The sequence below is a fragment of the Staurois parvus genome, unplaced genomic scaffold (assembly GCF_062004578.1).
Source record: "Staurois parvus isolate SC_StPar_1 unplaced genomic scaffold, SC_StPar_1.0 ptg001320l, whole genome shotgun sequence".
In the NCBI taxonomy this organism is placed as follows: domain Eukaryota; kingdom Metazoa; phylum Chordata; class Amphibia; order Anura; family Ranidae; genus Staurois; species Staurois parvus.
The window spans coordinates 264,920-337,008 of NW_028319116.1; the positions used below are offsets into that span (position 1 = coordinate 264,920).

Below are 72,089 nucleotides of genomic sequence, written 5' to 3' on the forward strand. Positions count from 1 at the left end.
AACTACAATAAAAGCTTTGGCTGTACATATAGAGAGAAAACAGGTGGCGCACACACCTAGTGCATTACCCACTCAGGCATCAACAGCAAGGCTCTTACTTTCCATTCATCATACAACAGCATCAGAGGTTGGTCATCAGCTCTGAGGAAAGGGATTTGTCCCTGAAACGCGTCAACCATTTTACCGCACTGACAGTGAGAACACCTTGCCTGCCGTTGTAGCCATTGTCATTTTTCTATGCTTTTTAGATACATGCTTCGTTTGTGAGTATGTTTTTATTATTCTTTCACTCCTACAATAAACCTTGGATAATGCACTAGGTGTGTGCGCCACCTGTTTTCTCTCTATCCAGTGGCTGATTTCCCCGTCTGAGGAGGGCTGCACCCCTGAAGCATTTCCTTTGGTTGTCGCTGTCCTGGTACCCTTGGCTTCCATTTTTGGCTGTGCATATCCTGAGGCGCTGGAGAGTAAATACGATATACGGTTTGGCTATACATATACTTTAATGACCTTTTCCCCATAGGTCACTCATGTCCACTTCCACCTCATAAATTCTGGTCCTGACCGTGGTTTAGAAACAGTGAAATGACCATCAAATCCCCTTCTTGCTCCAGAGCCCCTAAAATTGTTAACTGAAATGTATCTGACCAGTTTTGGGGGGCAACGAGGTCTACAGATATGATCTTCAGAGTCCATCCTAGGTCACCCCAACATCCCTCTTTCCAAGCTCTGTCCCTTCTTTGGTACTGATTGTTTAAATGTTGGTTATCAGATGCATTGGTCCCCATGCCATAACATCGGATCATGAGGAACCCCAATCTAAGGACTTCAACACTGGGGGTGGTAAACCTCTGACATATACTAATTACACAATCTACTAAAAGCACTTATTATAGATAATCCCTCTGTGCCGGGACAGGGATTTTTATAAAACATTCAGTAGTGATCTCACCTGGAATGTGACATCTAATAATCATCTAATCTAGGAAAGCCGAATCCTGGAAAGTCATCTCATCTGCATGGCCAGGACTTTACACAACAACAAAATACAATCTACGGGCTGGACTACAGAACAGGCATTCCCAATAATCTACAGAGATCCAAGGTCACATAAATGATATACTGGAACACATTACCCCAAAAGTCTGTATACCCTATCCATTGCCTGACCTGGATCCTGGTATCCATCAAAATGCCCAGAATTCAAAATACTAACCACAGCTTACAAAGCCATCCACAGCACTGCCCCTTGCTACATCGCCAACCTCAACCTCCCAAGACATCTTCCTCTCTAGCTCCCTCATCACCTTCTCCCACACTGGCCTCCAGGACTTCTCCAGAGCCTCTCCCATCCTCTGGAACTCCCTACCACAGTATGTCCCGTCATCCCCCACCCTGTCTGATCTTTGAAAACTCACTTATTCAAGCAAGCCTACGCCAACTCCACCTAAAAACTGTATTTGAATCACCTCCACCTGATCATCCCCCACAGCTATCACCTTTTGTATCACCTCCCCCTTCCTTTAGATTGTAAGCTCCACGAGCCGGACCCCCCTATACCTTCTGTACTGAAATGTATTGTAATTGTACTGTCTCCCTTATATTGTAAAGCGCCGAGCAAACTGTTGGCGTTATATAAATCCTGTATACTAATTATAATACCCAGAAAGCTTTGCTGTGTCATCATATTGCTTTCCATTGGGAGGATAAACTATGGAGCTAAACTCACCGCGACCTATGCATTGTTTCCCTAATCCCCTCATATTGGCTGATATGGTGGCATAAGTCTCTGAGTAGTGACCCCCAGAGACCCCCACAGAAAACCCTCCTATGGATCATATAGGGGTCATGGAGACTGCATTGAAGTCTCTTTTTTCCCAGCCACTGGCCTGCTACCTTGAGACACCCAACCCATTGATCCACCAACTCAAGACTCCCATTGCACTGACCTATCACCTTAAATTCCTGGTCCACTAATCTGTCACTTTAAGATTGACAACTCACTGACCTGACACGTTAGGACTTCCTACATGATGACCCACTACTTCGAGACACCGAGCTCACTGATCTGTTACCTCAAGACTCCCAACCCACTGGCCTGTTACTTCAAGATTCCTAACTTACTGAATTGCCACCTAGAAAATTCCTGGAGACCCCATCACAGATAACCCTCTTATGGATCATATAAGGGTCAAGGAGACTGCATAGACGTAATAAGGACATGTTGATCATGAGACTTCCAACTCACTGACCCACCAACTCAAGACTCCCAACCCACTGACCCACCAATTCAATAATCCCAACCCACTGACCTTAAGACTTCCAAAGCACTGACCTGACACATTGAGATTTCTACCTGATGATCCACCACTTCAACAGACACCAAGCTCTCTAATCTGCCACCCCGAGACTCCCAACCCACTGACCCACCACCTCAAGATTCCCAGCTTACTGGTTTGCCACCTCCAGAATCTCAACCAGCTGAATTGCCATTTTTAGAACCCCCAACCTGATGACTAACTACTTCAAGACATCAAACCCACTGGCCCACCACCTCAAGACTCTCAGATAACCTGCCACCTCAAGATTCCTAACCCACTGAGCTGACACCTCAAGACTTCCAGCCCACAAACTGGCCACCTTGAGCCTCCAAACTCACTGACCTGCCACCTAAAAACTTTCAACCTTCTGACCCACCACTTATATATTCCCCTCACTGGCATGCTACCTTGAGATTTCAAACCTGATGATCCAACACTTTGAGACTCCAAACCCACTGACCTGCCACTTTGATATTCCCAGCCACTGACCTGCTACCTCAAGACACCCAAACCACTGACCTGCCATCTCAAAACTCCCAACCCATTGACCCGCATGTGGCTGGCATAACTTCTGGAGTTGTCTGTGACCCCCTGTGTTTGTTTTAATACATTTTGTGTAACTTTACATAGTGTTGTAGAACTAGATGAAGGATCTCCCAGTATAGTTTCACTCAGTGACCACCACTGACCAATCTACAAATCATGTCCTAGGTGACCAGTCAGGGACCACATTCATACGTATCACCCTGCTGCAATACAAACTGAAAGGATGTAATTTTCCGGTATGCAGTTGCAGTCACTCTGTACATTAGTCACTGGCCAGACCTAAAGGGAGACTGTAGCCTTCAATGTATTAAGTCGAATGCCCATGATCCTGTCAGTCAATGTTAATGTATTAAGATCTGTGCTTCTGTGTTTATTTTTTTAAACTTCTGTGTCTACATTGCCATTCCTATTGGCTCATTATACAATTTATGCAGCTTTTGTTTCCTGCCTATTGCAGAGTGATTGCGCTTCACTGTTCCTCCCTCTGATCTAATTATACAAATACAATTTCTCAGCACTTATTGATCAGGGAAGATGAATTCAGAGAAATACCAGATGGATCATCTACATATCTGAGTCTGTAATACAGTAATGGAAACGTGGCACAGCAAAAGTAAAGATTTTGTTTAGACATTATAGTATGTTCTCACTGAAAATATAGTTTCCCTTTAAATAATATGCTGTTCATTAGGCAGTGCAGTCTGCATTATGCTAGACCGAAGGGGACGAGAATGAGTGATAGAGTACAACATGGCAAGATCTTAATATATTTCTGCAGGCAGTGAGAGGGATGCATATAAAATGTCTACACCTTCCATAGTAAATAAATGGAGATGATATCTAAATGGGATAGCAGAGTCCTCTAGCATGAGGGGCTCCATGGTTTGATTAGATCTACAATGCCTTATTCCAAGGGCCTTTTCCATCTACTACCCCCATATTCCCATCACATCTACTATATATACACAGGAAAAAAATATTAATTCCCCAACAAAAACATTCATTTGAGTCTTTACTGACAATTCATTATCTGTCTACACGGGAGTGAAGAGCGTCACCTGCAGGAGAAGCCAATAGGACCTGGGCGGAGAACACTGCAGAGCTGATGGGACCTGGGCAGAGGCCACTGGAGAGGCTAATGGGACCTGGGAAGAGGCTGCTGAGGATGCCTGTAAGACCTGTGAGAAAGCTGATGAATAGGGCTGGTGGGACCAAATCAGAGGCCACCGGAGGGGTTGATGGGACCTGCATGAATGTTGCTAGAGGGATTGACCAGACCTGGGCAGAGGCCACTGGAGGGGCTGGTGAGACCTTGGGAGAGTTGATGAAAGGGCTGTAGGACCAGGGAAGAAACTGCTGGATGGAGCTGATAAGACTTGGACACAAGACACTGGAGAGGCTGATTTGACCTGGGCATAAGCCACTGGAGGGGCTAATAGAACCTGGGAAGAGGCTGCTGAGAGGGGCTGCAACTCCTGTGAGGAAACTACTGGATGGAACCAAGTCACAGGCCACTGGAGGGACTGATGGGACCTGGGTGTAGGTTGTTAAAGGGGTAGAACAGACCTTGGTGGAGGCCACTGGAGGGACTGATGGGACCTGGGTCGAGGTTGCTGAGAGGGGCTGCAACTCCTGTGAGGAAACTACTGGATGGAACCAAGTCACAGGCCACTGGAGGGACTGATGGGACCTGGGTGGAGGTTGCTGGAGGGGCTGAACAAACCTGGGTGGAGGCAACTGGAGGGGCTGGTGGGACCTAGGGAGAGTTGATGAATGGTTTGTAGGACCAGTGAAGAAGCTGATGGATAGAGCTGATTAGACCTGGACAGAGGCCACTGAAGAGGCTAATAGGATCTAGTTGGAGACTAAAAAATATATGTGTGTGTGGGAGGGGGGGGGGTCCAACTCAGAAAGTCATTCTTAAAACAAAGCCTCTGTAAAGTGTATCAGTTATGACAGAATTATGAGCCACTCCCACTGGTGACTTCTTTTGAGAGATGCAAGATTTGGAGCTGTCATCCTCATGCTTCTTTCACTACTTGATAGTTACAGACACAGCACATTCAACATATCAAGCATCCTGACAATTCACTGGCTGCATGCTTGTTCCAGGCCATTCCCTCACTAACTAATTAGGCGAGGATGACAGACATGGACCTCACGTCCCTGACTAGTGAAACAAGGACGACGATGACAGAGCTGGACCTCACGTCATTGACTAGTGAAGAAAGGATGAGGATGACAGACCTGCAGTTTCAGCAATGACAACCCCCATTTTCTAGCCTGATAGGACCCCCTTATAAAGTATGTGGACCCGAGGTCACTGTAGAAGGCCCTTGCTGCGGCATCTCGCATTGACATTATTTTGGGGAACATTTGATAGCTCTGTAAGGATGTATGAAATGTCCAATCAGCATTTTCTAGGTCTGAGATTTCGCCAGGGGCGGACTGACAACTCATGGGGTCCCTGGGCAATAGGAGATCATGGGGCCCCTGTGTCCTCGCCCACACCCAAAAAAGCCTATGAAAAAGCCAATGAAAGGTATCAGTGAAATCTCATGGGGCCCCCTACTAAGCCCGGGCCCTCGGGTAGTGCCCGAGTGCTTGAATGGTCAGTCCGCCCCTGGATGTCGGCAATTGTAGATCTCGGTGTAGGTAGGCGAGTGCTCAGCACTGACAAGGTAAGGGATCCCCTCACAGGTTAGGAGGCATAATTGGGGTACAAGGGGTTAAATTTTAGGGTTAAAGCTGAACTCCAGGCAAAGATTTAAAAAAAAAACACAATTTATTCCAGTTATGTATTCATTGAATACACACTTACTGGAATTTGTAGCTGAGTCCTTCCTGACATCAGCCTGCTGTAATCCTCTGCACAGCTTAGAGAGGGAGGGGCAGAACTCTCAGCCAATCAGGGCCCTGTTGCTTTGCATAGTAATGTCAGCCTAACACTCTTATATAGGAGGGGTGAGCACATGGATGACCCCATTGGGTGTACTGCTGATTCTTCCTCGTCCAATCATAGGCTGTGGCCGGAGAACTGACCGTGGAAGTAGGAATGAAGCAACCATTTTTTTCCTGTAGTCACCCATGGGTGAGGACCATGTCTGTGTTTTTGGTGGTGGGGGTGGGGTATTGAAGTGTGCGCACAGAGGATAGTCGCAGCTATAAAAGTGAGGTAGGGCATATAACTAAGAACCTGAGATTATGTTTTTGCCTGGAGTTTAAAGGGGAATATTGGAGTTAGACCAGGGTGAAGCCTTTCTTGTCAATGGTTGATGGTTTTAAGGTTGGGTTATTTTTTTTTACACGTGATCATTGCCGAACGCTCCGAGCTGCTGAAAATCAGCCCAAAATTTAATTCAATTTTTTCTCAAAGGTCTTCATTAAACATGCAATCGTCCCATTGATCATATGGCTGATGACTGGTTGGTGTGGTCACATGGTGGCAGGGAATCTTGACTGTCTGGTGTGGTCACATGGTGGCAGGGAAACTTGACTGTCGGGTGTGGTCACATGGTGGCAGGGAATCTTGACTGTCTGGTGTGGTCACATGGTGGCAGGGAATCTTGACTGTCTGGTGCGGTCACATGGTGGCTGGGAATCTTGACTGTCTGGTGTGGTCACAGGGTGGCAGGGAATCTTGACTGTCGGGTGTGGTCACATGGTGGCAGGGAAACTTGACTGTCGGGTGTGGTCACATGGTGGCAGGGAATCTTGACTGTCTGGTGTGGTCACATGGTGGCAGGGAATCTTGACTGTCTGGTGCGGTCACATGGTGGCTGGGAATCTTGACTGTCGGGTGTGGTCACATGGTGGCAGGGAAACTTGACTGTCGGGTGTGGTCACATGGTGGCAGGGAATCTTGACTGTCTGGTGTGGTCACATGGTGGCAGGGAATCTTGACTGTCTGGTGTGGTCACAGGGTGGCAGGGAATCTTGACTGGCTGGTGTGGTCACATGGTGGCAGGGAATCTTGACTGTCTGGTGTGGTCACATGGTGGCAGGGAATCTTGACTGTCTGGTGTGGTCACATGGTGGCAGGGAATCTTGACTGTCTGGTGTGGTCACAGGGTGGCAGGGAATCTTGACTGTCTGGTGTGGTCACATGGTGGCAGGGAATCTTGACTGTCTGGTGTGGTCACATGGTGGCAGGGAATCTTGACTGTCTGGTGTGGTCACAGTGTGGCAGGGAATCTTGACTGTCTGGTGTGGTCACATGGTGGCAGGGAATCTTGACTGTCTGGTGTGGTCACATGGTGGCAGGGAATCTTGACCGTCTGGTGTGGTCACATGGTGGCAGGGAATCTTGACCGTCTGGTGTGGTCACATGGTGGCAGGGAATCTTGACCGTCTGGTGTGGTCACATGGTGGCAGGGAATCTGGACTGTCTGGTGTGGTCACATGGTGGCAGGGAATCTTGACTGTCTGGTGTGGTCACATGGTGGCAGGGAATCTGGACTGTCTGGTGTGGTCACATGGTGGCAGGGAATCTTGACTGGCTGGTGTGGTCACAGGGTGGCAGGGAATCTTGACTGTCTGGTGTGGTCACATGGTGGCAGGGAATCTGGACTGTCTGGTGTGGTCACATGGTGGCAGGGAATCTGGACTGTCTGGTGTGGTCACATGGTGGCAGGGAATCTTGACTGTCTGGTGTGGTCACATGGTGGCAGGGAATCTTGACCGTCTGGTGTGGTCACATGGTGGCAGGGAATCCTGACCATCTGGTGTGGTCACATGGTGGCAGGGAATCTTGACTGTCTGGTGTGGTCACATGGTGGCAGGGAATCCTGACTGGTGCGGTCACATGGTGGCAGGGAATCCTGACAGTCTGGTGTGGTCACATGGTGGCAGGGAATCTTGTGTTAGGGACTTGGAGTGTGCACAGGGCTCCTTCTATTCACTCCTTCTCTTAAAGCTGAACTCCGGGAACAAAAACGTTTACTAAAATACATTCCTCAATTGTCACACAGGATATAAATCCACTTCGTGTGAACTAAATGCCTTTGTGAACCCAGTTATTACCTTGTAAACGTAGACGTAACATCATCCCTGTACATAGCCTATGCAGAGAGCAGAGCTGTGGGAGGGACCCATTACAGGCTGCCTATATGAAACTACAGGAGGGGGCGGAGACAAGACCAGTCCCCCTGCACACTGAGAGAAAGCAGCAGTGAGCGGTCTGTATTACAGGAAGTCTCACTCTGGATTATTGCACAGATCTGGAAGAAATACACAAAGCTCACCGAGAGTGAAGAATACACATGACTTTTGCATTTAGCCAATAACCGCTTATCCCGGAGTTCAGCTTTAAGGTGGGTTCAACCAGCTGCAAATGCTGCCATCAAAAGTGAACCTGCTGCTTCGCTCATCACTTTAAGGCCACGACCACAATATTTTTTGGTTTATCTAAAAATCTAGTGTGCGTGTTTGCAATGGAGCTGATGTTCCTAAGTCATACTGACAGGACTGCGGGAATGAAATGCTGTCACATGACCCCAGCCGGTCCCTTTAATACCTACACAGGTCAGTTGCAGGTAATTACACAACAACACTGAGTCATATGTCAGGTCCAACTTTGACCACCTAGAACTACAAAATCCAGCATGTCCAATGCAGAAACACTACAAGAACCAGCATGGTCAATGCAGGGACTTTACAAGAGCAAGCGTGGCTAATGCAGGGAGACTACAACAGCCAGCATTGTCAATGCAGGGACATTATAGGAATCAGCATGATCAATGGGACAATACAAGAGCCAGATGGTCCACTGCAGAGAAGCTACAAGAGCCAGCATGGCCAATGCACAGACACTACAAGAGCCAGCATGGCCAATGCAGAGACACTACGAGAGCGAGCTGGTCCACTGCAGAGACACTACGAGAGCCAGCATGGCCAATGCAGGGACACTACAAGAGCAAGCTGATCCACTGCAGAGACACTACTAGAGCCAGCATGGCCAATGCAGGGACACTACAAGAGCAAGCTGGTCCACTGCAGAGAAACTACAAGAGCCAGCATGGCCAATGCAGGGACACTACGAGAGCGAGCTGGTCCACTGCAGAGAAACTACAAGAGCCAGCATGGCCAATGCAGGGACACTACGAGAGCGAGCTGGTCCACTGCAGAGACACTACGAGAGCCAGCATGGCCAATGCAGGGATGCTACAAGAGCCAGCTTGCTCACTGTAGGGACATACAAGAACCAGCATACCCAGTGCAGAAACACTGCAACAGCCAGCATGCTCAATGCAGGGTCACTACAGGAACCAGCATGCCCACTGCAGCAACACTGCAACAGCCAGCATGCTCCATGCTGGGTCACTACAGGAACCAGCATGGTCACTCAAGGGACACTACAAGAACCAGCATGCCCACTACAGGGACACTATATGAATCAGCATGTCCACTGCAAAAACACTACAACAGCCAGCATGGTGAGTGCAGGGACACTACAGAAAACAGGCAATTCCACTGCAGGGACTCCACAAGCACATCCCCTCAGCAGGAACCTCTTACACCTTAAAGGGAATCTTTTTTTTAGTCATTTTGTTTTTTTTGAGATACATGTGGATGAATCAGCTTAATAAAAATATTCTTACTGCTTTGTTTTTGTGGTAAAACGTGTTTCTTTCTGCATGGAGTATGGATGTAGACATCCATGGGGGCGGCCATGTCTTCTCATTAGATATGAAGCGTTCCTTTGGGTAGAGTTGGACGTGGAGTGGACATAATCTGCCGTTCCCCTCTCCTAATTCAGGTTAGGTCTGCCTGATGGAAAATAATCAACTCTCTATAAGGCCATCTGAGCTGTCCTTAAAGGGGACCTGTCAGCACAGGAATAGGGGGGCTGCCATGTCTGACTTGTGATGAAGGTGCAAGCTCCTGAGTTGTCACCATTATCCTGGCCTCTTCACTAAATGCGTCTTTGACATGGAACAAGCATTCAACCAGTGAAGCGTCTGGACGGCTGATATACTGACGCGTTTTGCTGGCCAGTGACTCACTAAGTAGTAGATGAAGGGTGGGGATGACAGCTCCAAAGCTTTGAACCTTCTAAAAACAAGTCAGAAGCAGGGGCGGACTGACAACTCATGGGGCCCCCGAGCAATAAGGGATCATGGGGCCCCTGTGTCCTCACCAACACCCAAAAAAGCCTATGAAAAAGCCAATGAAAGGTACCAGGGGCATCTCATGAGGCCCCCTACTGACCCTGGGCCCTCGGGCAGTGCCCAAGTGTTCGAATGGTCAGTCCGCCCCTGGTCAGAAGCACCAGCCTCCCATCTTGATCCATTCCTTGTAACCAAGGAAGCCAATCACATTCCCTGAAATATAAAATGCCCCATCCAAAGGGAGCATGTACACACCTGGTTTGAAATACAACAATTAAAATATGAAACAGCAAAAAAAAAAAAGTGAAAGTCACATCAAACCTTACAGTGATAACTCAGAACGTGACTCACTGAAATACATTAGAGTTTCCCTTTAAGTCGCCAATGGTAAGGCATGCAGGGGCATGTAGTTCATCAGCCGCTGTAGAGCAATCTACATTTCTGTGTAATCAATGGAAATCTATCCCTGTTTCTCCATCATTGATCTCTGCCTTTCCAGAAGTACGGCATTACGACATTGGCCATACCTGTGGTGGAACTCTAACCACACAAATGCACGCCTCCATTTTGCTGACTCCCGCGGCCTGCAGTGTATGGTGACTCTGCATTTTGTTGCAGCCCCTTTGGAGAGTGAAAGGGTTAAGGCAGCAGAGAGATATTTGGTAGTGACGGTAAGTCCACGCACTGCAGCCTGGGGAGGAGGGGAAACACATGACACCCAGGTCATGGAGTGGCGGCGTCGCATGTTACATAACTGAGGGGGAAATGGGTGACATGCAATAAGAAGCTCATTAACAATGTTGTAAGAGGTGAGATAATTCTTCGTAATCTGTGTATGTACAACCTGAACATTCTCATGCTGAATATACCGTGAGTGGATGAGGGAATAATTACTACATGTGAAAAGAAGAGAGACAGAAAGGTAAGCAGTGTTCCATTAATCCCACCAACTTTCATCCCGCTTATTGGCCTCCAGTGGCCGGTGACGCCTCCATTAACCTCCGGTAATGGAGATATTGCACATTCGTCAATGGGAAATGTTGAGTTTAGTGTCTCTTCTTCTCGGAATCCAGTTTCTGGCCCACAATTCCCTGCATTTTCCCATGTACATCTCACTGGTTGACCATTGAGGGCAGACCCATCCTGAGAACATGACTAAACACCTTGAATGATGATCCATGGATGGACAGGAAATGCTAACTAATGGATGAACTATTGCCTAATTTTTCTGCTACTGAATATCAAATATTCAGTCCTGTAATGTCCACCTGGTGCCACATTCAACCCTCGTCCATAGTAGACAAGAGCCAGTGGAAGAACTTTCCTTGGTCACCTTTGTCCTCCAATGGTCCGTGGTTTGGTTCTTGGCTTTGTACATCACTGTGGACATTGTACAGGACCGTTATGGCTCAATCCATCAAAGTCTTAGTGTATAACTGTCCTCATGTGTCTCATCCACATTCCACCCTTGGCTGCCAGTTTGGCAACTTCTTTCCTTTTAGCACCTGTACTTCATTGATGCCACGATCCGTTGGCATTTGCCGTGTGCCATTGGTATTTTTGCATGTTACTGGGCTCCTCATGACCATAACAATGAAGTCATCTCCTTTGTGTTTTGTGATGATAACACATTTTATTTTCAACTTTTTTTTTGTTTTTGTTTTTTACTCTATCACAGTGAGGTTTCTACACAAGAACCGTTGCGGTGGAGGCGTCGGTGGTCGTGGTTTGTGCAGCCCTCATTGCGGTGGACAATGAGGATAGGGAAATAGAGGGCATCCTGGTATGGAGGAGGTTCCTCTTCTTCCACCGTTACCTGGCTGGACAGCCTGGTCTGCTCGGTAGGACAGCCCTGCTCGTTGAGGCTTTCGCTTCGGCTCTGCCACAGGCAGCTGCGGCGGGATCCATACAGGCGCCCCAGGGAGAAGCGACTGCTGCTGAACGGAATCCTGGGGCTGCCGTTACATATGCTGAGAGCGCTACGGGAGAAAATGGAGGAGCTGCTTATTGTACGATGGCACCTATCACAGTTCTGGCGATAGCCCTGGGTATATCGGCAGGCAGAGTAATTAGAAGACATTCCCACCAGATCCATGAGAACAGCTTCAGAGTAGCTGGGCACCAGCTGCTGGTTGGACCGTATGTGCCACTCCAGCTCGGTGCTATCGATGGTGTTGACTCGAGGCATTCTCCGACACACGGTCCGGTCATCAGCTGGTGTGACCGGTGTAAAGTCAAAGCCAAACAGCTTTTCCACGTGATAATGGACACATGATGTTCGGTACTCGTTCAAGACTCTTAGTGGCCAGGAGAGCGTTAGAAGAGCCGCCACCCAAAATACATAGTGGGAGACGTACCACGGAAGGTTGTCTGGGTCAGAAAATGCCACCATATATTCCTTGAAGTCCACATTTTTTAAGTGCATTCCCTCCCTAGCTTCCATGTAATCATCCAGACCCTCGTTCTCCGTAAAGAATCTTGCCCTCTGAGTCAGATAAGAGTTCTCAGATTCCACGTTTGCAAAGCTAAAGCACTTTGTAAAACGCAGCCGTGTGACCGGATAACTGTCGAGGCCTGACAACTCTTTGGAGACATCCTTTACTCCACAATTGTTGTAGTCAAATTCTGATTCCGCCACGTGGGTGTTGACCCGCTCGTGGTAGACCTGGGTGGTAGTGTAGGCATCTCCATTTCTGTAACGGGTCACCTGCCGAGTCCGACGTACGTAGTGGTAGCTGATGGCCTTCCACCAAATACATGGTGTGGCTTGCTGCATCCTCTGCACGCGCTCCTGCACGCTCTCTAGGTCTACCTTATACTGCATTTCATTTCGTGTGTAGCAGTGCCAGCATTCCACCAGGTAGACCACATACAGCATAACCAGGAAGGCCAGGGGGATGTAGACGTAGCCATTGGAGCAGGGACTGTCATGATACATCATGGAGTTGCCTTTGTAGGCGCTGTCGAAGGTCAAGCGGGTGACTTTGGTAACGTGACACCAGGTCATGGCACCCATGCAGCTGTAGATGAGGAGCGACAGAAGTAGGCATTTCCAGTGTGACTCCCGGCACAGAGACTTGCTGAATGACTGCTTCACCGGCCTTTGCTGCAGAGACAAGAAACAAAAGAAGACTTTAAAAATCTCATCATTTAGAATGATTGCTTTACTAGACATGTGTGGTTCGTGTATGCCGGCTATAGACGGGTCAAAAATCGGCCTATTTTTCGGCCGAAAAAAAAATCTGCTGATTTTCGCACCGTTAGTGGGTTAATTGGTCGGCCGTTTTTCAGGGTTTTGGCACATTTTTTTGTTGTGTTTGTCATGTTGGAAAATTTGCAGCCGATTTTGACGATTGGCTGATTTCCCCGGCAATGAGGAGCAAATCAGCCGATCGTTTTACCGATAAAAAATCTGCGCATGAGCCATGACCTGCAAGGTTGCCATATTGTATATTGTTTCTGAAAGGAAGAGGGAGAAGAAGCAGAAGAAGTAAGAGAAGTAGAAGGAGAAGAAGCAAGAGAAGGAAAGGGAGAAGAAAGAAATAGAAGCAGAAGAAGAAGCAGGAGAAGGAGGAGAAGAAGAAAGAGAAAAAGAAAGAAAAGAAGTAGGAGAAGAAGAAGGAGAAGAAAAAGAAGATGAAGAAAAGGAAGAAGCAGAAGAGGAAAAAAAGAAGAAGAAGAAGCAAAAGAAAAAGGAGAAGCAGAAGAAGAAGGAGAAGAGGAAGATAGAGAAGAGGAAGGAGAAAAAGAGGAAGGAGAAGAGGAAAGATAAGAAGAAGGAGAGGAAAAAGAAGAAGAAGTAGAAAAAGAAGGAAAAGAAGAAGAAGGAGAAGAAGGGAGTAGAAGAAGGAGAAGAAAAAGAAGAAGGAGAAGAAGAAGAAGAAGAAGAAAAAAAGAAGGAGAAGAAGAAAGAGAAGGAGAAGAAGAAAGAGAAGAAGAAGAAAAGAAGAAGAAGAAGAAGAAGAAGAAGAAGAAGAAGAAGAAGAAAGAGAAGAAGAAAAAAAATTGATCTGAAACAAAACAAATTTTTTCATTCTGCACATGTCTAGTCTTTTCTGCTGCTCTCTAGTCTGCCGTTTTTCCAATCTTAAGTGATAGGATGTAGTAAGAGCACAGTGGGGGAAGGGGGCAGGTCCAGCTCATTGCCGGGAGCCAGTGCCAAAAAAACCATAATACATAACCAAATTTTTTTGTAAAATATAAAAGATGATGTTACGCCGAGTATATAGATACCAAACATGTCACGCTTTAAAATTCAAGTCTTTACAGATTACCACTTTAGATTTACAGAGGAGGTGCTGGAATGATTGCCCATGATCTGACATTCGCGACGATAGCCGTGGGCCGATCGCTGTTTGCGCGTGGGACCGATATGTACATTCGACTTTGCACGCAAGCACGGCGGGATGGGGGCACTTTTATTTTTTTTTTAAATTATTCTTTTTTTTAATCACATTTATTGCTGTCAGAAGGAATGTAAACATCCCCTGTGACAGTAATAGACACGTGGCAGGTACTCTTTATGGAGGGATCTGGGGGTCTATAAGACCCCAAATCCCTCCTCTGCACCTGAACGCACCTGAAGTCACACCAAGATCAGTGTTTTTGAATGCTTTCAGATTTTTTAAAATTGCGCAAATAGTTTCCCAGTAAACTGGAAGTTTTGTCAGGTCTTCGGTATACTATAAGGGAGAGCCAATAAAAGGCGATTTGGCCAGTGGGATCCCAAGAGAGCTGCGGAAGGTGGCAGGAGGGGGAGGGGCATCCCCTCCCGCTGCTTGTACAAGCGATCAAGTGGCTAGTTATAGGCATCCTTGTCTAATGGAGGCTGCCTTCCGCCATTGCTATTGGAGGGTGATGGAAGGCATCTTTATCTAATGGAGGCTGCCTTCTGCCATTGCTATTGGAGGGTGATGGTAGGCATCCTTATCTAATGGAGGCTGCCTTCCGCCATTGCTATTGGACGGTGATGGAAGACATCTTTGTATAATGGAGGCTGCCTTCCGCCATTGCTATTGGAGGGTGATGGAAGGCGGCATTATCTAATGGAGGCTGCCTTCTGCCATTGCTATTGGAGGGTGATGGAAGGCATCTTTGTCTAATGGTGGCTGCCTTCCGCCATTGCTATTGGAGGGTGATGGAAGGCATCTTTGTCTAATGGAGGCTGCCTTTCGCCATTGCTATTGGAGGGCGATGGAAGGCATCCTTATCTAATGGAGGCTGCCTTCCGCCATTGCTATTGGAGGGTGATGGAAGGCATCTTTGTCCAATGGAGGCTGCCTTCCGCCATTGCTATTGAAGGGTGATGGAAGGCATCTTTGTCTAATGGTGGCTGCCTTCCGCCATTGCTATTGGAGTGTAACGGAAAGCATCTTTGTCTAATTGAGGCTGCCTTCCACCACTTTTATTGGAGGGTGATGGAAGGCAGTCTTGTCTAATGAAGGCTTCCTTCCGCCATTGCTATTGGAGGGTGATGAAAGGCTTCCTTATCTAATGTAGACTGCCTTATACCATTGCTATATAAGAGTGATGGAAGGCATCCTTATCTAATAGAGGCTGCCTTCTGCCATTGCTATTGGAGGGTTATGGAAGGCAGGTATATCTAATCGAGGTTGCCTGTCGTCACTGCTATTGGAGGGTGATGGAAAGCGGCATTATCTATTGGAGGCTGCCTTCGGCCAATGTTATTGGAGGGTGATTGAATGCAGCCTTATCTAAAGAAGGCTGCCTTCCACCATTGCTATTGGAGGGCCATGGAAGGCAACCTTATCTAATGGAGGCCCTGGGTCACATTGTGAAGATCGAGATGAGGTTTCAGTAAAGCTGGGAATTTCCCAGGGATCTTTGCTTTCACTTCCACTAATGATCAGTAGCCAGCAGGACTGACTCCCAATCCTGGGACCAGTGTGACAGCCGATCACAAGATCATCCTTCCTGCCCCCCGGGGGGTTCAGAACTTTTTTTAGGGAACAGTGGGAAGGGTGGGTCGGAAAAGATGAAACTGTCACTTTTTATGGGTTGTTAGGCAGGTGAATTTATATGAAGTTACTGCTTGAACTGCACAACCAGAAACCTATGGCTCTCGTTATCCGCAGCCTGCCTGGCCTGAGCTGCCTGCCCACCAGCATGCAGGAAAATCACAAATCCTTATCTGTCAGTTGTGAAGAGGTTCAATGTAGGCTGGAAACATATACAGGAGAGCTAAGACTTTGCCCAGTGCACATATAATACTCTGGATTCATCTCCACATACAACCACCCGGATCCTGATATGATACCACTGAAAATATGATGGGAGCAGGGAGAATCATTCTGCGTTCAATTCCTTAATTACTCTGCTTAGTCCCGGCCTGTAATCCAGCCTGTAATCCATTAAAATGGTTTAGGATTAACGAGAGGATTGAGTGGATGTGTAAAACAGGCAGATGTGAGGCCAATCGCTCACACATATCAGGACATGCGGTGTATGAATCCAGCAGGTGACCAGATAGAAGAAGACCACATCTGATTGGATGTAGCAACACCAGCTGGTGACCAGATAGGAGAAGACCACATCGGATTGGATATAGCAATGCCAGCAGGTGACCAGATAAGAGAAGACCACATCTGATTGGATATAGCAATGCCAGCAGGTGACCAGATAGGAGAAGACCACATCTGATTGGATATAGCAATGCCAGCAGGTGACCAGATAGGAGAAGACCACATCTGATTGGATATAGCAATGCCAGCAGGTGACCAGATAGGAGAAGACCACATCTGATTGGATATAGCAATGCCAGCTGGTGACCAGAAGGGGGCAGCCACATCTGATTGGATATAGCAATGCCAGCGGGTGACCAGATAAGAGAAGACCACATCTGATTGGATATAGCAATGCCAGCAGGTGACCGGATAGGAGATGGCCGCATCTGATTGGATATACAGTTGCAAGAAAAAGTATGTGAACCCCTTGGGATTACGTGGAGTTTTGCATGAATTGGGCATAAAATGTGCTCTGAACGTCATCTAAGTCACAACAATAGAAGAACACAGTCTGCTGAGCATAATACTACACAAACATTAGATGTTGCCATGGTTTATTTGCACATAACATGTAAACATTCACAGTGCAGGGAGGAAAAAGTATGTGAGGCCCTAGCTTAATGACTTCTCCCAGAGCTAATTGGAGCCAGGAGTGAGCCAACCTTGACTCCAATCAGTGTGATGATATTGGATGTGTTGCTGACAGCTGTCCTGCCCTTAAAAAACACACACCTGTTTTGGGTTTACTGGTTTCAAGAAGCACTGTCTGATGTGAACCATGCCTCGCAGAAATGAGCTCTCAGAAGACCTACGATCAAGAATTGTTGACTTGCATGAAGCTGGAAAGGGTTACAAAAGTATCTCCAAAAGCCTTGATGTTCATGTGTCCACGGTAAGACAGACTGTTTACAAATGGAGAAAGTTTAGCACTGTTGCTACTCTCCCTAGGCGTGGTCGTCCTGTAAAAATGACTGCAAGAGCACAGCGCAGAATGCTGCATGAGGTAAAGAAGAATCCCAGAGTGTCAGCTAAAGACCTACAGAAATCTCTGGCACATGCTAACATTTTTATTGACACATCTACAATAAGGAAAACATTAAACAAGAATGGAGTACATGGGAGGACACCACGGAGGAAGCCATTGCTGTTCAAAAATAATATTGCAGTACGTTTGAAGTTTGCAAAAGAGCACCTGGATGTTCCACAGCACTACTGGCAAAATATACTGTGGACAGATGAAACCAAGATTGAGTTGTTTGGGAAGAACACACAACACTATGTGTGGAGAAAAAAAGGCCCAGCACACCAACATCAAAACCTCATCCCCACTGTGAAACATGGCGGAGGGAGCATCATGGTTTGGGGCTGCTTTGCTGCCTCAGGGCCTGGACGGATTGTTGTCATTGATGGGAAAATGAATTCCAGAGTTTATCAAGACATTTTGCAGGAAAACGTACGACCATCTGTCCGCCAACTGAAGCTCCGCAGAGGATGGGTGATGCAACAGGACAATGACCCAAAGCATACAAGTCATTCAACAAAACAATGGCTGCAACAGCACAGAATACGCCTTCTGGAGTGGCCCAGTCAGAGTCCTGACCTCAACCCCATTGAAATGCTGTGGCATGACCTTAAGAGAGCGATTCACACCAGACATCCCAAGAATATTGCTACACTGAAACAGTTTTGTGAAGAGGAGTGGTCCAAAATGACTCCAGATCATTGTGCAGGTCTGATCTGCAACTACAGGAAACGTTTAGTTGAGGTTATTGCTGCCAAAGGAGGGTCAACCAGTTATTAAGTCCAAAGGTTCACATACTTTTTCCTCCCTGCACTGTGAATGTTTACATGTTATGTGCAATTAAACCATGGCAACATCTAATGCTTGTGTAGTATTATGTTCAGCAGACTGTGTTCTTCTATTGTTGTGACTTAGATGACGTTCAAAGCACATTTTATGCCCAATTCATGCAAAACTCCACGTAATCCCAAGGGGTTCACATACTTTTTCTTGCAACTGTAGCAACACCAGCAGGTGATAGAGGGGAGACGGATTTGATATATGAACGTCTGCATCTCATTGGATACATGAATGCCAGCAGGTGCTCTGAAGAGGAGGCGGCCACTTCTGATTGGCTGTGTAACCTTTTACTTTACTTTCTCCAGTAGTTCTGTTTCCCACCATCTCTGCTGGGTGTTCTCCCTGTGCCTATGTGGGTTTCCTCTGGGTACTCTTGTTTCCTCCCACACTCCAAAGACATGCTGGTAGGTGAATTGGCTCCTGTCTACATTGTCCCTAGTATGTATGAATGTGAGTTAGGGACCTTAGATTGTACGCTCCTCGGGGGCGGGGACTGATGTGAATGTACAATATATATGTAAAGCGCTGCGTACATTGACCATTGACGGTGCTATATAAGTACCTGAAATAAATAAATAAATATAGCAACTCAGTACATCACTTATTCCTATAACGCCTAACGGTGGCCATATTGGGAGCGATTTTATATGTATATGACCGTTTTATCAATCAATTTAGGAGTCTGTGAAACGTTCTTTGAACGAATGTCATGAGCACTGCTCCAGACTGCTTTAAATTTCCCTGTATTTTCTGCAGTGCTATGATTTCCTATGATCGGCAGCTCCACCTAGTGCCCACAATGCAGTATATGTTTCTATTGGCTTCATTCAGAAAAATATACTGCATTGTGGCCACTAGATGGCGCTGACGATCATAGGAAGTCATAGATTAGAGAAGGTACAGGGAAATATCCTGCATCCTGGAGGAATGTTTTCTAAATAGACCCCTAACTGCCCAGGAGAAAAATACGTTTGGAAGATAAGGCACCAAAGCGCTAATTGATTTGTTTGATGCCATCAGGCCATAGGCTTCAGATCGATCGAAAACAAGTCTGGAATGGAATATTAAGAAATGAACGACCTCTTCCGATCTTTTGTGATGTCGTGTAATATAAAAAAGGCCTAATGCACACGAACGAGCAAAAATGCTCAAATGTAAAAGTTTCCTGCACCCAGGGAGCCGCAAGTGGTGCGAAAAGATTGTTCGATGGTCCATATACGTAACAATCATATTGATCTATCTTCCTATATTCCTCCAAATCGATTTCCAGTTCAGACCGATTAGCATAAGTTCGGTAAAATTGATCATTTTTGCTTGAAATCAATCATTGACACAGTAGGGGGTGCAAAAAAAGTGCAGTTCTCTTCATCCTGAGTGTTCCTTTGTTGTGTACGATTTGAGGCAAAGTGTTACTAAACCCCCAGCAGTACAATCAGTCTGTAGATGCAGTAAAGCATGCTTGTTATACTCACTGTGGAACCTAAGGGGTTAATCCTCTGCATTGTGTAAAAAGGCTGTTTGATCCTGTCTTCTCTGATCCTCCCCTTCTTACAGTGTCCCCCCTCTTATCTCCTGATAAGGTATATAAGACACTCTGCACATGCTCTGTTTGGTGTGTATTGTTAGAGAGGTTTTTTTTCTTTCTTGGGAGAGTGCATGTGATAAGCACAGGGGAAATCAGCACTGTCCAGACAGAAGTCAGGGGTCCTGCATCCTCCTAGAGCAGAATGAAAACTCATCCTACAAGCTGTAACCAGTGCCCTGCTGGACACTGATAGAAGTCACAAGACTGCTATATACTACTGATGGGAAAAGGTATTTAGCAGTTTATATTTACTAAAATAATTGCATTTCCATGTTCTGTGTACTGTGGGAGATCAGATATAGTGAATGCGGGGTCCGGGGAGACCGGATATAGTGAATGCAGGGTCCGGGGAGAGCGGATATAGTGAATGCAGGGTCCGGGGAGAGCGGATATAGTGAATGCAGGGTCCGGGGAGAGCGGATATAGTGAATGCAAGGTCCGGGGAGAGCGGATATAGTGAATGCAGGGTCCGGGGAGAGCGGATATAGTGAATGCAGGGTCCGGGGAGAGCGGATATAGTGAATGTAGGGTCCGGGGAGAGCGGATATAGTGAATGCAGGGTCCGGGGAGAGCGGATATAGTGAATGTAGGGTCCGGGGAGAGCGGATATAGTGAATGCAGGGTCCGGGGAGAGCGGATATAGTGAACGCAGGGTCCGGGGAGAGCGGATATAGTGAATGCAGGGTCCGGGGAGAGCGGTTATAGTGAATGCGGGGTCCGGGGAGAGCGGTTATAGTGAATGCGGGGTCCGGGGAGAGCGGATATAGTGAATGCGGGGTCTGGGGAGAGCGGATATAGTGAATGTGGGGTCCGGGGAGAGCGGATATAGTGAATGCGGGGTCCGGGGAGAGCGGATATAGTGAATGCGGGGTCTGGGGAGAGCGGATATAGTGAACGCGGGGTCCGGGGAGAGCGGATATAGTGAATGCGGGGTCCGGGGAGAGCGGATATAGTGAATGCAGGGCCCGGGGAGAGCGGATATAGTGAATGCGGGGTCCGGGGAGAGCGGATATAGTGAATGCGGGGTCTGGGGAGAGAGGATATAGTGAATGCGGGGTCTGGGGAGAGCGGATATAGTGAATGCAGGGTCCGGGGAGAGCGGTTATAGTGAATGCGGGGTTCGGGGAGAGCGGATATAGTGAATGCGGGGTCCGGGGAAAGCGGATATAGTGAATGCGGGGTCCGGGGAGAGCGGATATAGTGAACGCGGGGTCCGGGGAGAGCGGATATAGTGAACGCGGGGCCCGGGGAGAGCGGATATAGTGAATGCAGGGTCCGGGGTTTAGTAACACTTGAAATGTTACATTTATATATGTAGCCAGTTGCTTGGATTGTGAGAGAAACACTGGCTGCAGCTGATCTCTGAAGCGGCTTCCCTGCGGTACTGAACTAGTTAACAGCTATATATCAGCCAGAGGAGGGCGCTGGTGAGCAGGAAGAGTTCAATAGTCTGAGTCAGGAAGCACTGCATTGTGGGAAGTGTAGTCCAGAGGAGAGAGACTCTTCTGTGTAGACAAGAGCTTTTGAACTGCATTTCCCAGGGAGAGATTGCCAGAAGGAGGGGAAGAGCTGCGTTTTCTGTGGCCATGAGGGTGACCAGCAAATGCAGATTGCGTTCATCCACCATCATCGCACTAATATCTGACTTCCCTTTTAAATCTGAGCAGCTCCAAGTCACATGATAAATGGTAAATGATACATTGTTGCATGTTCATGTTGGTTGCTCCCTCTGCATGCAGTGTGCTGTGTTCTCTGCCATGTGATCAGTGGTCAGGTAAGACACGCCTCCCAACATGGACACCTCGGTGCTCATGTGACATGCGTTGTGGGCGGTCCTCTGAATAGTCGACTTACACCCGGGTTACACCAATACGACAGAAATCGTTCAACTTCCAGTGAAGTCGCATGTTTTGAAAGTCGGATGTCCGGTGCGACTTTCATGACAACTGCGGCTTGCAGGACACAGATGTGTACAGAAGGGTGGCCACCTCCTCCCTTTAACCACTTGCCATTTTTTGCGTTACGGCGCTCTGTTACTTTAACTGACGGTCATGCAACGCTGCACCCAAATGTAATTTACATCCTTTTTCCCCCCAAAAATAGAGCTTTCTTTCGGTGGTATTTGATCACCTGTGCATTTATTTATATATTTTCAGATAAAATTGTATTAATTATAAAATTATATGACGTGTATTTTATTTATATAAAAAAAAAAAACAGATCGACAACTTTGAGAAACAAACAATATTTTTGACTTTTTGCTATTAAACATGTCCAGTAAAATTTTAAAAAAAAAATCAAATTTTGTCATAAATTTAGGCCAAAATGTATTCTTCTCGGTGTCTTTGCTAAAAAAAAATCCCAATACGTGTAAATTCATTGGTTTACGTGAAAGTTATAGCGTCTACAAATGACGGTATAGAGACTGGGATTTTTTTTTTTTTACTAGTAATCAGCGACTTATAGCGGGACTGCAGCGGGCATTCTGACACTGCGGGGGGGAACTGAATTGGTGTCACTGACATCCCCAGTGACACCAATACAGTGATTAGTGCTAATAAAAAGCGCTGACGCTATACTAATGGCACTGGCCAGGAAGTGGTTAACATCTGGGGTGATCAAAAGGTTAACTGTGTGCTTTGTGTTTGTGCTTCATTGTAAGCACACTGCTTTGTGTGGCAGTGTTATGCAGAGCCATACAAAGCAGTGTGCAGTAGCTGACAGGGGAGAGATCTGTAATGTTTACTTACAGTTCTCTCCTTCTGTCGGTAATCACCCTCGGCCACCGGGTGCCGGCGATTAATCACTGGCCGGGGCCCGGTGATTGACAGCCGAAGCCGCAAATGGGCGCTCGCACATGTCCTCTAGCCAGAAATGCAGAATCATGTATATGTGATTTTGCGCACCCGTGCCTCCCTGTAGCAGTAATACTGCTATAGGGTGGACGGGAAGCGGTTAAACCCAAACGCATATTAATGACACGGGTTCTGAGGTCAATTTAATGCAGATAAAGCACCAGGCGAGTTTAATCACCACCTTATTCAGCCCCAGAACCGATGTCATTAATATGTGTTCAAGTTTAACCCCTTGGCGTCAGCGCCTCCCGGCCCTTCATCCACTTCCAGTCCGGACACTTTCCCCCCTTCCAGTCCGGACACTTTCCCCCCTTCCAGTCCGGACACTTTCCCCTCTTCCAGTCCGGACACTTTCACCCCCTTCCAGTCCGGACACTTTCCCCTCTTCCAGTCCGGACACTTTCCCCTCTTCCAGTCCGGACACTTTCACCCCCTTCCAGTCCGGACACTTTCACCCCCTTCCAGTCCGGACACTTTCCCCCCCTTCCAGTCCGGACACTTTCCCCCCCTTCCAGTCCGGACACTTTCCCCCCCTTCCAGTCCGGACACTTTCCCCCCCTTCCAGTCCGGACACTTTCATCCCCTTCCAGTCCGGACACTTTCATCCCCTTCCAGTCCGGACACTTTCCCCCCCTTCCAGTCCGGACACTTTCCCCCCCCTTCCAGTCCGGACACTTTCACCCCCTTCCAGTCCGGACACTTTCATCCCCTTCCAGTCCGGACACTTTCATCCCCTTCCAGTCCGGACACTTTCATCCCCTTCCAGTCCGGACACTTTCATCCCCTTCCAGTCCGGACACTTTCCCCCCCTTCCAGTCCGGACACTTTCCCCCCCCTTCCAGTCCGGACACTTTCCCCCCCCTTCCAGTCCGGACACTTTCCCCCCCCTTCCAGTCCGGACACTTTCCCCCCCCTTCCAGTCCGGACACTTTCATCCCCTTCCAGTCCGGACACTTTCCCCCCTTCCAGTCCGGACACTTTCACCCCCTTCCAGTCCGGACACTTTCACCCCCTTCCAGACCGGACACTTTTATTTTATTTTTAAAATTTATTTTATCTTTTTAGTAAAAAAAAAATAACCCAAATTAGTTTATAACCAAAAATTATAATTTTAAAAAAATATTTTTTACATTTTTATTTTTTTTTTATATTGTTTTTTTTTTTTACATACTGTCACCCTAGCAGTACAGTGACACTGTACTACTTGTGGGGGGTGATGAAGATTTTTTTTTTTTTATACTGATTGATTTTACACTCATAAAGGCTGTAAAAGCAATCATTTCTCCTTCTCTCTGGCTGCATTCTTGCAGCCATTGAGAAATACTGTGAGAGCTGTGATTGGTCACAGCTTGTCACATGGTACAAGGCTGTTGTGAATAGCCCTGTACCATGTGATCTCTGTGATCATTCACAGATTTCACACGTAGTAAGCAATGATGTCAGAAGTGACATCTTGCTTACTACTCTTCATGTGATCACTGATTTGCCAATTAGTGATCACATGATCGGGACCTCACACAGAGGTCCCGTACAACGATTGGTGTTCCACTGTGTCCGGAGGACATAGCTGGCACCGGGTTATGGTTCTGTGCGCTCCCAGGGCGCGCACACAAGCGGGGTGCGGGGAGGCCATTTATAAACGTCCACCCACCCCTGCACTGCCACCGTCTGGCCGTTTATATACAATGGTCAGAGGGGAGGTGGTTAAGGATTTCAGAAGCCGGGGGTTTTAGGGTCATGTGACTGCTGTTATTTGCCATTACAGCGGTCACATGATCGGGAAAGGTCCCGATTGAAAGAGGAGATCTGGATCTTGTCGTGAGTACCGGACATGTGTGCTGGGAGCGTGAAGGGCGCGCGCTCTCAGCACATATGTTTTTCTTAATTGCACGCAAATGTGCGGCCGCTCGACATCTAGGCCCAGACACATTAGCGTGCGGCCGGCGCCAGGACGTTAAAGGGATGAGGTGGCCTCCCTAGTCTACAGCGCCTTGTAAAAGTATTCCTACCCCTTGAAATGTTCCACATGTTGTCATGTTACAACCAGACACGTCAATGTATTTCATTGATGTCGGGGGCCCTGTTCACACTAGCAGCATGCACTGCTGCGCTGTCGTTGGGGTCTGATGTAGAGGCTGTGGTGCCGATGTGCATCACACTGGAAAGTTATTGATATGTCAGAAAGTTCTGTTGGCTGCAGTGTGGTGCTGAGCTGCACCGTATGTCTTCCCAAAGGGCTTTGGGCCTCATTCACATGGACATTTCCAGGCATAAAAAATGCCAATTATAAAATTTCCAGTGTTTTCCAATGTCCTAGATCAGGGGTCTTCACACTTTCCAAAAAAAGGGCCAGTTTAGTGTCTTTCAGACATTAGGAGGGCGAGACTGTTGTCAGAGGGAGTAGAACATGCCCTGGTAGCAGTAAACCAATGCCCCATCATTGGCATCAGTGGGATGAATACTTCTCCATTGATGGTGTCAGTTGGAGGAAAGCTGCCCTGCTTATGTCAGTGGAGGGAAAAGAGCCCCATCATTGGTATCAGTGGGAGGAATAGTGCCCCATCATCGGTATCAGTGGGAGGAATAGTGCCCCATCATCGGTGTCAGTGGGAGGAATAGTGCCCCATCATTGGTGTCAGTGGGAGGAATAGTGCCCCATCATTGGTATCAGTGGGAGGAATAGTGCCCCATCATCGGTATCATTGGGAGGAATAGTACCCCATCATCGGTGTCAGTGGGAGGAATAGTGCCCCATCATTGGTGTCAGTGGGAGGAATAGTGCCCCATCATTGGTATCAGTGGGAGGAATAGTGGCCCATCATTGGTGTCATTGGGAGGAATAGTGGCCCATCATTGGTATCATTGGGAGGAATAGTGGCCCATCATTGGTGTCAGTGGGAGGAATAGTGCCCCATCATTGGTGTCAGTGGAAGGAATAGTGCCCCATCATTGGTATCATTGGGAGGAATAGTGGCCCATCATTGGTGTCAGTGGGAGGAATAGTGCCCCATCATTGGTGTCAGTGGAAGGAATAGTGCCCCATCATTGGTGTCAGTGGGAGGAATAGTGCCCTATCATTGGTATCAGTGGGAGGAATAGTGCCCCATCATTGGTGTCAGTGGGAGGAATAGTGCCCCATCATTGGTATCATTGGGAGGAATAGTGCCCCATCATTGGTATCAGTGGGAGGAATAGTGCCTCATCATTGGTGTCAGTGGGAGGAATAGTGCCCTATCATTGGTATCAGTGGGAGGAATAGTGCCCCATCATTGGTGTCAGTGGGAGGAATAGTGCCCCATCATTGGTATCATTGGGAGGAATAGTGCCCCATCATTGGTATCATTGGGAGGAATAGTGCCCCATCATTGGTGTCAGTGGGAGTAATAGTGCCCCATCATTGGTGTCAGTGGGAGTAATAGTGCCCCATCATTGGTATCAGTGGGAGGAATAGTGCCCCATCATTGGTGTCAGTGGGAGGAATAGTGCCCCATCATTGGTATCATTGGGAGGAATAGTGCCCCATCATTGGTATCATTGGGAGGAATAGTGCCCCATCATTGGTGTCAGTGGGAGGAATAGTGCCCTATCATTGGTATTAGTGGGAGGAATAGTGCCCCATCATTGGTGTCAGTGGGAGGAATAGTGCCCCATCATTGGTATCATTGGGAGGAATAGTGCCCCATCATTGGTGTCATTGGGAGGAATAGTGCCCCATCATTGGTGTCAGTGGGAGTAATAGTGCCCCATCATTGGTGTCAGTGGGAGTAATAGTGCCCCATCATTGGTATCATTGGGAGGAAGAGTGCCCCATCGTTGGTGTCAGTGGGAGGAATAGTGCCCCATCGTTGGTGTCAGTGGGAGGAATAGTGCCCCATCGTTGGTATCAGTGGGAGGAATAGTGCCCCATCGTTGGTATCATTGGGAGGAATAGTGCCCCATCGTTGGTATCAGTGGGAGGAATAGTGCCCCATCGTTGGTATCATTGGGAGGAATAGTGCCCCATCATTGGTGTCAGTGGGAGGAATAGTGCCCCATCGTTGGTGTCAGTGGGAGGAATAGTGCCCCATCGTTGGTATCAGTGGGAGGAATAGTGCCCCATCGTTGGTATCATTGGGAGGAATAGTGCCCCATCGTTGGTATCAGTGGGAGGAATAGTGCCCCATCGTTGGTATCAGTGGGAGGAATAGTGCCCCATCGTTGGTATCAGTGGGAGGAATAGTGCCCCATCGTTGGTGTCAGTGGGAGGAATAGTGCCCCATCGTTGGTATCAGTGGGAGGAATAGTGCCCCATCATTGGTGTCAGTGGGAGTAATAGTGCCCCATCATTGGTATCATTGGGAGGAATAGTGCCCCATCATTGGTGTCTTTGGGAGGAATAGTGCCCCATCATTGGTGTCAGTGGGAGTAATAGTGCCCCATCATTGGTATCATTGGGAGGAATAGTGCCCCATCATTGGTGTCTTTGGGAGGAATAGTGCCCCATCATTGGTGTCAGCGAGAGGAATAGTGCCCCATCATTGGTATCAGTGGGAGGAATAGTGCCCCATCATTGGTGTCAGTGGGAGGAATAGTGCCCCATCATTGGTGTCAGTGGGAGGAATAGTGCCCCATCATTGGTGTCAGTGGGAGGAATAGTGCCCCATCATTGGTGTCAGTAGGAGGAATAGTGCCCCATCATTGGTGTCAGTGGGAGGAATAGTGCCCCATCACTGGTGTCAATGGGAGGAATAGTGCCCCATCATTGGTGTCAGTGGGAGGAATAGTGCCCCATCATTGGTGTCAGTTGGAGCAATAGTGCCCCATCATTGGTGTCAGTGGGAGGAATAGTGCCCCATCATTGGTGTCAGTGGGAGGAATAGTGCCCCATCACTGGTGTTAGTGGGAGGAATAGTGCCCCATCACTGGTGTCAGTGGGAGGAATAGTGCCTCATGACTGGTGTCAGTGGGAGGAATAGTGCCCCATCGTTGGTGTCAGTGGGAGGAATAGTGCCCCATCGTTGGTATCAGTGGGAGGAACAGTGCCCCATCGTTGGTGTCAGTGGGAGGAATACTGTCCCATTGTTGGTGTCAGTGGGAGGAATAGCGTCCCATCATTGGTATCAGTGGGAGGAATAGTGCCCCATCATTAGCGTCAGTGGGAGGAATAGTGTCCCATCATTGGTATCAGTGGGAGGAATAGTGCCCCATCATTGGTATCAGTGGGAGGAATAGCGTCCGATCATTGGTGTCAGTGGGAGGAATACCGCCCCATCATTGGTGTCAGTGGGAGGAATAGCGCCCCATCATTGGTGTCAGTGGGAGGAATAGCGCCCCATCATTGGTATCAGTGGGAGGAATAGTGCCCCATCATTGGTGTCAGTGGGAGGAATAGTGCCCCATCATTCGTATAAGTGGAAGGAATAGTGCCCCATCATTGGTGTCAGTGGGAGGAATAAAGGAATATTGCCTCAAGGGCCATATAAAGGCAAGCAAAGGGCCACATCTGGCCCCCTGACAACAGTTTCGAGAGCACCGCCCTAGATGATGCAGTGGGGCGTCTAGAAGAAGTGAATGGTTTTACACCCCTGTACTCACATTTGCAGAACATGAAACTTCAACGTTCAGGAAATACGACTATTTCCTCTTTTCTTTTTTTTGTACAAATATTAATATTTCCAGATTGTAAACAAAAAGAAAATGTTGCTTGTAAATCCTTGGAGTAACAAAACTCAGCGAAGGAAGAATCCGATTTATTACTGCTTTCCGTGTACTGAAACGTACATCGATCTATGTGTACCGAGGAGATGGGTGGGGGCAGGGAAAGGGCATGTGGGTGGAGCAACTCACAGCTAGTACTCCTTAGTTCCGACACTCAGCCCGACTCGCTGCAATATCAACTACGCACACCACGGCCAGGGGCGGACTGACAACCCATGGGGCCCCCGGGCAATAGTGGATCATGGGGCCCCTGTGTCCTTGCCCAAACTCAAAAAAGCCTATGAAAAAGGTACCAGGGGCATCTCATGGGGCCCCCTACTGACCCCGGGCCCTTGGGCAATGCATGAGTTTCCAAATGGTCACGACCACGACTTTATTTCATCTACTTTTTGTGTATAGCATAGATTGGAACGCTGCTGGTGTCACACGCAACACATCTTCTCTCCAACAGCGGGCTCTTTGGGTTTCCACACAAAGTTCTGGTGCTGCAGCCAATCATTGCTCAGCACTGGTGACACATTGCTCCGTAGCCCTGTCTGTGACCCTGGCACCTATCTGTGTCTTCTATGCCCCTGGAAACTCCTGTAGCTCCAGGGTCCTCTGTATTCCTGTGACTGTACTGACCCCTGCACTGCTGTACCTCCAGGGACTGTTACAGCCAGGACCCCACTGTCTCCAGTAGCCCCGGCACTTCTGTGTCCCTGGAGCATTTGTGTCCCCAGTGACCTCTGTGACTCTAGTGAACCCAGTGTCTCCAGGGACTTTTGTGTCTCCAGTGACTCCAGTGTTTCTGGCGACCTTTGTGACTCCAGTGACTCCAATGTCTCCAGGAACCTTTGTATCTCCAGGGAGGCATTTGTGTCTCCAGTGACTCCAATGTCTCCAGGGGCCTTTGTATCTCCACAGACCTTTGTGACTCCAGAGACCCCAGTGCCTTCATGGGCATTTGTGTCTTCATGGATCTCTGTGTGTCCAGTGACTCCAGCTTCTCCAGGGGCCTTTGAATCTCCAGGGACCTTTGTATCTCCAGGGACCTCTGTGTCTCCAGGGACCTCTGTGTCTCCTGGGACCTTTGTGACTCTAGAGACCCCAGTGCCTCCATGGGCATTTGTGTCTTCAGGGATCTCTGTGTCTCCAGTGACTCCAGCTTCTCCAGGGGCCTTTGTATCTCCAGGGGCCTCTGTGTCTCCAGGGGCCTTTGTGGCTCCAGTGATTCCAGTGTCTCCAAGGACCTCTATGTCTCCAGTGACCCCTGTGTCTCAAAGGACCTTTGTGACTCCAGTGACCCCGGTGTATTCAGGGATCTCTGTGTCTCCAGACACCCCTGTGTCCCAAGGGATCTTTGTGACCCCAGTGTCTCAAGGGGCCTTTGTGTTTCCATTGACTCCAGTGTCTCCAGCAACCTCTGTGACTCCAGTAACCCAGTGTCTCCAGGGACCCCTGTGTCTGTAGGCATCTCAGTGTCACCAGTGACTTCTATGACTCCCAGGACCATTAGTGTCACTAGGGCCCTTTGTGTCTCCAGGGGCCTTTGTGGCTCCAGTGATTCCAGTGTCTCTAAGGACCTCTGTGTTTCCAGTGACCCCTGTGTCTCAAAGGACCTTTGTGACTCCAGGGACCTCTGTGTCTCCAGACACCCCTGTGTCCCAAGGGATCTTTGTGACTCCAGGGACCTCTGTGTCTCAAGGGGCCTTTGTGTTTCCATTGACTCAAGTGTCTCCAGCACCTTCTGTGACTCCAGTAACTCATTGCCTCCAGGGACCCTCTGTCTGTAGGCATGTCAGTGTCACCAGTGACTTCTGTGACTCTCAGGACCATTTGTGTCACTAGGGCCCTCCAAAGACCTCAATGTCTCTACTGACCTCTGTGGCTCCAATATTGTCCAGCGACCCAGGTGTCTCCAATGCCCCTTTGCAGTGACCCCAGAGGAATCCTTAAATAAACATTTGCAGTTCTCGGGGGACCCCTGAGAATAGTTTTGTGACCTACAGCTCATGGCACATACAACATAACAGTACTAAGACCAAAAACAGAACAGTTCAGGCCACATGCACACAAAAAGAATTTCGTTTAGAGCAGGAGAAGACCAAATCCGGCAAGCAAGTCGTTTTATTTAGAGAATATATTGAGTTTAGCTCTGTAAGCAGAAGTCGACCTATCTGGGAGGTCATCTGTAAAATGACTCTGGAGAAATTTGGGGGAACGTTGGCCGCATTACGGCGTTACCTTAGCCATCTGCAAGGGCGCGGCTGCAGAGATTCGAAATAGGTTGTGAAAAATACAAAGTAGAGTTACTTGATGTCAGGAGCCGAGGCTGGGGGTCCCTGCACACCAGCGTGCGCACGGTGACGGTGCGCCTAATACGTGTGTGATGGGGCGCATTGTGCGAGCGCACTGTGATGTGTTGTTTCAAAGTGTTGCATTGTTTACTGTTGTATATAACCGCTTCCCAACCGCCCTATAGCAGGAATATTGCTACAGGGCGGCACGGGTGCGCAAAATCACATATATATACATGATTTTGCATTTCCGGCAGGAAATTCGCAGCCGCGGCTGTCAATCACCAGGTCCCGGCCGGTAATTACTCGCTGGTGCCCGGTGATTTCTGAAGATCTCCGACGGGGAGGAGAACTGTTTTGTTTACTAACAGTTCTCCTCCCTGTCAGCTCGGGCACACTGCACAGCACAGCCATCCTGAGCAGTGTGATTACAGTGATGCACGCAGACACCGCCCCCTAGTAAAACACTCTGCACGCAGACACCGCCCCCTAGTAAAACACTCCCTGCACGCAGACACCGCCCCCTAGTAAAACACTCCCTGCACAAAGACCCCACCCCCTAGTAAAACACTCCCAGCACGGAGACACCGCCCCCTAGTAAAACACTCCCAGCACGGAGACACCGCCCCTAGTAAAACACTCTCTGCACGCAGACACCGCCCCCTAGTAAAACACTCCCTGCACGCAGACCCCGCCCCCTAGTAAAACACTCCCTGCACGCAGACCCCGCCCCCCAGTAAAACACTCCCTGCACACAGACCCCGCCCCCTAGTAAAACACTCCCTGCACGCAGACCCCGCCCCCTAGTAAAACACTCCCTGCACTCAGACACCGCCCCCTAGTAAAACACTCCCAGCACGCAGACCCCGCCCCCTAGTAAAACTCCCAGCATGCAGACCCCGCCCCTAGTAAAACACTCCCTGCACAGAGACCCCACCACCTAGTAAAACACTCCCAGCACACAGACCCCACCGCCTAGTAAAACACTCCCTGCACACAGACCCCACCGCCTAGTAAAACACTCCCTGCGCACAGACCCCACCCCCTAGTAAAACACTCTGCACGCAGACACCGCCCCCTACTAAAACATTCCCTGCACGCAGACACCGCCCCCTAGTAAAACACACCCTGCATGCAGACACCGCCCCCTAGTAAAACACTCCCTGCACGCAGACCCCGCCCCTAGTAAAACACTCCCAGCACACAGACCCCACCACCTAGTAAAACACTCCCAGCACACAGACCCCACCGCCTAGTAAAACACTCCCTGCGCACAGACCCCACCCCCTAGTAAAACACTCTGCACGCAGACACCGCCCCCTACTAAAACACTCCCAGCACGCAGACACCGCCCCCTAGTAAAACACACCCTGCATGCAGACACCGCCCCCTACTAAAACACTCCCTGCACGCAGACACCGCCCCCTACTAAAACACTCCCTGCATGCAGACACCGCCCCCTACTAAAACACTCCCAGCACGCAGACACCGCCCCCTAGTAAAACACTCCCTGCATACATACACCGCCCCCTAGTAAAACACTCCCTGCATACATACACCGCCCCCTAGTAAAACACACCCTGCACACAGACACCGCCCCCTAGTAAAACAATTCCTGCACGCAGACACCGCCCCCCTAGTAAAACACTCCCAGCACACAGACACTGTCCTCTAGTAAGACACTCCCAGCACACAGACACCGCCCCCTAGTAAAACACTACCAGCACACAGTTAACCCTTTGATTGCCCCCTCATGTTAACCCCTTCCTGCTCAGTGCCATTAGTACAGTGTCAGTGCTTTTTTTTTATTTTAGCACTGACCACTGTATTGGTGTCACTGGGGATGTCAGTTCCCCCCCCAGTGCCAGAATGCCTCAGTCCCACTATAAGTCGCTGATCGCCGCCATTACTAGTAAAAATAAAAAATTAAAAAAGAAATCCCAGTATATATTCCGCCATTTGTAGACGTTATAACTTTCACGTAAACCAATTAATTTACACGTTTTGGGATTTCTTTTAGCAAAGACACGGAGCAGAATACATTTTGCCCTAAATTTATGACAAAATTTGTTTTTTTATATTTTTTTACTGGACATGTTTATAGCAAAAAGGTCCCTGGCCCCTTTCCAAAAACGCAGCGGCTCAAAACAGCCTAGATGTGAACGTGTCCCATAGGAAACCATGTTAAATGGACTGTAGTGCGTTTCTGCCAAAAGCCCTAAAAAACGCTTCGGTGTGAACGGAGCCTTAGTCTGTTGGGATTGGTCTCTACTAACTTTGCAAAAACAGAATCACTGTTTTTAAGTTGGGAAAAGGATTCCCCCCACCTCCCTTGTGTCAGTATTTCATTGAACCCCCTTTGGCTGTAATTCCAGCCTTTAGTCGGTTGGGATGTCTCTATTAATTTTGCAATATTTGCTCTTCTCTGCAGAACGGCTCAGGATCAGTTCCATGTGATGGTGACTATTGGGGACTGCAGTCTTCAAGTCATTCCACAGATTTTCAATGGGGTTTAGGTCTGGGCTCTGACTCGGCCATGCAAGGGCATTCCCCTTCTTCTCCTCCAACCACCGTGGGATCGTTCTTGCTGTGTGATTTTGCTCATTGTCATGTTGGAAGGTAAACCTTCTTCCCATGGACAACGTTCTAGCAGGGTGGCAGATTTTCCTCCGGAATGTGACGGGATTTTGCCCCATCCATGTTCCTTTCTAGCCTGACAAGTGCTGCAGCAAAACCCCCCATAAGGGGATATTCCCCCCTCCATGCTGTACTGTAGGAATGGTGGGATTTGGATGGGGAGCTGGATTGGATTTCTGGTCTCCTCTGACCAGAACCCCTTTCTCCATGTGACCTCAGAATCTTCAAGGTGGGTTTTGGCAAAGCTCAGTGGTGACGGCATGCGGCCTTTCTTTAGGAACAGCTTTTTTCTTGCACCCTCCCATACAATTCACATTTGTGGAGGATTTGTGATATTGGTGTCACATGACCACAATGACCACTCTTTGTCTTCAGTTCCTGACACGGCTTCAGAGTTGCTGGAGGCCTCTTGGTGGCCTCTCTGACCAGTTTCCTCCTGGCTCTTTCATCTAGTCCTTTGTCCAGGGAGGGTCTGTGTCTTGCCAAATACCTTCCATTTCTTCATCATAGACTTCACTCTCGCTTCTAGGCATTGAGAAAGCCTTTGAAATGTTTTTGTATCCATCTCCTGACTTGTGCCTGTCCACAACTTTATCCCAGAGATCCCGGTGACCACGCCTTGCCACCCGTAGGTGATTGTTTGCTTCAGTTGCATTACAAGGGACTGAGATGCTCCAGAAAAGCTTTTTTCATGCTGAGCTAATCAAAATGATCGCAGTTGAGAGCCAAATGGCTTGAGAAGGTGATTAACTACACCTAATTGAGTTCATTTTTAGGAGAGAGGTGATCCTGTTTTTGAATTTTTTGAATTTTTTTTTCTGTTGGTGTTCTATCTTTTACTTGGATGTTATGAGTAGCACTGAGTAAATACAGACGTACCTCGGTTTACGAATTGCGTTCTCCAGGACGTTTCGTATTATGAAAAATTTGTTAACCGAAACGCGGTTTCCCATAGGAATGCATTGAAAACCAATTAATCCGTTCCGGAGGTCAGAAAAAAGTAAAGAAAAAGTCTTTTATCTGTTCAAAACTCTTTATAAAGTGCACTTTAACCTCCTCGGCGGTCTGATTCTTTCCGATTTTTTGTGCTGAAAGCGGTACATTTTTTGCATGGAAATATGTAGTTTTTTATTGTAGGTCTGTAATGTTTAGGAATAACTCACTGAAATCTGTCCGAACAAGAGTCTAGTAAACATCCCGGGTATGTTACAATTTGAAACACGAAATCATAAATTATAATTTAATAAATAATAATATAATAATAATAAATGTAATTCAATAATATAATCAAACCAAAAACACTGAAATGTGAAATAGAGCGCCAAGTTCGCACATCGCTGAGCAAAGTCGCAGAATCGTTTTCAGTGTCTGATGAGGAATTTCCCCCACGAATCATTATCACTCAATTCTGCAAGTGGTTCTGATTTACTATCGCTGTTCTCTAGCCGGTCTAAAACCGCGTCTGACCTAAAGGGACGCTTTTTGGACGCCATGGACGTTTCTCAGTTTCCAGGCAGAAAGGGCGGTAAAAGTGCAGGCAGGGCGCCGGACAAAGCACTCGGGACAAAATGTATGTGAAATGGTTTGAAACAGCAATGTTTTACTATATAATAATCACTTTTAAAAAAATGACATTTTTTAAAAATTTCAAATTTGCCGCCGGTTCCGGCGCCCGTACGTCCCGACGTCACAGGGACCGGAACACGGAAGCCGGCATCGGCCGGAGGAGATGGCCGGGGATGCTGCAGGAGGGACATCGTGGGAGCGAAGGACAAGGTAAGCGCTGCAGGGACTCCCTGAGCAACGCTGCATGGCAAGCCTGAGTGTAGCTCGGGGTTACCGCTCTTGGTACTCAAATTTTAGCCCGAGCTACACTCAGGAATACCGCCAGGGGGGTTAAAGGCAAAAATACTGTACAGGGACATGATTAAAAAAACTTTGCAAATTCATTAAAAATCAATTAATTCGTTTCAGAGGTCTGAAAAAAGTCAAAAGTTTTATCTGTTGAAAACTCTTTATAAAGTGCACTTTAAAGGCATAAATACTGTACAGGGACATGATTAACAATTAATTCGTAAATGCATTGAAAATCAATTAATTCGTTCCGGAGGTCAGAAAAAAGTAAAAAGAAAAGTATTGTATCTGTTCAAAACTCTTATAAAGTGCACTCTAAAGGCATAAATACTGTACAGGGACATGATTAACAATTTCCAGAATGGCTCCAAAACTCGATGCAAAAACCGCTCCAACACCTGCGCACTGGACGCCACGTGCTGCCCACAGACTCTATAAACCTCCCAGGCGCAATTCATTCTGGGGAAACTTGCTTCATATTGCGAAAAAATTCATAAATGCATTGAAATCCAATTAATTCGTTCTGCCCACATGGAAGAAAAATATATTTTAAAAATATCCTTCCCAAATATATTGACATATATTTGAAAAGATATAATTTTGGCCGTATTCAATTTATTTCAATATATATATATATATACACACTGCATGTTGAAATGCGTTTTTATTACAAAATATACAAAAAATATTTTTAAAAATACATTTTAAATATACTGTCTATCTTCAAGTCGCTGCGACTTGAAGCCGCGCAGATATGAATGGTATTCATTGGGAAGCATGGGGGGTGCGACTTGAAATGCGACTTTGGACAACAACATCACATGACAAGTCGCAGAAGTGTGAATGGGCTCCAAGAGAAATTTCTCATCAGTAGCATTACCTGTTCTCTGATTTCCCAGAACTCTCTATTTAATGAAAGGCGTATTACAACCTGTTGGTCACAGAGGTCGCAGTTGAAAGTAGAACTAAAGGCAAAACTTTTTTTTATTTTTTTTTCAGCTTTGGGTAGAATGGGGAGGGATTAGACCCCCCCGTCAGGTTTTTATTGCTGTCTGTGCCCCCGTTAGAAGGAGGGAATCTCCCTATGTGCCCTGTTTACTGTTATCAGTCAGCAAAAGAAAACCTCAAATTTTGGGTTGTCATTGGAACAGGAATAGAGGGGAAATCTTCCAATGGGGACACCAGTTCTGGTGATTTCCTCACTTTGCAGGGATTTCCTCTCACTTCCTGTTTTGGCTGTGGGACAGAAAGTGAAGGGAAATCTCCCCAATGGGGCCACAATTGGGCAAAAAAACCCTGACAGGTTATAACTAGCGGTACAACAAAATGAAAATTCTGAACCAAAACCGAACATTCAGGATGCACTTGGCCGAAAACCGAAATGCACAGTTTAAGCACTTCCAGTCCGGACACTTTCCCCCCCTTCCAGTCCGGACACTTTCCCCCCCTTCCAGTCCGGACACTTTCCCCCCTTCCAGTCCGGACACTTTCCCCCCTTCCAGTCCGGACACTTCCCCCCCCTTCCAGTCCGGACACTTTCACCCCCTTCCAGTCCGGACACTTCCCCCCCCTTCCAGTCCGGACACTTTCACCCCCTTCCAGTCCGGACACTTTCACCCCCTTCCAGTCCGGACACTTTCACCCCCTTCCAGTCCGGACACTTTCACCCCCTTCCAGTCCGGACACTTTCCCCCCCTTCCAGTCCGGACACTTTCACCCCCTTCCAGTCCGGACACTTTCCCCCCCTTCCTATCCGGACACTTTCCCCCCCTTCCAGTCCGGACACTTTCCCCCCTTTCCAGTCCGGACACTTCCCCCCCTTCCAGTCCGGACACTTTCACCCCCTTCCAGCCCGGACACTTTCCCCCCCTTCCTATCCGGACACTTTCCCCCCCTTCCAGTCCTGACACTTCCCCCCCTTCCAGTCCGGACACTTCCCCCCCTTCCAGTCCGGACATTTCCCCCCCTTCCAGTCCGGACACTTCCCCCCCTTCCAGTCCGGACACTTTCCCCCCCCTTCCTATCCGGACACTTTCCCCCCCTTCCAGTCCGGACACTTTCCCCCCCTTCCAGTCCGGACACTTTCCCCCCCTTCCAGTCCGGACACTTTCCCCCCCTTCCAGTCCTGACACTTCCCCCCCTTCCAGTCCGGACACTTCCCCCCCTTCCAGTCCGGACACTTCCCCCCCTTCCAGTCCGGACACTTTCCCCCCCTTCCTGTCCAGGCCAATTTTCAGCTTTCAGCGCTATCACACTTTGAATGACAATTGCGCAGTCATGCAACACTGTACCCATATGAATGTTTTAGCATTTTTTTTAGACAGATAAAGCTTTATTTTGGTGGTATTTATTCACCGCTGGGATTTTTATTTTTTTGCTATGTAAATGAAAAAGTTCAAAAATGTTGAAAAAAAGTGTTTTTCTTATAAAATTTTGCAAATAAATAATCTTTCTTCATATATATTGGCCAAAATGTATTCAGTTATCTGTTTAGTAAAAAAAAAAAAAATAGTTTATAACCAAAAATTATAATTTAAAAAAAAAAAATTTACATTTTAATTTTTTTTTTATATTATTATGTATGTATTTTTTTTTTAACATACTGTCACCCTAGCAGTACAGTGTCACCATAGTGACACTGTACTACTTGTGGGGGGTGATGTTTTTTTGTTTTTTTTTTACACTGATTGCTTTTACACCCATAAAGGCTGTAAAAGCAATCATTTCTCCTTCTCTCTGGCTGGATTCTTGCAGCCATTGAGAAATACTGTGTGAGCTGTGATTGGTCACAGCTTGTCACATGGTACAAGGCTGTTGTGAATAGTCCTGTACCATGTGATCTCTGTGATCATTCACAGATTTCACACGTAGTAAGCAATGATGTCAGAAGTGACATCTTGCTTACTATTCTTCATGCGATTACTGATTGGCCAATCAGTGGTCACATGATCGGGACTTTTTTTCTGATTTTCTGACCTCCGGAACGGATTAATTGGTTTTCAATGCATTTACGAATTAATTTTTAATCATGTCCCTGTACAGTATTTATGCCTTTAATTGGATTAATTGGTTTTCAATGCATTCCTATGGGAAACCGCGTTTCATTTTACGAATTTTCCACAATACAAAAAGTCCCGCAGAACGCATTAAATTCATAAACCGAGGTACAGTTGCAAGAAAAAGTATGTGAACCCCTTGGGATTACGTGGAGTTTTGCATGAATTGGGCATAAAATGTGCTCTGAACGTCATCTAAGTCACAACAATAGAAGAACACAGTCTGCTGAACATAATACTACACAAACATTAGATGTTGCCATGGTTTAATTGCACATAACATGTAAACATTCACAGTGCAGGGAGGAAAAAGTATGTGAGGCCCTAGCTTAATGACTTCTCCCAGAGCTAATTGGAGCCAGGAGTGAGCCAACCTTGACTCCAATCAGTGTGATGATATTGGATGTGTTGCTGACACCTGTTTTGGGTTTACTGGTTTCAAGAAGCACTGTCTGATGTGAACCATGCCTCGCAGAAAAGAGCTCTCAGAAGACCTACCATCAAGAATTGTTGACTTGCATGAAGCTGGAAAGGGTTACAAAAGTATCTCCTTGAGCCTTGATGTTCATGTGTCCACGGTAAGACAGACTGTCTACAAATGGAGAAAGTTTAGCACTGTTGCTACTCTCCCTAGGTGTAGTCGTCCTGTAAAAATGACTGCAAGAGCACAGCGCAGAATGCTGCATGAGGTAAAGAAGAATCCCAGAGTGTCAGCTAAAGACCTACAGAAATCTCTGGCACATGCTAACATTTTTGTTGACACATCTACAATAAGGAAAACATTATACAAGAATGGAGTACATGGGAGGACACCACAGAGGAAGCCATTGCTGTCCAAAAAGAAGATTGCAGCACGTTTGAAGTTTGCAAAAGAGCACCTGGATGTTCCACAGCACTATTGGCAAAATATACTGTGGACAGATGAAACCAAGATTGAGTTGTTTGGGAAGAACACACAACACTATGTGTGGAGAAAAAAAGGCACAGCACACCAACATCAAAACCTCATCCCCACTGTGAAACATGGCGGAGGGAGCATCATGGTTTGGGGCTGCTTTGCTGCCTCAGGGCCTGGACGGATTGTTGTCATTGATGGGAAAATGAATTCCAGAGTTTATCAAGACATTTTGCAGGAAAACGTACGACCATCTGTCCGCCAACTGAAGCTCCGCAGAGGATGGGTGATGCAACAGGACAATGACCCAAAGCATACAAGTAATTCAACAAAACAATGGCTGCAACAGCACAGAATACGCCTTCTGGAGTGGTCCAGTCAGAGTCCTGACCTCAACCCGATTGAAATGCTGTGGCATGACCTTAAGAGAGCGATTCACACCAGACATCCCAAGAATATTGCTACACTGAAACAGTTTTGTGAAGAGGAGTGGTCCAAAATGACTCCAGATCGTTGTGCAGGTCTGATCTGCAACTACAGGAAACGTTTGGTTGAGGTTATTGCTGCCCAAGGAGGGTCAACCAGTTATTAGGTCCAAAGGTTCACATACTTTTTCTTGCAACTGTATATATATATAAAATGCTTTTTTTTAACCACTTCTCCCCCCTGAGGATCCCCCCCTCCCCCCATTCCTGACCAGGCCATTTTTCGCGATACGGCGCTGCGTTACTTTAACTGACAATTGCGTGGTCGCGCAACGTAGCACCCAAATGAAAATTACGTCCCTTTTTTTTTCCTCCCGAATTGAGCTTTCTTTCGGTGGTATTTGATCGCCTGTGCGCTTTTTTTTTTGCGCTATAAAAAAAACGAAAAAAGACAATTTTGAAAAAAAAAATATATATTTTTTACGTTTTGCTATTAAACATGTCCAGTAAAAAATGTAAAAAAATCTAATTTCGTCATAAATGTAGGCCAAAATGTATTCTGCTCCGTGTCTTTGATGAAAAAAAAATCCCAATATGTGTAAACTAATTGGTTTACACGAAAGTTATAGCGTCTACAAATGGCGGGAAAGATACTGGGATTTTAATTATTTTTTATACTAGTAATGGCGGTGATCAGCGACTTATAGCGGGACTGCGGCGGGCATTCTGACACTGGGGGGGGAACTGACTTGGTGTCACTGACATCCCCAGTGACACCAATACAGTGATCAGAACTAATAAAAAGCACTGACACTGTACTAATGGCACTGGGCAGGAAGGTGTTAACATCTGGGGCGATCAAAGGGTTAACTGTGTGCTGTTTTACCAGGGAGACATGCTGTGCAATGAGATACACAGCAGCATGTCCTCACTGGCAGGAGAGAGATCTGTGTTTTTTATACACAGACCTCTCCCCTGTCAGTGTTCCTTGGCAATCGCCGGGTGCCGGCGAGGAATCTACAGCCAGGACCTGGTGATCGACAGCCAATGGTGGAGTGGGTAGGGAAGCGCGCACCCCCTACCCGGAAATGTGAAATCACACATATATACACATGATTATGCGCAGCCCTGCCGCCCTGTAGCAGTATTTCTGCTATAGGGTGGCGGCAGGGGCGGACTGACAACTCATGGGGCCCCCGGGCAATAGGGGATCATGGGGCCCCTGTGTCCTTGCCCAAACTCCAAAAAGCCTATGAAAAAGGTACCAGGGGCATCTCATGGGGCCAATATACTAAGAAAGTTATTAAAGAGGTTATTAAATACATTAACGTGTCACCCAATGTATGGTCTCCATTCAGTAGCCAAAAGAGGCATACAAAAAAGGAGGGTTGTGAAAAGAGATTCACAGAAAAGCGGCTACATAATGAACAGAACGTGACACTAAGGGAATAATTTCCAAAAATTATGCTTTATTACACACAAATGAATATGACATATGGGCATTTGCCCTGGTTTACCATCACCTCAGTATGAGACAATACACACAAACCTAAAACCATTTAAAATGACACAAAACGCGTTTCGCCGATGGGCGTATCTCACTCAGCTTGGTCCTGACGAAGCTGAGTGAGATACGCCCATCGGCGAAACGCGTTGACGTCATACGTCAGATACGTCACTTCCGGTCATGCGCACTAGGTGGAACGCACGCTGACCCATAAGGAGGAAGCCATCTTCACAAGCCATGAGGCAAGCCTAAGCAGCACAAGCGCCGAGAAGGGGCTGGAACCCGCGGTATATCGGCGGATGTCAGCGGTGGTTCCTTGGCCGCCTTGGCCCTGTATGGCAGTACCTATGAAGGACTTCTCTTTCATTCCCGTTATCCATAGCACAGGTGGTGAGTGGATTGTTGCAGGACATTAGATATATGGTCCTCTGTGATCTATATGACCTATATATCTTCTATAGAGTGTGAGCTCTGTCAGTGACTTCCCACATATTGTTTGTTTCACTACAGGATGGGGACATCATGGTGCTTTGTATAGGAAACAAGATATACCATATATATTTCAACAGGCAGAAGAGTCTTTGGGATGTGTCTTGTTTTTTCCTACAAAAAGTGGTGTATAGTCCACATATAGTGGTGAAGAAACCATTTCAAGCAGAGTGCTGCTGTGTGCATCTTTTCTTCCATCCTGGAAATAAATGGGGCATATTCCCATCCAAGAGCTCTAGGAAACAGCTATCTATATTACAGATGAATGGGCCCCAACCACTTGTGCCGGCACAGGAATGTATTGTACAATATATTTGACATTTATGTCTTCCTTCATACAGGCCTGAGGCCTGCTACTCTCCTTTTTGACGCATATTGTGCTTGCTCCATTGCATACATGTGAGATATATATATTTACAGAATAATTTTTTGGATTTTTTGATAGGGATTTGCCATTATGGTTACTGTTTAATCCCTTATATCCTCTATCATGGTATGCCCATGGCATAATTTTTGGATACACCTCCCAAGGGAAGTGTTCACCTGTGTGTTTGTGTTGCAGGGACACTAGACTCTTGTAGCCATTTTCCCTGCTACACATACATTTAGACCGGTTTTTGTGTCATTTTAAATGGTTTTAGGTCTGTGTGTATTGTCTCATACTGAGGTGATGGTAAACCAGGGCGAAAGCCCATATGTCATTCATTTGTGTGTAATAAAGCATAATTTTTGGAAATTATTCCCTTAGTGTCACATTCTGTTCATTATGTAGCCGCTTTTCTGTGAATCTCTTTTCACAACCCTCCTTTTTTGTATGCATCTCATGGGGCCCCCTACTGACCCCGGGCCCTAGGGCATTGCCAGAGTTTCCACGTGGTCAGTCCGCCCCTGGGTGGCGGGGATCGGTTACGTACTGCGGTTTTGGAAAGGGTCAGGGACTTTACCCGTTTTGGTTCAATGGAGACGTTGCAGGAGACGCATGTGGTGTGTTTTGATGCATTCTGCAATTTAATCTGCGCAGCAACGAGTTGAGCAAAAAAAAAAAACGCATCAAAAACGCAAAACAGACGAAATGCGAAATGCGTTGGTGGGAACCAAGACTGAAATGCACTGAAAATGCAGCAAAATCGCATGAATAATGCACACGTGCTGCATCTTTGATATTTTTTTTTTGAGTCACATGACCTATGAAAAACGCACCTTAAACGTGGTAAAATTGTGGCAAAATGGCGTTTCTCGGCACCCATTATCGGCACCTTTTTTCCCAGCACTATTTTCAGCCGATACATCGGCGCTTTCCTGGTGCTACTTTAATATAAACAGGCAGCCAAGGCCAAGGTGGCCCTAATAATGGGGGTCACATATAGCCGTGCAGAGACTGGGGGCGGGCCCCTGGGAGGTCACCCTGTCCTGTTGTTACACAGGAGGACCCGCCATCAGGTATATATTAGCTCAGTGTCACCCTTCCAGGTATGTATTACCTCTCACAGATCACAGGACACTGACAACACCTTCATCTGCTTCTCTCTCCAGAAGGACGGCACCGTCTTTGTTCAGCCATCATCCAGGGTCACCATCTACTTCCTGCACTGAGAGGCCAGCAAAACACGTATGTTAATCCTGGTTCTAGGCGGTGTTCACAAATGTCTGACGCAGATCAGCCTGCTGCAACCTCATACCTTATGAAGTGCTATAAAGTTACAATGTACAGTCTGATCGCTGGGGGAGGGGAGACTGAGGAAATGCTTCCTCCTCCTATAAAGTTACAATGTACAGTCTGATCACTGGGGGAGGGGAGACTGAGGAAATGCTTCCTCCTCCTATAAAGTTACAATGTACAGTCTGATCACTGGGGGAGGGGAGACTGAGGAAATGCCTCCTCCTCCTTCTACAAAGGAACAATGTACAGTCTTATCACTGGGGGAGGGGAGACTGAGGAAATGCTTCCTCCTCCTATAAAGTTACAATGTACAGTCTGATCACTGGGGGAGGGGAGACTGAGGAAATGCCTCCTCCTTATACAAAGTTACAATGTACAGTCTGATCGCTGGGGGAGGGGAGACTGAGGAAATGTTTTCTCCTCCTACAAAGTTACAATGTACAGTCTGATCACTGGGGGAGGGGAGACTGAGGAAATGACTCCTCCTCCTTCTACAAAGTTACATTGTACAGTCTGATCACTGGGGGAGGGGAGACTGAGGAAATGCTTCCTTACAATGTACAGTCTGATCACTGGGGGAGGGGAGACTGAGGAAATGACTCCTCCTCCTTCTACAAAGTTACATTGTACAGTCTGATCACTGGGGGAGGGGAAACTGAGGAAATGCCTCCTCCTCCTACAAAGTTACAATGTACAGTCTGATCACTGGGGGAGGGGAGACTGAGGAAATGCTTCCTCCTGCCTGCAGCAGACCAATGACATCATTTCAGCCTAGGCAAAGTCAGGTTTTCTTTGCTGTATTTTTGTACAAATACCGGATGGCCCCCCCCCCCCCCCCGGGTGAATTTGATTGGTTGTTCTGGCGCTGTGCCGGCGCTGTGATCCTCACCTAGCAAGTTAATAATAAAAACGACGCTGAATATTTTCTCGGCTCTATAAATAGGCGGCTCTGCGTATAGTGACGGTGTACAGTATACAGAACACGCTTGGCCGCACGTCCCGTGCTCCACTGGCAGCATGGGCACCTGAGTGCAGAGTGTGCGCTGGAAGCTGTGTCTGATCCTCTTTTCTCTGTGTAGGACAGTGTTTCTCAACTCCAGTCCTCATGGACCCCCAACAGGTCATGTTTTCAGGATTTCCATTATTTTGCACAGGTGATTTGATCAGTTGCACTGCTTAGTAATTACCACAGCTGTTTCATCTGAGGGAAATCCTGAAAACATGACCTGTTGGGGGTCCATGAGGACTGGAGTTGAGAAACACTGCTGTAGGAGATGTAAATTCTGGAGAAAGTGACAGAAATCACCCCGGAATCTGCCTTGATAGGTCCAGCAGCCAGGGGGCGCCACAAGACCATGTTGTGTACTGAGAGACTCAGCTTGGGGGGCAGATGGTGGAATGTGGACAGCCTGAGGCTCCTGATAATAATACAGTACACAGAGCTACAGGAGCTATACAAAGGTAGGTGCTGAGGGACCACATACCGGGGGAATAGTGTACACAGATAGGATGCCATATACAGAGGTAGGTGATATACAGAAACAGGTGCAGGTAGGGAGATGATGATATACAGAGAGAGGGGGTAGTTGGTATGTATACTGTAGATAGGTAGGTGATATACAGAGAGCGATACATTGTATACAGAGGTATGTCGTATATAGAGTTTGGTAGGTAGGTGGTGTGCAGAGATTGGTAGGTAGGTGGTGTGCAGAGATTGGTAGGTAGGTGGTGTGCAGAGATTGGTAGGTAGGTGGTGTGCAGAGATTGGTAGGTAGGTGGTATGCAGAGATTGGTAGGTAGGTGGAGTGCAGAGATTTGTAGGTAGGTGGTATGCAGAGATTGGTAGGTAGGTGGTATGCAGAGATTTGTAGGTAGGTGGTATGCAGAGATTGGTAGGTGGAGTGCAGAGAATGGTAGGTAGGTGGTATGCAGAGATTGGTAGGTAGGTGGAGTGCAGAGATTTGTAGGTAGGTGGTATGCAGAGATTGGTAGGTAGGTGGAGTGCAGAGATTGGTAGGTAGGTGGTATGCAGAGATTTGTAGGTAGGTGGAGTGCAGAGATTGGTAGGTAGGTGGAGTGCAGAGATTTGTAGGTAGGTGGTATGCAGAGATTGGTAGGTAGGTGGAGTGCAGAGATTGGTAGGTAGGTGGTATGCAGAGATTGGTAGGTAGGTGGAGTGCAGAGATTGGTAGGTAGGCGGTGTAAAGAGATTGGTAGGTAGGTGGTGTACAGAGATTGGTAGGTAGGTGGTATGCAGAGATTGGTAGGTAGGCGGTGTAAAGAGATTGGTAGGTAGGTGGTGTACAGAGATTGGTAGGTAGGTGGTATGCAGAGATTGGTAGGTAGGTGGTGTGCAGAGATTGGTAGGTAGGTGGTGTGCAGAGATTGGTAGGTAGGTGGTGTACAGAGATTGGTAGGTAGGTGGTGTGCAGAGATTGGTAGGTAGGTGGTATGCAGAGATTGGTAGGTAGGTGGTGTGCAGAGATTGGTAGGTAGGTGATATACAGGGATTGGTAGGTAGGTGGTGTGCAGAGATTGGTAGGTAGGTGGTATACATTGCTAGGTAGTATACAGAGTTAGGTAGGTAAATAGTAAACAGAGGTAGGCAGGTAGGTGGTATATTATTATTATTATACAGGGTTTATATAGCGCCAACAGTTTGCGCAGTGTTTTACAAAAGTATACAGAGGTAGGTGATATTCAGAGCTAGGTAGGTTGATATTATACAGAGGTAGGTGCTATACAGAGCTAGATAGTATACAGGGGTAGGTGCAGAGTTAGGTGATCTTCAGAAATAAATGAAGGTAGACTGTATACAGCGGGAGGTAGGTGGTATTTAGTGATAGGCATGTAGGTGGTATATAGAGGTAGGTGGGTGGTATAGAGAGGTAGTTGGCATGTATAGGTAGGTGGTGTACAGAGGTTGGTAGGTGGTGTAGAAAGTTATATAATATTCAAAAGTAGGAAAGGAAGGTAGGTGGAATATATAGAGACAGGTATGTATCTGGTATATATAGAGAAGTAGGTAGGTGGTGTATATAGAGACAGGTATGTAGTCGGTATATATAGAGAAGTAGGTAGGTGGTGTATATAGAGACAGGTATGTATCCGGTATATATAGAGAAGTAGGTAGGTGGTGTATATAGAGACAGGTATGTATCCGGTATATATAGAGAAGTAGGTAGGTGGTGTATATAGAGACAGGTATGTAGTCGGTATATATAGAGAGGTAGGCAGGTGGTGTATATAGAGACAGGTATGTAGTCGGTATATATAGAGAGGTAGGCAGGTGGTGTATATAGAGACAGGTATGTATCCGGTATATATAGAGAGGTAGGTAGGTGGTGTATATAGAGACAGGTATGTATCCGGGTATATATAGAGAGGTAGGTAGGTGGTGTATATAGAGACAGGTATGTATCCGGTATATATAGAGAGGTAGGTAGGTGGTGTATATAGAGACAGGTATGTATCCGGTATATATAGAGAGGTAGGTAGGTGGTGTATATAGAGACAGGTATGTATCCGGTATATATAGAGAGGTAGGTAGGTGGTATATATAGAGAGGTAGGCAGGTGGTGTATATAGAGACAGGTATGTATCCGGGTATATATAGAGAGGTAGGTAGGTGGTGTATATAGAGACAGGTATGTATCCGGTATATATAGAGAGGTAGGTAGCTCACCAGTTCCCGTGCGGCCTCGGTCTCCTCCCGCGGTACGGATCCGGTGCTGCTCTCGCTGGCGGCAGATGCCGGAGGGGACATGACCGGAGTCAGGAGCGATCTGCCCGATCCCGGGGCAAACCCAAACTGTGAGAGGCAGGACCCAGCAGAGACTCATACCCCCACCTGGGGCCCGGGGCCCTCACACACCTGAGGCCCGCGTCCTGCGCTGCGCTCCATGGATGTGCGATCACACGTGTGTGCCAGGGTGCATGACATGAGGGGGGGGACAGACACACATGCCTGTCACACGCACCAACACACATGCAGCATGCAACACCGCCTGACACCGACGGGGAATGTAAACACACAGCGCTCATATACAGGCAGCGCACACTTCATGTATGTACAGACACACACACACGGTACACACACACGGTACACACACACGGTACACACACACACGGTACACACACACACGGTACACACACACACGGTACACACACGGTACCCACACTGTATACACACACACCGTACACACTGACACCATACACACAGGTACACAAACACAGACTGACAATGGCTCACTGCGGTGTCACACCGTCCTCACACACAGACACACGGACAGACGGACGGATGGATGGACGGAGTGGTGCGGGGGCAGGAGGGAGGGGGACGGGGTAAGGAGGGAGCGGAGGGAAGGATGCTGCAGGAGCCGGAGGATGGAGAAATTCCCGGGGAAGATGGGAGGGAGAGCGAGGACCAGAGGAGGAGGAGGAAGAGGAGGAGACCAACCTGACCTTCACTCATCCCAACCCTGCCTCCTCATCCCACAGCATCTGTCTCATCAGCATCTCCGCCTGTCTCATTTCTCTCCCATCATCTCTGCCAGTCTCATCTGTCCTCCGTCATCTCTGCCTCTCTCATCTCTCCTCCATCATCTGTCTTCCATCATCTCTGCCTGTCTCATCTGTCTTTCATCATCTCTGCCTCTCTCATCTGTCTTTCATCATCTCTGCCTCTCTCATCTGTCTTCTGTCATCTCTGCCTCTCTCATCTGTCTTCTGTCATCTCTGCCTCTCTCATCTCTCCTCCATCATCTGTCTTTCATCATCTCTGCCTGTCTCATCTGTCTTTCATCATCTCTGCCTCTCTCATCTGTCCTCCATCATCTCTGTCTGTCTCATCTGTCTTTCATCATCTCTGCCTCTCTCATCTGTCTTCTGTCATCTCTGCCTCTCTCATCTGTCTTCTGTCATTTCTGCCTCTCTCATCTGTCTTCTGTCATCTCTGCCTCTCTCATCTGTCTTCCATCATCTCTGCCTCATCTGTCTTTCATCATCTCTGCCTCTCTCATCTGTCTTTCATCATCTCTGCCTCCCTCATCTGTCTTCTGTCATCTCTGCCTCTCTCATCTGTCTTCTGTCATATCTGCCGCTCTCATCTGTCTTCCGTCATCTCTGCCTCTCTCATCTGTCCTCCGTCATCTGTCTGTCTCATCTGTCTTCCGTCATCTCTGCCTCTCTCATCTGTCTTCCGTCATCTCTGCCTCTCTCATCTGTCTTCCATCATCTCTGCCTCTCTCATCTGTCTTCCATCATCTCTGCCTGTCTCATCTGTCCTCCGTCATCTCTGTCTGTCTCATCTGTCTTCTGTCATCTCTGCCTCTCTCATCTGTTCTCCATCATCTCTGTCTGTCTCATCTGTCTTCCATCATCTCTGCCTCTCTCATCTGTCCTCCATCATCTCTGTCTGTCTCATCTGTCTTTCATCATCTCTGCCTGTCTCATCTGTCCTCCGTCATCTCTGTCTGTCTCATCTGTCTTCCATCATCTCTGCCTCTCTCATCTGTCTTCCGTCATCTCTGCCAGTCTCATCTGTCTTCCGTCATCTCTGCCTCCCTCATCTGTCCTCCGTCATCTCTGCCTCCCTCATCTGTCCTCCATCATCTCTGCCTCCCTCATCTGTCATCTCTGCCTCTCTCATCTGTCCTCCATCATCTCTGCCTCCCTCATCTGTCTTCCGTCATCTCTGCCTCTCTCATCTGTCTTCCGTCATCTCTGCCTCTCTCATCTGTCCTCCGTCATCTGTCTGTCTCATCTGTCTTCTGTCTGCCTCTCTCATCTGTCTTCCATCATCTCTGCCTCTCTCATCTGTCTTCCATCATCTCTGCCTCTCTCATCTGTCTTCCATCATCTCTGCCTCTCTCATCTGTCTTTCATCATCTCTGCCTCTCTCATTTGTCTTCTGTCATCTCTGCCTCTCTCATCTGTCTTCTGTCATCTCTGCCTCCCTCATCTGTCCTCCATCATCTCTGCCTCCCTCATCTGTCCTCCATCATCTCTGCCTCTCTCATCTGTCTTCCGTCATCTCTGCCTGTCTTATTATTATAATTATTATTATTATTATACAGTATTTATAAAGCGCCAATAGTTCGCTCAGCGCTGTACATTACAAAGGGGGACAGAACATGTGACAGAACAATACCAATACAATGCAAAACATGAGGGGATCGAGGGTCCTGCTCCTTGGAGCTTACAATCTAGGAGGGAGGGGAGAGTGGCACAGAAGGAAATAGCTGTGGGGGATGGAGTGGTAGGAAGAGTGGAGGAGGTCGGCAAGTTAGCAGGGGGTGGGGTAGGCTTCCCTGAAGAGGTGGGTTTTCAGGGTGCACCTAAAGGAGAGGAGAGTAGGTGATAATCTGATGGGTTGGGGCAGGGAGTTCCAGAGGATGGGTGACACCCTGGAGAAGTCCTGGAGGCGGGCATGGGAGGAGGAGACCAGGGCACTAGAGAGAAGGAGGTCTTGTGAGGAGCGGAGTGTGCGTGTTGGGTGGTACTTGGATATTAGGTCAGTGATGTAGTTCGGGGCAGTATGGTGGACGGCTTTGTACGTCAGTGTTAGGATTTTGAATTTGATCCGTTGCGCAATCGGAAGCCAGTGGAGGGATTGGCAGAGGGGGGTGGAGGACACTGAGTGGAGGCCAGTGGAGGGATTGGCAGAGGGGGGTGGAGGACACTGAGTGGAGGCCAGTGGAGGGATTGGCAGAGGGGGGTGGCGGAGATGGAGCGGTTGGAAAGGTGGATGAGTCTGGCAGCCGTATTCAGGATGGACTGAAGCGGGGATAGCCTGTGGCGAGGCAGGCCAGTGAGGAGGGAGTTGCAGTAGTCGAGTCGTGATATGATGAGGGAGTGGATGAGCTGTTTAGTGGTTTCTGGGGTTAGGAACGTGCGGATTTTGGCGATGTTGCGGAGGTGGAGTCTGCATGTTGCGGAGGTGGAGTCTGCATGTTGCGGAGGTGGAGTCTGCATGTTGCGGAGGTGGAGTCTGCATGAGTTTGTTAATGATTGGACTTGGGGCTGGAAGGATAGGTTGGAGTCCAGAATGACACCAAGTACTCTGGCCTGCGGGGCGGGTTTGATGGTGGCGTTGTTGGATGTGATGGAGAAGTCAATGGGGGGTGGTGTCCGGGCTGGGGGGAAGACAAGAAACTCGGTTTTGGAGAGGTTCAATTTAAGGAAGTGGAGCGACATCCAGTCTGATATGTCGCTCAGTAGGTGTGTGATTCGGGCGGAGACTGAGGGGGTGAGGTGGGGGGTTGAGAGATAGATTTGTGTGTCGTCGGCATAGAGGTGGTCTTATCTGTCCTCCATCATCTCTGCCTCTCTCATCTGTCTCATGATTTTCTGCACCGCACACTCCCTTATTGCAGAAAGGAAGACCACACAAACAGACTGAACATTAAGCCACGGCACACAGACAGACCATAGACTAGGCCACGGCACACAGACAGACAGACCATAGACTAGGCCACGGCACACAGACAGACCATAGACTAGGCCACAGCACACAGACAGACCATAGACTAGGCCACGGCACACAGACAGACCATAGACTAGGCCACGGCACACAGACCGACCATAGACTAGGCCACGGCACACAGACCGACCATAGACTAGGCCACGGCACACAGACAGACCATAGACTAGGCCACGGCACACAGACAGACCATAGACTAGGCCACGGCACACAGACCGACCATAGACTAGGCCGCGGCACACAGACCGACCATAGACTAGGCCGCGGCACACAGACCGACCATAGACTAGGCCGCGGCACACAGACCGACCATAGACTAGGCCGCGGCACACAGACCGACCATAGACTAGGCCGCGGCACACAGACCGACCATAGACTAGGCCGCGGCACACAGACCGACCATAGACTAGGCCGCGGCACACAGACAGACCATAGACTAGGCCACGGCACACAGACAGACCATAGACTAGGCCACGGCACACAGACAGACCATAGACTAGGCCACGGCACACAGACAGACCATAGACTAGGCCACGGCACACAGACAGACCATAGACTAGGCCGCGGCACACAGACCGACCATAGACTAGGCCGCGGCACACAGACCGACCATAGACTAGGCCGCGGCACACAGACAGACCATAGACTAGGCCACGGCACACAGACAGACCATAGACTAGGCCACGGCACACAGACAGACCATAGACTAGGCCACGGCACACAGACAGACCATAGACTAGGCCACGGCACACAGACAGACCATAGACTAGGCCATGGCACACAGACCGACCATAGACTAGGCCACGGCACACAGACAGACCATAGACTAGGCCATGGCACACAGACCGACCATAGACTAGGCCACGGCACACAGACAGACCATAGACTAGGCCACGGCACACAGATAGACCATAGACTAGGCCACGGCACACAGAAGCTAGAGTGGGACGTGACACACAGACTGTAGTACATGACAGCATATAGTATAACATTTACACAACCATCATTTCTAGAAAACTGTCTGAGAGAAGGTTTCCTGTCTCTGGGTGGTTTTCCATCCTACTCTGTAGTGCCAGCTTTGCCAGTCAGGGAGGAGCACCCTACAGCCAATGGTTTGGAGGCCGTGGCTCAGATGGTCTTGCTCAGTACTTTCCATTGGTTTAAATAGTAATTTCAGTTATTTCACAAAACCAAATAATCATGGCCAGGACAAGGGGTGGGCAGGAGGTTTGCCTGCCCGGGGCACTCTGGTATCATGAGGTGGGGGTGCACCACGAGGAGATTGGGGGGATGGTATTTGTTTTGGGAAGAGGAATCTGGGGGGTGGCAGGGGGTAAGCGGTCAGGCTCATGCACAAGCACAGTTCCTTGGCAGGGGATCACCATACAGAGGATCCTCCAGGGAAGAGAAGACATCGGCATTCTCGGAGTATCAGGATAAGACCATTTCCAGGTCTTTCTTGCAAGGCGACGCGTTTCTGGATCAACTCTTTCAGGTTGCTCCCATACTGGTGCAAGGTACGATCCAGAAAAACTTCAGGTAACACCAGGGGCGGACTGACAACTCATGGGGCCCCCGAGCAATAGGGGATCATGGGGCCCCTGTGTCCTCACCCACACTCAAACCACGCCCAAAAAAGCCTATGAAAGGTACCAGGGGCATCTCATGGGGCCCCCTACTGACCCTGGGCCCTGGGGCAGTGCCCGAGTTCCCAAATGGTCAGTCCGCCCCTGGGTAACACGGTGTTCCTCATAACCCCTGGTCTTCCCTCCCTGGAGGACTCTGTGTTCTAGGCTTTGATAATAAATACATTGTAACTTTTTATATTTATTCTTTAATGTTTATATTTATTATTATTATTATTATTATACAGTATTTATAAAGCGCCAATAGTTCGCTCAGCGCTGTACATTACAGAGGGGGACAGAACATGTGACAGAACAATACCAATACAATGTGATACGCGAGGGGATCGAGGGCCCTGCTCCTTGGAGCTTACAATCTAGGAGGGAGGGGATGGTGGCACAGGAGGAGATAGCTGTGGGGGATGGAGTGGTAGGAAGAGTGGAGGAGGTCGGCAAGTTAGCAGAAATACACTGTAAAGATATATAGATGTAAGTTATATTATATGTATTCAAAACTATACTGTGTGTGTGTACCAGGGGCGGACTGACAAGGGGTGGGCAGGAGGGGAGGCTGCCCTGGGCACAGAGGTCTACTGTTTGGATGGGGGCACCAGTGAGCTCATTCCCTAAGCTCGGTAGTAGGGGGGTAGTAGTTTGGCTTCCTTTCCCTGGGCACTGGATCAGGGGCGGACTGACAGCTCATGGGGCCCCCGGGCAATAGAGGATCATGGGGCCCCTGTGTCCTTGCCCAAACGCAAAAAAAGCCTATGAAAAAGGTACCAGGGGCATCTCATGGGGCCCCCTACTGACCCTGGGTACTCAATAGGGGATCATGGGGCCCCTGCGTTCTTGCCCAAACGCAAAAAAAACCTATGAAAAAGGTACCAGGGGCATCTCATGGGGCCCCCTACTGACCCCGGGCACTCAATAGGGGATCATGGGGCCCCTGTGTCCTTGCCCAAACTCAAAAAAGCCTATGAAAAAGGTACCAGGGGCATCTCATGGGGCCCGCTACTGACCCCGGGCCCTCGGGCAGTGCCCGAGTTTCTAAATGGTCAGTCCGCCCCTGCACTGGATGTACCTTGTCCCGGTCCTGGGCAGGGTACACTGCTCAGTTCTTGAAGGGGAGAAAACTCACATGGAGGACGAATGGTAGAGAAAAGTATATTAGGTAGAAGCAGGGGCGGACTGACCATTTGGAAACTTGGGCACTGCCTGAGGGCCCGGGGTCAGTAGGGGGCCCCATGAGATGCCCCTGGTACCTTTTTCATAGGCTTTTTTGAGTTTGGGCAAGGACACAGGGGCCCCATGATCCCCTATTGCCCGGGGGCCCCATGAGTTGTCAGTCTGCCCCTGGTGTATATATATATATAGTATTGAACACGCTAACTGAAATTTATTTAACACATCGTACAAAATCCTTCTTTTTTTCTTTAATGACATCTTCAAAACGCCTCCTGTATGGAGAAACTAGTCACATGCGTTGCTCGGGGGTGATTTTGGCCCGTTCTTCCACACAAACAAATCTTCAAATCTTGAAGGTTCCGGGGGCCTCTTCTATGAACTCTGATCTTTAGTTCTTTCTATAGATTTTCTATTGGATTCCAGTCAGGTGATTGGCTGGGCCATTCTAGCAGGTTTTTTTCTTTCTTTGAAACCAATTGAGAGTTTCCTCGGCTTTGTGTTTGGGACAGGGGCGGACTGACCATTTGGAAACTCAGGCACTGCCCGAGGGCCCGGGGTCAGTAGGGGGCCCCATGAGATGCCCCTGGTACCTTTTTCATAGGCTTTTTTGAGTTTGGACAAGGACACAGGGGCCCCATGATCCCCTATTGCCCGGGGGACCCATAAGTTGTCAGTCCGCCCCTGGTTTGGGATCATCGTCTTGCTGAAATATCCGTCCTTGTTTCATCTTCATCATCCTGGTAGATGGCAGCAGATTTTTATCAAGAATGTCTTGGTCCATTTTTCCATTCATCCTTCCTTCAATGATGTGAAGTTTGCCAGTACCCTAATGCTGAAAACAGCCCAACACCATGATAATCCCACCTCCATGCTTCACAGTCGATATGGTGTTTTTGGGGTGATGTGCAGTGCCATTTGACCTCCAAACATGGTGTCTATTAGGGCTTCCAAAGAGATCAATTTTGGTCTCATCTGACCAGACGATATTCTCCCAGTATTTCACAGGCTTGTCTAAATGTTGTGCAGCAAACTTTAAATGAGCTTCAACATGCTTTTTCTTCAGCAATGGAGTCTTGCGTGGTAACGTGCATCCTTCTGTAACCAATGCCATCAGTATGTTTTACAACAATAAGGTTGCTAAGGGCTTGAGAGAGCTCTTTGCTTTTACCCATCATGAGATGTTTCTTGTGTGACACCTTGGTAGTGAGACACCATTTTATAGGCTGTCAGTTGTGACTGAATCAGCTGATATAGTACCTTTACAAATGTATTTACTGAGAAAAATGGTGACGTGCTCAGTACTTACTTTACCTGGTGTGTGTGTGTACATGTACATACATGCTATATAGCCAAAAGTATTGGGCCCGCCCTCCCAATCATGTGATTCAGGTGTTCCAATCCCCTCCATGGACACAGGTGTATACAATCAAGCCCCTAGGCATGCAGACTGCTTCTACAAACATTGGTGAAAGAATGGGTCGCTCTCAGGAGCTCAGTGACTCCAAGCGTGGTCCCGTGATAGGTGGCCACCTGGGCAATAAGTCCATCCGTGACATTTCCTGGCTACTAAATATTCCACGCTCAACTGTTAGTGGGATTATAACAAAGTGGAAGCAACTGGGAACAACAGCCACTCAGCCACCAAGTGGTAGGCCACGTCACATGACAGGGCGGGGTCAGCGCATGCTGAAGCGCACAGTGCGCAGAAGTCACCAACTGTCTGCAGATTCAATAGCTAAAGACCTCCAAACTTGGTGTGGCCTTCAGATGAGCCCAACAAGCTGTTTCTATGGCCGAGCAGCTGCATCCAAGCCTTACATTACCAAGTGCAATGCAAAGCGTCGGATGCCGTGGTGTAAAGCACGCCGCCACTGGACTCTAGAGCGGGGGAAACGTGTTCTCTGGAGTGACCAATCATGTTTCCTATGGATGTTGCAGTAATGATAAACAAACAGAGGGCACACCGGCCTAGTGCATTATCCTTTAAAATCATACATTTAATGTAAAAAAGAAGGTGTTACAGCAAAAACAGTCTACAGAACATCAAAGTGTACAGAAACGATGAAACATCTTAAAGCTAACGCGTTTCGAGGACTCTTCCTCAGAGCCTATCATGCTCCCAACTTTGTGGGAAGAGTTTGGGGATGGCCCCTTCCTGTTCCAACATGACCAGTGCACAAAGCAAGGTCCATAAAGCCAGTTTGGGGTGCAGGAACTTGACTGTCCTGCACAGAGTCCTGACCTCAACCCCATAGAACACCTTTGGGATGAATTAGAGCGGAGACTGTGAGCCAGGCCTCCTCCTCCGACATCAGTGCCTGACCTGACAAATGTGCTTCTGGAAGAATGGTCCAACCTTCCCATAGACACCCTCCTAAACCTTGTGGACGGCCTTCCCAGAAGAGTTGAAGCTGTTATAGCTGCAAAGGGCGGGGCCAACTCAATATTGAACCCTACGGACTAAGACTGGGGGGCCATTAAAGGTGATGTGCTTGGAAAGGGCGGGGCCAACTCAATATTGAACCCTACGGACTAATGCAGGCTATACACGGGTCGAATTCTGAACAAATTTTCTTTAGAAAATCGGAAATTTTGTGTGTTTTGTAATCCGATGGCGCCACCATTGATTTTGAAATTCAAACAACCAAGCCTTCAATTTCATCTCATGTTGTTACAGAAAAGAATTTTCCTGGCCAAGAATTTTCTTTTCTTTCCAAGTCACAGCTCACGCTCAGTTTTTTTAATTTATATTTCTCGCACGATTATCCCATCATTGATTCGAAATACGTTCGTCTTTAAAAAGATTTCCAACATGCCTGATCACTCAAATTCAATGGTCCCACGAAAATCGTCCGTTTCTGTGACCCACTAATGGTGCGAAATTCGAACGCAAATTCTTTCGGAATTTGACCTGTGTATGGCCGGCTTTAGACTGGGATGCCATTAAAGTTCATGTGCGTGTAAAGGCAAGTGGCCCAATACTTTTGGCAATATAGTGTGTGTGTGTGTATATATATATATATATATATATATATATATATATATTATATACAGTATCTCCCAGAAGTGAGTCCACCCCTCACATTTGTGTAAATATTTGATTCTCTCTTTTCAGAAATGACACTTTGCTACAATGTGACATAGTCAGTGTACAGCTTGTATAACATGTACATTTGCTGTCCCCTCAAAATAACTCAACACACCGCCATTAATGTCTAAACCGCTGGCAACAAAAGTGACTCCACCTCTAAGTGACAAGGTCCCAATTTGGTCCAATCAGCCATTTTCCCTCCTCGGTGTCATGTGACTCCTTCGTGTTACAAGTTCTCAGGTATTAATGGGGAGCAGGTGGGTTAAATTTGGTGTTATGGCTCTCACTCTCTCATACTGGTCACTGGAAGTTCAACATGGCACCTCATGGCAAAGAACTCTCTGAGGATCTGAAAAAAAGAATTGTTGCTCTACATAAAGATGGCCGAGGCTATAAGAAGATTGCCAAGACCCTGAAACTGAGCTGCAGCACGGTGGCCAAGACCATACAGCGCTGTAACAGGACAGGTTCCACTCAGAACAGGCCTCGCCATGGTCCACCAAAGACATTGAGTGCACGTGCTCAGCGTCATATCCAGAGGTTGTCTTTGGGAAATAGATGTATGAGTGCTGCCAGCATTGCTGCAGAGGGTGAAGGGGTGGGGGGGTCAGCCTGTCAGTGCTCAGACCATACGCCGCACACTGCATCACATTGGTCTGCATGGCTGTCGTCCCAGAAGGAAGCCTCTTCTAAAGATGATGCACAAGAAAGCCGCAAACAGTTTGCTGAAGACAAGCAGACTAAGGACATGGATTACTGGAACCATCTCCTGTGGTCTGATGACACCAAGATCAACTGATTTGGTTCAGATGGTGTCAAGCGTGTGTGGCGGCAACCAGGTGAGGAGTACAAAGACAAGTGTGTCTTGCCGACAGTCAAGCATGGTGGTGGGGGTGTCATAGTCTGGGGCTGCATGAGTGCTGCCGGCACCGGGGGGCTACAGTTCATTGAAGGAACCATGAATGCCAACATGTACTGTGACATACTGAAGCAGAGCATGATCCCCTCCCTTCAGAGACTGGGCCGCAGGGCAGTATTCCAACATGATAACGACCCCAAACACACCTCCAAGACCACCACTACCTTGCTAACGTAGCTGAGGGTGAAGGTGATGGACTGGCCAAGCATGTCTCCAGACCTGAACCCTATTGAGCATCTGTGGGACATCCTCAAATGGAATGTGGAGGAGCGCAAGGTCTCTAACATCCACCAGCTCCGTGATGTCGTCATGGAGGAGAGGAAGAGGACTCCAGTGGCAACCTGTGAAGCTCTGGTGACCTCCATGTCCAAGAGGGTTAAGGCAGTGCTGGAAAATAATGGCGTCCACACAAAATATTGACACTTTGGGCCCAATTTGGACCTTGTCACTTAGGGGTGGACTCACTTTTGTTGCCAGCGGTTTAGACATTAATGGTGGAGTGTTGAGTTATTTTGAGGGGACAGCAAACTTACATGTTATACAAGCTGTACACTGACTATGCCACATTGTAGCAAAGTGTCATTTCTTCAGTGTTGTCAGATGAAAAGATAGAATCAAATATTTACAAACATCTGAGGGGTGTACAGGTATAAGTACCTGCAATAAATAAATAAAAAAGAAATAAAGTTGCATGTCAGGGTTATTGGTAACTGTTCTGGTGGAAACGCTAGCCCTAACGATGACCCCGAACCCTAATGATTATGTCTAGCTCTAACCCTACTGTGGTCACATAAAGGTTCCTGCACTACTTTGAGGCAACTATGATGCTACTTGAAAGCCAGAGAGTGTAAAGTTGTATCAAAAGTTGCATTACATGAACAGAGCTGTCATACTTTTCTATTAGTAAAAAAAACCCCCAAAAAAACACAAAACGTGCCCAAAAATCGCATGAGCCTCAGCCTGCCTCGATGTGAACCCAAACTTAAAATGAACACAGGAGGTCTCTTGGTTCGGCCATGTTGGAGTCTGGCAGTGCTGATCTTAGTGGTGACAGGTGATAATGACGGGGGTCTCCGGGGTATTCATCTGACAAAGCCAGGGACTGTGATTGGCCTAATTAATTGCAGTTCTCAGCTGGATGCTGATAAATTAGACACGTCTGGTCACTGTGCAGATCTGCACATAATGATCCCTGGGTTTCTGCTCACCATCTACTCTCACCTCCATTATGACATCTCTACAACATGGAATTACTGGCTGCTACTAATACCCAACCGCCTACTCCCGGACCACAATATAGCCTCAGGCCAGGGTTTGCAGACAACCTGATCAGGTCAGCAGAAGGTGGCCATAGATCAAAATTTGGCCGGTTCAGCAGGGACTGGCTGAATTTCAGCCAATGTGTGGCCAATCCAATCCATTGATCAACTTCTGTTCAACCGCCCTGTTGGACAAAAACCACTCAATCAGCACTGCAGCCAATAGGATCTGAGTATTCTGACAGCGGGGGAGTCTGAGTACAATAGTAAAAAGGGGAGGCTTCCCTCATCTACCGCGAGTGTGTAGATGGGGGGGAATCGTTTTCACTTTTTTTTTTTTTTTGCGCTCAGCCAAACTGAACCATGTTTGGCCAGCTTTAGACAGGTTCTCTTCATTGACAGGTCAGGTTAGCCAGCCTCCAGCATTGAGTCTCTATCGATGGGAAGGAGAGTTATATCCATTTGATTGTTTGTGGGTTTGATCATTTTGTTTGATCGGGTAAATACATTGAAGCGTATATGGCCACCATAAGACCTTGGAGTGTTTGCATTTTCAATCTATTAAGTCAGACAACTTTAATGCCGGACTTTTTGCATTTGCTGACAGCGGACACGGTGCAGTGATCCTCTGCCATTAAAAATGGCAAAAGATTTTTCTTGAATTCACCCAATTTACAGGAAAGCTTTGTAACAGTTCAGTGAGTAAAATAAGTATTTGATCCCCTACCAACCAACAATGATTCTGGCTCCCCCAGACTGGGTCATGTGATACACATAACGACAATTTGTTATGTGTATAAAAGACACCTGTCCGCAGAATCTCTTTCTTCCATTCAAACCTCACCACCATGGGCAAGACCACCTGATGTCAGAGGACATCAGGGATAAGATCTCTGGTCTCCGCCCGAATCACACACCTGTTGAGCGACATATCAGACTGGATGTCGCTCCACTTCCTTAAACTGAACCTCTCCAAAACCGAGTTTCTTGTCTTCCCTCCAGCCCGGACACCCCCCCCCATTGACTTCTCCATCATGTCCAACAATGCCACCATTAAACCCGCCCCGCAGGCCAGAGTACTTGGTGTCATTTTGGACTCCAACCTATCCTTCCAGCCCCAAGTCCACTCTTTAACAAACTCGTGCAGACTCCACCTCCGCAACATCGCCAAAATCCGCACGTTCCTAACCCCAGAAACCACTAAACAGCTCATCCACTCCCTCATCATATCACGACTCGACTACTGCAACTCCCTCCTCACTGGCCTGCCTCGCCGCTGGCTATCCCCGCTTCAGTCCATCCTGAATACGGCTGCCAGACTCATTCACCTTTCCAACCGCTCCATCTCCGCCATCCCCCTCTGCCAATCCCTCCACTGGCCTCCACTCAGTGTCCTCCACCCCCCTCTGCCAATCCCTCCACTGGCCTCCACTCAGTGTCCTCCACCCCCCTCTGCCAATCCCTCCACTGGCTTCCGATTGCGCAACGGATCAAATTCAAAATCCTAACACTGACGTACAAAGCCGTCCACCATACTGCCCCAAACTACATCACTGACCTAATATCCAAGTACCGCCCAACACGCACACTCCGCTCCTCACAAGACCTCCTTCTCTCTAGTTCCCTGGTCTCCTCCTCCCATGCCCACCTCCAGGACTTCTCCAGGGTGTCACCCATCCTCTGGAACTCCCTGCCCCAACCCATCAGATTATCACCTACTCTCCTCTCCTTTAGGGGCACCCTGAAAACCCATCTCTTCAGGGAAGCCTACACCACCCCCTGCTAACTTGCCGACCTCCTCCACTCTTCCTACCACTCCATCCCCCACAGCTATCTCCTCCTGTGCCACCATCCCCTCCCTCCTAGATTGTAAGCTCAAAAGAGCAGGGCCCTCAATCCCCTCATGTTTTGCATTGTATTGGTATTGTTCTGTCACATGTTCTGTCCCCCTTTGTAATGTACAGCGCTGAGCGAACTATCGGCGCTTTATAAATACTGTATAATAATAATAATAATAAGATTGTAGACCTACACAAGGCTGGAATGGGCTACAAGACCATCAGCAAGAAGCTTGGTGAGAAGGAGACAACTGTTGGAGTGATTAGTCGCAAATGGAATAAATACAAAATAACCATCAGAAGCCCTCAGTCTGGACTGGAGCTCCATGCAAGATTTTGCCTCATGGGGTAAGGGTGATCATGAGAAAAGTGAGGGATCAGCCCAAAACCACACGGGAGGAGCTTGTGAATGATCTCAAGGCAGTTGGGGCCACAGTCACCAAACAAACTATTGGTAGCACAATAAGCCACCATGGATTGAAATCCTGCAGTGCCCGCAAGGTCCCCCTCCTCAAGAAGGCACATGTACAGGCCAGTCTTGCCAAGTTTGCCAATGAACATCTAAATGATTCAGAGAAGGATTGGGAGAAAGTGTTGTGGTCAGATGAGACCAAAATTGAGCTCTTTGTCATTAAATTGACTCGCCATGTTTGGAGGAAGAAAATTGCTGACTATGACCCTAAGAACACCATCCCTGCAGTCAAGCATGGAGGTGGAAACATTATGCTTTGGGGCTGTTTCTCTGCTAAAGGTACAGGCTGGCTCTGCTGCATTCAGGGGCCAATGGACGGGCCCATGTATTGTAAAATTTCAGATGAGAACCTTCTTCCCTCAGCCAGGGCATTGAAAATGGGTGGTGGATGGGTGTTCCAGCATGACAATGACCCAAAACATACTGACAAGGCAACAAAGGAATGGCTCAAGAAGAAGCACATTAAGGTCATGGAGTGGCCTAGCCAGTCTCCAGACCTTAATCCTATAGAAAATTTATGGAGGAGCTGAGAGTTCAAGTTGCTAAGCAACATCCAAGAAACCTTAAGGATTTAGAGAAGATCTGTATAGAAGAGTGGACCAAAATCCCTCCTGAGATGTGTGCAAACCTGGGAACCAACTACAAGAAACGTCTGACCTCTGTGATTGCCAACAAGGGTTCCTCCACCAAGTACTAAGTCATGTTTTGCTTGGAGATCAAATACTAATTTAACTCACTGAACTGCAACTCCATTTGTAACATTTGCATTGTGTGTTTTTTTCTGGATTTTTGGTTGATATTCTGTCTCTATCATTTAAAATACAACTATGATAAAAATTAGAGACCCTTCATTGCTTTGTAACTGGGCAAACTTACACAATCTGCAGGGATCAAATCATTATTTTCCCCACTGTGTGTATTATTATTATTATACAGGATTTATATATTATTATTATTATACAGGATTTATGGCGCCAACAGTTTGCTCAGCACTTACAATATAACGGGAGACAATACAGCAACAATACAGTTCAATACAGGAGGGATAGGAGGGCCCTAATCCTGGGAGCTTACAATCTAATGTGTATGTATATATATGTGTGTGTCATATATATATATATATATATATATATATATATATATATATATATATATATATATATATATATATATATATATATATATATATATATATATATATATTAAAAAAACTGTGGGTGTAGGATTACAACTTTTTTTTTTCTATGGTTGAACTGGATGGACTTTTGTCTTTTTTCAGCCAGACTAACTATGTAACTATGTGTTTGTGTGTGTATATATATAATATGTGTGTGTGTGTGTGTGTGTGTGTATATATATAATATGTGTGTGTGTGTGTGTGTGTGTATGTATGTATGTGATGTATAATATATATGTGTGTGTATGTATGTATGTATGTATGTATGTATGTATATGTATATATATATATATATATATATATATATATACACACATACACACACATACGGTTGTGTTCAAAATAATAGCAGTCAGACATCACTAACCGGATCAATCACTGTTTTTGGTAGAAATGATATTTCTACATGGCAAATAATTTCCTAGCAGGTGTAGTAGAGTAATAGAAATCCAACAGACCCAACAGTCATGACATGCGTGCTGCTGATTCTGTGTCATTGAATCACTCATTGAAAGGGGCGTGTTCAAAATAATAGCCGTGTGGAGTTCTATTAGTGAGGTCAGTCATTCTTTAAAAAACAGATGGCAATTATTGCCCTTATTTAAGGAAGGAAGGCAGCAAATGTTGTACATGCTGGTTACAGTGCATTTCTCTCTGACATTCTGAGGAAAATGGGTCGTTCCAGACATTGTTCAGAAGAACAGCGTACCTTGATTAAAAAGTTGATTGGAGAGGGGAAAAGATATAAAGAAGTGCAGAAAATGATCGGCTGCTCAGCTAAAATGATGGCAAATGCTTTAAAATGGCAAACAAAACCTGAAAGACAAATATAAATAAACAGCGCAAACATAGACCTCTATATCAAATCAATATACAAAGTGCAAACATATATAGAAAATTATATTAATAGTGAAGTCCATCATGATTAATAAACAACAAAAGTTCAGAAATCTCAAAAATATTTTGTGCAAAAAGAAATTTTCAAATTCTTCTTCTAATATAAAGAAAAAACTTCCACCTTCCACCCGTGAAAACCAACATCAAATGCACTCACCAGATTTAGGTGAGTGAAACGCCTTTTAGGAATTTTTATGGGATCCTAAACCCTCTTTCGTATCCACTCTATAGGAATCCTCACCTTCAGTATAGGCTCCACCACTTCTGCTGTAACCTGGAGCTGTGATGTGAGATTCCGTGGGAGGTTGCCTTACATTCATTGTCCATCTGGAAGAAGCTTGTCCTAATAAATATGCCTTTTTAAAGTGATTTAAATGTGAGTGGCCTTAATCCTTGATTTTACTTATAAATGGTATTTTGCAATATTACACTATCTGAGATTTTTTTCTCCCCGGTTGGATGGTGGAGCCTACACTGAAGGTGAGGATTCCTATAGAGTGGATACGAAAGAGGGTTTAGGATCCCATAAAAATTCCTAAAAGGCGTTTCACTCACCTAAATCTGGTGAGTGCATTTGATGTTGGTTTTCACGGGTGGAAGGTGGAAGTTTTTTCTTTATATTAGAAGAAGAATTTGAAAATTTCTTTTTGCACAAAATATTTTTGAGATTTCTGAACTTTTGTTGTTTATTAATCATGATGGACTTCACTATTAATATAATTTTCTATATATGTTTGCACTTTGTATATTGATTTGATATAGAGGTCTATGTTTGCGCTGTTTATTGATATTTATCACATTTTGTGTTTACCACATTGCACAGCAGCAGGATAGATCCTGTAGTAGGGTGTTTCACTTGGCGCAGGAAGAATTTTTAGTTTTAAAACCTGAAAGACGTAGAAGAAAGCGAAAAACTACCATTGGAATGGATAGAAGAATAGCCAAAATGGGGCGGACTCAGCCAACAATCAGCTCCAGGAAGATGAAAGAAGGTGTGACGTTCCCTGTGAGGACTGTTACAATTAGAAGACGCCGATGTGAAGCCAAGCTATCTGCAAGAAGTCCCCGCAAAGTCCCACTGTTGGGAAAAAGATGTGTGCTGAAGAGGTTACAATCTGCCAAAGAGCACATTGACTGGTCTAAAGAGAAATGGTGCAACATTTTGTGGACTGATGAAAGTAAGATTGTTCTTTTTGGGTCTAGTGGGCGGAGACAGTTTGTCAGACGACCCCCAAACACTGAATTCAAGCCACAGTGCACTGTGAAGACCGTGAAGCATGGTGGTGCAAGCATCATGATATGGGGATGTTTCTCATACTACGGTGTTGGGCCTATTTATCGCATACCAGGGATCATGGATCAGTTTGAAGACATCAGAATACTTGAAGAGGTCATGCTGCCTTATGCTGAAGAGGAAATGCCCTTGAAATGGGTGTTCCAACAAGACAACGACCCCAAACACACCAGTAAACGTCCAACATCTTGGTTCCAGACCAACAAGATGGACGTTATGGAGTGGCCAGCCCAATCCCCGGATCTTCATCCAATAGAAAACTTGTGGGGTGACATCAAAAATGCAGTTTCTGAGGCAAAACCAAGAAATAGAGAAGAACTGTGGAATGTGGTCCAATCATCCTGGGCTGGAATACCTGATCACAGGGGCCAGAAGTTGGGTGACTCCATGCAACACAGATGTACAGCAGTTCTCAGAAACAGTGCGACTACAACCAAATATTCATGAAGTCATTCAAAGGAAAGCAAAATCTTCAAACATTTCTCAGTTTATATAGTGAATGTTTGAGTTTGTAAAGAAGAATACAAACACTGCGATTTTTTTGAACCGTCTAATATTCACTTTTCTTCCATTTTTTTAGAGGAACAACACAAATTTGATGTATTTTTCTTCATGTTGTGATTTGGAATAGAATGTGTCGTGTTCCCAATGCATTTGTGTGGATGGAAATAAAAGCGATTAGAAGGATTTTCAGCTTTATTCACTTTTTTCAACACACTGCTATTATTTTGAACACAACTGTGTATATATATATATATATATATATATATATACACATATACACATGCATACACACTTACTACTATATATATATATATATACTATATATACTTACTAATATATAGCAACACTGTGTTACTATGTATCTCTTTAGTGCCCTTTCATACCTTCAGTATACAATGTACATCTTAACAAAGGATATTCTAAAGACAAAATAAATAATAATAATGATAATAATAGTAATGTCAGAGCACATTATTCTGAATTTGAGTCCAATCCTCGGACAGATCTCCCAGTCCGGGACCCTCGTACGAAGCCGTCGTTGTGAATATTGCGCTGTCGCTTGAAGATGGAACATTGTATCGATACCGATCGTGCTCCTGGTGCGTTCCCTTACGTATGGCATCATGTAGGAACCAGGAATCTGCGATCCGGAGAGGAAGAAATTCTTTGATTTCAGTGTTTCCTCTCCACCTGTCTCTGAATTCACACCCCCCATCCCCCCTCTCGCCCATCCACCCCCACACACAACTGTTCGCACTCCCTCCATGTGACTGGCAATACACTAACATGGGGGGAATAATGAGCTCTGTCCCTGATGGGGGTCTGGGGTGTTAATGAGGAGGGGGAGGGGGGATTAACCATTTACATAATATATCACCACAGATGCTTCCTGTTTTCTCTTTTCTATATAGCACCAGCGCTGTCCGTAGTGATGTACAGCTAAATGTTTATTGTCATTTAAAATCAGTAAAAATCAGCAGAGGCGGAGTCTTGGATGACGATGTTTATTCATTTATTTTGACAGCTTATGCAGGCCATAGATGGGTCGAAAATCGGCCGATTTTCGCACCGTTAGTAGGTTAATTGGTCGGCCGTTTTTCTGGATTTTGGCACATTTTTTTTATCGGTAAAGTTGGAAAAAAATTGGCCGATTTTCGCGGCAATGATGGGCAAATCGGTCGATCTTTTTACCGATAAAAAATATGCGCATGAGCTGTGACCTGCAAGAAAAAGAAGAAGAAGAGGATGAAGAATTCCAGTCTGCTGTTATATTTGACATGAAAAAGTATTGTGGTTGCAACAATGTATCCATTTGTACGTGAATAAAAACATCTGTATCTGAAATGGATACATTGTTGCAACCGCAATACTTTTTCATGTCAAATATAGCGGAGTTCTCTGCAGGGACAGAAGTAATTAAATGCCGGCCGGAGGTGGTAACGTCGGCCTATTGAACGACCGATTTTTAGTTTTTTTGTTTTTAAAAACAACCAGTTTTCAACCTGTCTATGGCCTGCATTAGTACATCTCATGGTGCCCTGCAGTCTCCCAAGTTGGGTCCTCGAAGATCATGAACAGGTCATGTTTTTCAGATTTCCAGAAGTGCTTACAGCTGCCTTCAATTGTCACAGCAATTATTAGAAGAGGATTGGAACCCAAGACCTGTAGTTGGTCTCTGGATTAGGGTTAGTGTGTATGTGCAAAGTCACCTCCACCCCAAACTGATATCTCAATTTTATGTTATTGGGCATATGTATATTATTAATGTATTGTAGATCTGATGGTGAGAAATCTCCCCATTGTGGGAGGGGCAGAGACACAAACTACTGAAGGGAAATCTCCCCATTGTGGGAGGGGCAGGCACTAACTACTGCAGGAAAGCTCCCCATTGTGGTAGGGGCGGAGACACAAACTACTGCGGGAAATCTCCCCATTGTGGGAGGGGCGGAGACACAAACTACTGCAGGAAATCTCCCCATTGTGGGAGGGGCAGAGACACAAACTACTGAAGGTAAATCTCCCCATTGTGGGAGGGGCAGGCACTAACTACTGCAGGAAAGCTCCCCATTGTGGGAGGGGCGGAGACACAAACTACTGCGGGAAATCTCCCCATTGTGGGAGGGGCGGAGACACAAACTACTGCGGGAAATCTCCCCATTGCGGGAGGGGCGGAGACACAAACTACTGCAGGAAATCTCCCCATTTTGGGAGGGGCAGAGACACAAACTACTGCAGGAAATCTCCCCATTGTGGGAGGGGCAGAGACACAAACTACTGCAGGAAATCTCCCCATTTTGGGAGGGGCAAGCACTAACTACTGCAGGAAATCTCCCCATTGTGGGAGGGGCAGGCACTAACTACTGCAGGAAATCTCCCCATTGTGGGAGGGGCAGAGACACAAACTGCTGCAGGAAATCTCCCCATTGTGGGAGGGGCAGAGACACAAACTACTGCAGGAAATCTCCCCATTGTGGGAGGGGCAGAGACACAAACTACTGCAGGAAATCTCCCCATTGTGGGAGGGGCAGAGACACAAACTACTGCGGGAAATCCCAGCAATAAGGTCTTATTAGGTAAATGCTGACATCAGTTTAGCCCTTAAGTGCTCCTAGAGGGTTGCTCAGTGAAGTGGATGACAACACTGAGAGGATCCACCAAATCGGACTGATGTAGACTAACCTGACTTGTCAATGAAGAGGACCTGTCTAAGATACACAGGCTTGAACGGGCTGTCTGGAAACCCTGGCCTGCAGCTTTATCAGTGGTTGGTTATTAGTGGCGGGCAGTAATTTGGTGTTGTAGTGATGTTATAATGGAGATGAGAGGGGAAGGTGACCAGAGTCTCAGGGATCATTACTTGCAGATTTACAGTGATCAGACATGTCTAAGTTATCAGCGTTCGTCTAAGAACCAAAATAATCAGGCCAATCAGAGCTCCTGAGTGTCCAATGGATACCCCGGGACTCCCCGTCGTGATTATCTGTCACCTCTAAAATCAGCACTACCAGACACCGCCACCGAAATGGGCAAACTGCTGCCAAGACTGGCAGACATACCCAGGATCCCGCCACCACCAACATGGCTGAACACACCTGGTGACCGACAGTCGGTTTCGACGATCGCGGAATAAATGCTTCACATCCCATCACACTTTGCTCACTTTCACTGCTAATTCTCCTCCGATTTTCCTCCAGTTTACAAATGGAGGCTAAAAGAAGCTGAATAAACAGTGGAAAAAGGATTTGGCCAAATACAATGACTTTAAATTCCACCAGTTGGAGGAAAACATCATTTTTTGACCCTTGACAATAACGGGTCACATCCAGCTGGAAAGTCTAGGTTGGTGGTTCTCAACCTTCGTGGGACCAGGGCTTGGCAAATTCATACAAAACCTTCCCACCATGACCCAGCAATAGAAAAAAAAATTATACTCACATAATGCAAGTATTAGAATGCAAAATGTTCAAAATGTATTCCAGAGAGACTAAGAAATAAAAAAAATTGAGTTACTGTAATTTAACATGGACAGAATGAAAAAATATGGGAGAGTTAGCCCCAGTGGAAGAACGGTCCCCAAATAATCGGTTTCAGTACAGTAGTGGGCCCCAACGGAGCACAGCTCCTCAAATCATTTGTCCCATTGAGAAAGTGGCCCCCAGGGAAAATATGACCCCCCAAAATCTTTGGTGTCAGTGATATAGTGGGCCCCAAGGGAGAAAGGCCTCCAAATCTTTGGTGTCAGTGATATAGTGGGTCCCAACGGAGAAAGGCCTCCAAATCTTTGGTGTCAGTGATGTAGTGGGCCCCAAGGGAGAATGGAATCCAAATATTTGGTGTCAGTGATATAGTGAGCCCCAAGGGAGAATGGAATCCAAATATTTGGTGTCAGTGATATAGTGGGCCCCAAGGGAGAAAGGCCTCCAAATATTTGGTGTCAGTGATGTAGTGGGCCTCAAGGGAGAAAGGCCTCCAAATCGTTGGTGTCAGTGATGTAGTGGGCCCCAAGGGAGAATGGAATCCAAATATTTGGTGTCAGTGATATAGTGAGCCCCAAGGAAGAATGGAATACAAATATTTGGTGTCAGTGATATAGTGGGTCCCAAGGGAGAAAGGCCTCCAAATCTTTGGTGTCAGTGATATAGTGGGCCCCAAGGGAAAATGGAATCCAAATCCTTGGTGTCAGTAGGATAGTGACCCCTAGGGAGAATAGCCCTTCAAATCATTAATCTCTTTGGGAAAGTGGCCCCCCAGGAGAGAATGACCCTTAAGTCATTGATGTCATTTGAATAGTGGGCCTCTGGGGAGAATGCTCCCTGAAATCATTGTGTAAGTGAAGTAGTGTGCCTAAGGGGTGAATGGCTTCCCAAATCATAGGTGTCAGTGAGATAATGGCCACTAGGGGAGAATAGCCCCACAGAATATCAGTGTAGGTGCGATAGGGGCCCCAGGAAAGAATGCTTCCCCCCCCCCAAGGTATGGGTGTCAGTGGGATAGTGGCCACCAGGGGAGAATAGCTCTTCAGATCATTAGTCTCATTGTGAAAGTGGCCCCCAGTGGAGAATGACACCCTGAATCTTTGGTGTCAGTGATGTAGTGGGCACCAAGTGAGAATGGCCTCCAAATCATATATACCAATGGGATAGTGGCCCTTAGGGAGAATAGTCCCTCAAATCATTAGTCTCTTTGGGAAAGTGGCCCCCAGGAGAGAATGACCCTTAGGTCATTGATGTCAGTGGAATAGTGAGCCCCGGGGAGAATTCTCCCCCAAATCATTGGTGTACATGGAGTAGTGTGCCTAATGGGCGAATGGCTTCCCATATCATTGGTGTCCGTGAGATAATGGCCACTAAAGGACAAATAGCCCCACAGAACATTAGTGTCAGTGGGATAATGGCCACCAGGAAAGAATAGCCCTTCAAATCATTAGTCTCATTGTGAATGACCCCCCAGTTGAGAATTACCTAAATCTTTGGTGTCAGTTATATAGTGGGCCCCAAGGGAAAATGGCCTTCAAATCACTGATACCAGTGGGATAGTAGCACCTAGGGAGAATAGCCCCTCAAATCATTAGTCTCTTTGGGAAAGTGGCCCCCAGGAGAAAATTACCCTTAAGTCATTGATGTCAGTTGAATAGTGGGCCCCTGGAAAAAATGCTCCCTGAAATCATTGGTGTAGAATAATTTGCCTTATGGTGAATGGCTTCCCAAATAATTGGTGTCAGTGAAGAATAGCTCCTCGTAAAAGAAATGAGTGTAAATGGGATAGTGGCCGCAGGGGAGAATACCCCTTCAAATCATTAGACTCAATGTGAAAGTGGCCCCTAGGAGAGAATGACCCCCCAAATCTTTGGTGTCGGTGATATAGTGGGCCCCAAGGGTAGAATGGAATCCAAATCATTGATGCCAATAGGATAGTGCCCCCCCCCAGGGAGAATAGCCCCTCAAGTCATTAGTCTGTTTAGGAAGTGGTCCCCAGGGGAAAATGACCCTTAAGTCATTAATGTCAGTAGAAAAGTGGGCCCCTGGGGAGAATGCTCCCCCCAAATCATTGGTATAAGTGGAACAGTGAGCCTTAGGGGTGAATGGCTTTCCAAATCATTGGTGTCAAAGAAATAGTGACCATCTGGAGAAAATAGCCCCTCAAAACAATAGTGTAAGTGGGATAGGGGCGCCAGGGAAGAATGACCCCCCCCCCCCCAGGCATCGGTGTCAGTGGGACAGTGGCCACCAAGAAAGAATACCCCTTCAAATCATTAGTCTCATTGTGAAAGTGGCCCCCAGAAGAGAATGACCCCCTAAATCATTGGTGTCAGTGGGATAGTGGGCCCTAGGGGAGAATGGCTTCCAAATCATTGTTCTTAATGAAATAGCAAGCCCCAAGGAAGAAAGGCCTCCAGATTGTTGGTGTCAAAGAAATAGTGGCCACCTGGAGAGAATAGCCCTTCAAAACCTTAGTGTAAGTAGGTGAATGGTCCCCAGGGGAGAGCGGCCCTAAATCATTGGTGTCAATGGAATAGTTGAGCCCAGGGATTATAGCCCCCAAATCATTGGTGTCAATGGAATAGTGGAACCCCAGGAATTATAGCCCCCAAATCGTTGGTGTCAATGGAATAGTGGAGTCCAGGGATTATAGCCCCCAAATCGTTGGTGTCAATGGAATAGTGGAACCCCAGGAATTATAGCCCCCAAATCGTTGGTGTCAATGGAATAGTGGAGCCCAGGGATTATAGCCCCCAAATCGTTGGTGTCAATGGAATAGTGGAGCCCAGGGATTATAGCCCCCACATCGTTGGTGTCAATGGAATAGTGGAGCCCAGGGATTATAGCCCCCAAATCGTTGGTGTCAATGGAATAGTGGAGCCCAGGGATTATAGCCCCCAAATCGTTGGTGTCAATGGAATAGTGGAATCCCAGAGATTATAGCCCCCAAATCATTGGTGTCAATGGAATAGTGGAGCCCGGGGATTATAGCCCCCAAATCGTTGGTGTCAATGGAATAGTGGAGCCCGGGGATTATAGCCCCCAAATCGCTGGTATCAATGGAATAGTGGAACCCCAGGGATTATAGCCCCCAAATCGTCGGTGTAAATGGAATAGTGGAGCCCGGGGATTATAGCCCCCAAATCGCTGGTATCAATGGAATAGTGGAACCCCAGGGATTATAGTCCCCAAATCGTTGGTGTCAATGGAATAGTGGAGCCCGGGGATTATAGCCCCCAAATCGTTGGTGTGAATGGAATAGTGGAGCCCAGGGATTATAGCCCCCAAATCGTTGGTGTCAATGGAATAATGGAGCCCAGGGATTATAGCCCCCAAATCGCTGGTGTCAATGGAATAGTGGAGCCCAGGGATTTTAGCCCTCAAATCATTGGTGTCAATGGAATAGTGGAGTCCAGGGATTATAGCCCCCAAATCATTGGTGTCAATGGAATAGTGGAGTCCAGGGATTATAGCCCCCAAATCATTGGTGTCAATGGAATAGTGGAGCCCAGGGTATATAGCCCCCAAATCATTGGTGTCAATGGAATAGTAGAGCCCAGGGATTA

General features: G+C 47.2%; 1 protein-coding gene across 1 annotated transcript; it reads right to left on the reverse strand.

Moving 5' to 3' along the window:
* Positions 1-5,986: 5,986 nt before the first annotated feature.
* On the reverse strand, positions 5,987-47,855 carry TMEM151B (transmembrane protein 151B). The gene is made up of 2 exons (XM_089661171.1): positions 46,986-47,855; positions 5,987-13,082 (listed from the first exon to the last, which is right to left on the reverse strand). Exons 1-2 carry the CDS (start codon positions 47,064-47,066, stop codon positions 11,649-11,651), a joined length of 1,515 nt encoding a protein of 504 aa, XP_089517297.1. The 5' UTR covers positions 47,067-47,855; the 3' UTR covers positions 5,987-11,648.
* Between the last annotated feature and the right edge of the window lie 24,234 nt (positions 47,856-72,089).

Bases quoted from the DNA above. Each gene is read 5' to 3' on its own strand.
- TMEM151B (XM_089661171.1), bottom strand. From the start codon at position 47,066: ATGTCCCCTCCGGCATCTGCCGCCAGCGAGAGCAGCACCGGATCCGTA. The intron at 13,083-46,985 runs GTGAGCTACCTA...TTGTCTCTGCAG, and splicing joins CCGAGGCCGCACGGGAACTG to CAAAGGCCGGTGAAGCAGTC.